Source organism: Ailuropoda melanoleuca, chromosome 8, assembly GCF_002007445.2.
Source record: "Ailuropoda melanoleuca isolate Jingjing chromosome 8, ASM200744v2, whole genome shotgun sequence".
In the NCBI taxonomy this organism is placed as follows: Eukaryota; Metazoa; Chordata; class Mammalia; order Carnivora; family Ursidae; genus Ailuropoda; species Ailuropoda melanoleuca.
Window position 1 is genome coordinate 100985500 of NC_048225.1, and position 70004 is coordinate 101055503.

At 52.2% G+C, this 70004-nt stretch overlaps 1 protein-coding gene across 2 annotated transcripts; it reads left to right on the top strand.

The window, feature by feature from the left end:
• Window positions 1–4148: 4148 nt before the first annotated feature.
• IGFN1 (immunoglobulin like and fibronectin type III domain containing 1) lies at window positions 4149–41309 on the top strand. Of its 2 annotated transcripts, XM_034667014.1 has the most exons (25): window positions 4149–4229; window positions 6491–6539; window positions 7052–7174; window positions 8302–8441; window positions 9359–9458; window positions 10898–10942; window positions 11222–11267; window positions 11815–11986; window positions 12986–13099; window positions 14216–14384; window positions 15548–15820; window positions 16561–16599; window positions 28017–28166; window positions 28669–28793; window positions 29743–29884; window positions 30245–30544; window positions 31084–31383; window positions 31888–32061; window positions 33075–33203; window positions 35018–35320; window positions 36306–36394; window positions 37629–37824; window positions 38539–38838; window positions 39588–39914; window positions 40796–41309. In XM_034667014.1, the coding sequence occupies exons 2-25, from the start codon at window positions 6533–6535 to the stop codon at window positions 40807–40809; spliced, it is 3777 nt and encodes a 1258-aa protein (XP_034522905.1). In that variant the 5' UTR covers window positions 4149–4229; window positions 6491–6532; the 3' UTR covers window positions 40810–41309. The 2 variants fall into 2 exon arrangements, with proteins under 2 accessions (XP_034522905.1, XP_034522904.1); XM_034667013.1 differs by lacking the exons at window positions 4149–4229; window positions 6491–6539; window positions 7052–7174; ... (8 more) ...; window positions 16561–16599; window positions 40796–41309 and adding an exon at window positions 40066–40085 and having other exon boundaries at window positions 26600–28166.
• Window positions 41310–70004: the final 28695 nt, after the last annotated feature.

Below are 70004 nucleotides of genomic sequence, written 5' to 3' on the forward strand. Positions count from 1 at the left end.
AATAAGGGTCTGCTTCATAGCGCTGTTACGTGGCTAAACAAAACGACCCGTGCAAGGACGTCACACAGTATTTCGGGACGAAGTCAGTTTGTGCTGTAATTTGCTGTGATTCGATGAGAACAGGCGGGCACCTCCATAAGACAGGCAGCTATGCGAAAATGCGGCCTTGGGAAGCAGAGCGGGTCACCTCCTGGAGCAGGACTTGTTTATTTACTTCTTCACCGTCTGACGGACACCTCAAGGGAGCAGCTTTCTGGAATGACTTAGTGATTGGGGCTTCTCCCCAGTTCACCGCCTTTTGGCAGGTTACGTTCCTCTCCATTAACCACTAGCAGTCTGTGGCTCCACTCTGCCTCCCTCCTTTGCAGAGACAGACCCTGAGGCCGGGGGAGGAGCCCATCTCTGGGACGGAGGGAGGCGGAGTAGATCCCCAGCTCACTAGTCATTAAGAGGGCAGATACAAGAGTTAAGGTGTTATACGCAACTAATGAAGCATCAAACTTTACATCGGAATCTGGGGATGTACTGTATGGTGATTAACATAATATAATAAAATTAAAAAAAAAAGAGTTAAGGTGTCTAAAGACCTAGGGGAACATCTGACACGTAGCAAGAGCTCTGTAAGTGTCAAGTACTGTTGTTGTCATTGCGTTGTTGGTGTTAAATGCGCTCAAAGGTTTNTAAGGTGTCTAAAGACCTAGGGGAACATCTGACACATAGCAAGAGCTCTGTAAGTGTCAAGTACTGTTGTTGTCATTGCGTTGTTGGTGTTAAATGCGCTCAAAGGTTCTGGCCAGCTCTCACCTTCTGGGAGGTTCCACACTGCCCCAGTAGACTGATGCTCATCATGGCCTAACCCCTCCTGGAAACAGGAGCAGGGACTCCTCCTGCCCTCTGCTCCCTGCAGGTCCAGAGGACCCCCTTCTGTGACGCTCTGGTCAGCCGGGTCTCCCGGTCGACCCTTGCAAATGAGAGGCTTAGCTCCTGACACTCATTTCTCTGATGATGAAAGCTGGCTTTGCAAGCATGAAATTGCCCTTGGGGGTCTCTAGTTTCTTCAGTTCTGCAGGCCACATTCCCTCCCTGCAGGTGGGTGAGAAAGACAGGAACTAAGGCCAACCGACCATGGGCTGGGCTGGAGACGGGGAGGCATACCGGCCAGGCAGGCAGCTGGGCAGGGGGGTGTAGGTGGTTTGAGAGTGGCCAATGAAAGGGCAGCCCTGACGGTGTCCCAGGGAGGCTGGTGGGAAGCACAGGGAAGGAGACTGTCTGCCCCCACCCCACTCTCTCAGTTCCATCTTCCTGGGTAAGGACTGGTGGGAACGGAGTCCTGGGCCCTAACCCTAAGCTCAGAAAGGGGTCTAAATCCTTGAAGCCATCCCCACAGGGCAGCAGGTGGCCTTCTACCTTTCTGGAAAATCCAGCTCTATTGGTGACATTGTGTGTGTGTGTCTGTGTCTGTGTGTCTGTGTGTCTTTGAGTAGAACCATGCCCTCCCAGCCCATCTACCTGGACATCAGCGGGAACAAGAGAGGACATGGTGAGTGTCTTCAGGGACTTGCCCAGCTGGAGCAGAGCCATTCTTCACACCAAGACATAGAGACAGTAGCAGCCTACGAATGAAGTCAAATTCTCTCCTGAGTCACATGAAATTACCCTGCTTTCCAAGTCCACAAGGCCTTGCCCATGGAACCCACTCAGCAAGTCAGAGAACTCCAGAAAATTCAAGTTGGCCAGGAGCTCAGAGATCATCCCACCTGACCCACGCCATGGGAAGTAAGAGGGCACCCAGAGGGAGGCCTGTATGGGGCCTGAGCCTCTTGGCCTCTGCCACATAATAATGCATTTCCCTCTTGTGGGGACGAGGGGGCAATAATAAATTTTTATCATTTCATTACCTGAAGTCACTGAGCCTTTCCCATAAGACACTGTGAAAGAATGAATATGCATAAATCCTGCCCAGAGCTCTTCCAATATGGATAGTCCCTTAATAATGAAGGCCAAAACTTGTTCCTTTATCTCCCAAAGAAAAAGTCTATCAGGAGGTGTAATAAGGTTACGTTATAGAGAGAGGTGGTGTGAAAATTTTAACCACTGGATAAAATGGGCACTGGGAAAGATCACTGGGGAATAGTCAGAACACTCTTATCATTGGCTTGAATAGTAGGTAGCCAGAAAATTCCTTAAAGGGGCTGGGCTGTGGGCTGGGCACCCCCGTGTCACCCCCTTTGTTACCTACTGCCAATTCCAAGGAGCAATACCAGTGTCTGGCCCAGGATCTTTCATACCATTGAGGATTCTCACCTTCAGGCAGATGGCTGAACATGCCAGGCATAGCTAAATATTACTGGGCATTCCATCTGATAAAGGATAAAGGATAAAAAACAGAGGACAGAGGTTGGGTGAAAACCATTTGACCCATTTTAGTTGCTTGGAGTCCTGAAATTTCCATCTTACTACAATGAGAGGGATTCAAGTATGGGACAGTGCAGAGCAAAGAGGCAGGCCTACTGTGGTCTTCTGGCCATCCCCAGGCCTCAGGAAAGAACCTACCAGCTACTTGGGGGCCAACGGAGGCTTGTAAAATGCTGAAGGGCTCTGTATTGGGCCATGTTCCCAGCCTCCCTCTTCCCCTCCTGGGACAATGGAGCATTGTGGCTCAGAGGGTCTCCTGCAGCCTAGGGCCCCACTATGAGAGAGAACACCTTGCATTTATCGGACCAGCCTCCTGGGAGCTGGACTCCTGCCTCTCACTTCCACCCTCCTTCGTTCCTTTTCTGCCCTGCACCAGAATAAGTTTCTAAAAACACAAACTGGATCCCATCACTCTTCCAGATTAAATAAACCTCAATAGCCCTTAAGACAGAGATCAAAACTCTTCAATGGCTTCTCAGGCCTACCTGTCCAAGCTCAGCTCATGTCACTCTTGCCCTTGGTCTCCGAGCTCCAGCTCTACCAGCCCCCTGGAGGCTCTAGTTCTTCGGAGCACATGCTGCAGTTTATAACTGGCTTTTTACCGTGCATCTGACCCATGAGACTGTAAGCTCCAGGAGGGGAAGGCCCTGTCATCTGCTTACCTTTGTATTCCCAGTGCCTAACACAGTGCCAGACCCAGGACCTGACACAGGGTAGGTGTTCCACACATATTTATTGACCCAGTGTCAGACCCAGCCTCTGACACCTAGAGTTAGAATACATAGGGGGGACACACAAATATATGTGCATGCGTGCACGTGCACACGCACACACTGGAGTGGAAGAGGTCAAACCTGTCCCTTCTCAGGGCACACGCAGAGGTAGCTTCTATAGAACTGGCAATTTGCTAATGAGTACGTGTCAACATCCAGTGGCCTCCCTTTGAAGGTGGCTCTTTCAAAGCAGACCAGGTGGCCTTCTCGTCTCGTCTCCTGGGCCTTGCTTCCCCTCCACACGCCTTAAGAAAATCTGTTAGCTGCAGCCATCCTACCCCGAATTCCCATCTCCCATCCACACATCCTCAAAGACCCAGCCATTTGCCTGCCACTTTCAGCCCCCAGCCCAACTAGCCAGACCCCCCACCCCACCTTCTATCCCAAGAAAGCTCACCTTCTCCCAGAAGGCCTCCTGGCTGCATGACCCCCAGGTCTCCCCGTGCTCCCCCTGCTCCTCTCAGGGGAGTGCACCCCCACAGCAGAGCCTTTGGGATCACGCCCTTCTGTCTAGTTCCCAAAGTTTGTTGCCTGTTTGGTGCCACTTTGGGTTGTGATTCCCAAGAGGTCAGGGGCTTTATGTATTTGTGTGACTTACGGTGTCAAGGGTCTCAAGGGTTCAGCTTAGCTGCAAAATTAGGGCTTTGGATGATGTACCCCACCCCTGCTAAAAGAGGTTATCTACATGAGGCAACATGGAACAAACCTAACCCAGCCGACTTAGCCAAGAGCTTACAGCTTTGCAAACTGAGGAGCTGGATCGGCTAATGTCACAGGACCCTTGCGTCTCTGAGCTCCTCAGAGGCTAGGGCATTAACCCTGGGGCAGGGGCCCTGCCCTGCCAAGCCTGGGCTAGAGCAGGAGGAGGGAGGCGGGGTGAGTGGGAGGGGCAGAGGGAGCCTGGGGAGTCCGCAGTGACCTACATCTGCTCCCAGCACTGCCTGTCCACCAGCAGTCCATTCAGAGTCTCTGGCAGTACGCAGCAGCTGGAAGCAGGGAGGAGGGAGCAGACAGGAGGCTGGAGGTCAGCAGTGTACCCAGGTAAGTAGGCGCTGCGCACCTGGCTGCCCACCCAGGGCAGAGCAGGGCAGAAATGGAGATGCTGGAATGCTCTCTAACTTTTCTACTCAGGAAGGGGCAACAGTAGGCATGAGATCAGCCTGGGGAACATTTAGCTGTAAACAGCTGATTACACGATGGGGCGAAAGTACAGTCCCCTCTAAATGACCCCAGGATATTTGGAAGAGAGAATTTCAGTGAGTCCTGTCCGGGTGGTTCTGTCCTGGCTGATCTTCCAGGCACTGTTTGGCTTAGAGTATGAAATGATGACCAGGTTACAAATCTGACTAGCTGTCTAGAATGAGGACCTCAGGTCTAGGACTTTACATCTTGATTAATAACATGGTCAAAGCAATCGAGACAAACCCCATTTGGCTTTTCCTGCTTCAACCCTACCAGTTTGGAAGGTGGGGGCAGCAGTTACGCAGAGGCGCAAGATGACGGCAGGTGGGGGCAGGGGGTGGGGGGCCGTGGGTCCTGGGACCAGAAGACACTGCCCCGGGGGGCCAGGGCGGAGGGTCATGGTGGGGTAGACTGAACTGAGGACACAGCTGTTGTTTGGTGCTGAGAAAAATTAGGATTTCTTCTCAAAATAGGGAATGAACCATGGGAAGAGAATTCATTTCCTTCCCCATCCCCTCTGATTGAGACCATATCCCTCTAGTCTCCAACCAAGCAGACCTCTTGCCTGTTTGTCACTAACCTTGTCCCAAATCTGACTTCCTGGAGAGAATGGAGGTCTAGAGGGCAAGATGGCTTGATATCAGACCCTAAGTTCCCGGAGGGGTCTGCTTCTCTCTCCCTTCTCAGCTGGGACCTGTAGGCAGGAGGCTGGAGGGAGAGCAGCCATGTTAGCATTCCACTTCATGTGTGGCAAACGGCAGAGCAAGTGACTGAGAGCTGGTGGTGAGGCTGATGGGGGTGATGAGGAAGAGGAAGAGGACGACTAAGGTGTCCGTGTTAAATTCAAATTACTCCGGGCAGGTGCCAGATGATGTACTGGGGAATGGGTGGGACGCAGACCCCTGCAGCTCCCGCCACCCGCAGTCAGCTGCGATCTCCTCCACGGGCGGCCGCTCTCCATCCTCGCCCTCCCTCCTGACTCCCTGCTGCACAGCGGCTGTGGCCCTGTGACCGCTCCAGAACGCAGTTGGCGCGCCATGGCATTCCTGCGCACTGGGGGGCAGCCGCTGGGCTGTAGATGGGACACCTTGAGGCCAGAAGTGCCAGTGGGTGGGCAGTTGTGAAATGCAAGTGTCAGTTGGAGGGAGGAATTTGCTCTGTCATGTGTGATTCTATCCTGAACACAAGGCTTTTTGAGCAGGGAACGGCATCTTCAAAATGGAACCCGTTGGCCATGGGCCAACCGCACAGGAGGTGGGACTGTTGGAGAACTCTTTCAAGACATCCCCCCTATCCCCCTCCAATTCATGGCTCTCATCAAGGCTCTCATCTCAGCCCAGAGCCAAGTCCCCTCTCTCCCCGCTGTGGCACTCCCCAGCAGCCATGATGGAAGGATACAACTGTGAGAAAATCAGGGGGAGACAGTGGTGATGATGGTTAGGAGAAGCTGAAGGGCATTTTTGTTCACCTGACGCTATAACTCACTGGCTTCAGAAGGGAGTTGATGGATTTATGAGGATCCTGTCAGCCTGGGTCAAGAAGAACTAAAGAACAGCCAACTCAGGGATTCTCCCCCACAGACCCAGTGATCAGAAGGATTCCAGATTGGTTGAGGGTGGGAAATAGAAGACTGCCGGGCCCTGCTAGAAAATCTCAGAGTTGGGGTTGGAGCCAAGAGTCCCGGAGAATATCCCTGGAAAACTGATATTCCACAGTCAAGAGGGGGTAAGCTGCAAAACCGCTAAAGAAATCCTAGATGCCAGGAGTTGGATTTCCTGAGGTTCGGGGAGGCTGTGTCTCACCCTCAGGCCTGGGGACCCACCCGAAGGCCAGGCCACTAGCCTAGGCTGCAGGTTCAGCCCCGTGGGCTCTGTTACCTGGGAAAGGTAAAACCAAGCAGCAACCTACCCTCTCTCCTCGTCTCAGGGAAATCAGTTTTGCTGGGGCAGCGACTGGCAGGACACCAATCAGTACCACTAGGTGGGGTTAGACAAGCTCTCAGGGGGCAGCAACTCTACCCAGCTGCCATGCCAGAGACCAGTCAATGCACGGATGGCGTGGGGGAGGTGGGGTGAGACGAGCCTGCGCCTCTCGTAAGCAGTTCTGTCTTCTGTTCTCAGGAGATCAGTTGCACCCGCAGTAACCAAAGAGGCACCCAAACTATGGCAGGTGAGAAAAGAGCTGACCTGACCTCCCCTCCCCTCCCTTGTCCTAGTCCTTCATTGGTGCTCCTCATGGGGTGGGGATGAGGGAAGGATAGGGCTCAGAGATCTTTGCAAACTCACCTGTCTCTTTGTTTTTTCCAGTCTTGGCTTTTAACTTGTTTTCCTGAATAAAGGATGCACAGCCCCCACCCCATCCCGCCCCCCCCAACGGAGCCCCTTCCCATTCTCCCTTCTCTGGCTTTACCCCAGTGATGCTCCCGGGGTCTTCCCTGGGTGCCCCCTGCCCACTTCCCAGGGGCTCCATTCACACTGCTGGAGGACCACTGCCCAATTCCACTAGAAAATTAAAAAGCCCTGCTCACAGGCAGGAGCTCAGAGAGACAATCTCACCCAATGGTGGGAAAGTAAGGAGGGGCTCGTGTTCCTTGGGTGCATGCGTCAGAGCGCCGTTGTGTTAAAGGGCCACCCATGAGGAAGAGTAGGGAGGGTTCATCTCCGTTTCTCCCACCTTCTCAGAGAAGCCCCTCAAGAAGTCCGCCCTTCATGGGGTGAAAATCCTGCAGCTGGTGGAGGAGATCCCCGAAGGCTGCAGCACACCGGACTTCCAGCAGAAGCCCGTCGCCTTGGCTTTGCAGGAAGGTGAGACCCGGGAGGGGAGCTGCTGAGAGTCTGCACAGTGGAGGGGGCTTGGCCCCATCCTTCCCAGCCTGCCTCCCAGCCCCCACGTCCAACACCAGGCTACACCATGTCTCCCTCTCTTTGTGGGGTGCCTGCCTGCCCGGGTCCGCAGAAGGGCCAGGGACCTGAGGGGCAGAATGAGCAAAGGAAGTGAAGACATATTATGGTATGCTGAAACAAGAAGTATTTGGGAACAAGGGTGGGGGATGCTTACCGGGGAGAGGGAGAGGAGGTGGTGTTTCCTAGCTCCCCTCCCCTCTCCTGCCTCTGAGCAGCCAATGTAGACACTGTTAAAATGAGGTTAATTTGGGCCACATGATAAAAGTGACCAGGAAAGCGATGGGAGCAAAGACTTTTGGGGGAAGGGGTGAGAACTGGTGCTCTTTTCCCAGCGCAAGTTCCTATGATACCTTGCAATTTATATCATTTTGGTATAAGAAAAAGAATGGCACTTTAATTTTCTAAATCTGACTCTAAGTTCTCACTCAAAATACAAAGGTCATGAGCACTTGTCTTTCATCACTGGGGAGGGCCCTTGGGTCTTCACTCTGCACTGCTCTCTCTGGAGATGTTCCTGTCAGGAGCCCAAGGAATTTCTTGAGGGTAGGCAGCTCCCAGCCTTCCATGCCAAACATGGAGCTTGGGCTCTTTCTGAGGCTGGAACCCTGTGTCTCGGGATCATTCGCCTTAAAAGTGGGCATGGAACCCCCAAAAGACTCGTCCCCTTCCCAGTCTTGGGAGAGTCCTTCAGACTCCTCCCTCACCTACTTGCAAAGAAACGCACCCTTCCACCCCAAGCCCCGCTTGCCTCCCCTTCCACCATGGACGGTCCAGCCGCATGTTTTCCTCAAGGAGCCCACACTCTGTGGTACAGAAGTCAGGTGGGGATCTATCTTCTGGATGCCTGGAAACTGCTGCTCTCTGCCTGGCATCATAAGAGTCCTTGAGTCAGGGCACCAAGGCCTGACGCCCTTCCTGGAATGGGCAGTTGAAATACCTAGAGCAGTGAAAATAACAAAGTCTCAATAAAGTATACTCTTAGCCCTCCCCCAGGCTGCCAATCTTTTGACTGTCCTTTCCTGCCACAGGGAAAAATGCCATCTTTCGGGCCCTGGTGTGTGGGGAGCCCAAACCCAAGGTGCATTGGCAGAGCACCAAAGGTAACCTCAGTAACTCCAGCAAGTACCAGATCTCCTCCTTCCCAGGCAGCAAGGAGCATGTGCTACAGGTAAGGTCTGCAGCTCGCCCCCGACCCAGGTCTACGCATCTCTCCCTGGCCCCTTGAAGGTCTCCTTGGCAGCCTCCAAGCCCCAGAGCAGCAGGAGATGTTCCCAGTTGGAGGTGAGCCCACTCGGCTCCATCCTGTGGCTCCAGGTGGCCTGAGCCAGGTGTGTACCTGCCAGGCTCGCAGGCACCTCTGCTGATAACCTGGCAGGTGGCAGAGGCTGGAGCTTAAGAACTCTAGCTCTGGAGGCCAACGGCCCGGGTTCCAATCCCAGGCCCACCACCTTGGCCTTGGGAAAGTTCCTTACTTCTCTGTACTTCTGTTTCCTCGTCTGTGACATGGGGGTAGTAACAGTACTTACTTTACGGTGTTGTCATGAATATGAAAAGTTTATGTAAAGTATTTCGCCGGCGGCTGTCCTCTAGTGAGCATTCTATCCCCACCGGCCAATATTAGTAATAATCAGAGCTACCAGTCACAGAACACCTACTATGTGTGTGCTGGGCCTCGGGCTAAACATTTGACACAGATGACACTTTTGGAGGCATTATTATCCTCACCTTATACGAAACTAAGGTTCAGAGACGTTAGGTAATTTACCCAAGGTCCCATAGCCCCTAATACATGACAGAGACGATCCGCAGTCCCGGGTCCATCTGACCCAAAAAAGCCAGCTCTTTCTGCAGCACCACATTGGCTCTGCTGGCAAAGAGGCCCTCCCCGCTCCTGCCCATGGTATATGTGCTCTCCGTCATGACCCCGCTTTTTGTTTTGGGGTCCAACTTCCTTGATGAAGACTGTGAGCTCTCTGAGGAAAGGGCTGTGTCTTATTTATCTTGATACACCTCTAGCCATGTCTAGTAAGTGGAGGAAGGGGGGTGGGTGCTAGCCCTGTCCCCCTGGCCTGGGCTTCTCTGCAGATCAACAAGCTGACCGGTGAGGACTCGGATCTATACCGCTGCACGGCGGTGAATGTCTACGGCGAGGCCACCTGCTCCACGAGGCTCCTGGTCATTGAAGGTGGGCTTGTCCCCCTCCCCTCATCCTGTCTCATCAGTGCTTGGGGTGCTGGCCCTGGCTTTCTCCTCAGAGAGCCCTCAGAGGCCTCAGAGGCTGGGCAGCTGGTAGGGCGAAAGGAGAGAGGGACAGCAAGGCTGCTGTCACATCTGTGCCAGGGCTCTTGGCTTCACCCACTTACACGCCAATGCCGCATGTGGCCTAAAAGGTGCACACTCAGCAGATGTCCCGCTGCAGACGCCCTGAATGATATTCTCTCAACCCTGTGGCATGAGGGCAGGACCACGAGGTTGGTTTCCGGTCCTGAACGCTCTGCTCACTCCTTCCATGGGCTTCGTTTTCTTCTCCGGGCCCCAGTTTCTCCACTGTACAAAGGATACTTTGTACAGGCCTATGTCAGAGATGGCAAGCCAGTAATATGAAAGCTAAATCCTGTCTCAGATGTGTGTGTGGGTTGGGGGGGGTTGTTTATTTTGACTTGCACAGTGTTTCCAAATTTTAAATTAACCGTTGACATAAAATAACGGGAAGGGACATCTCTCTTGAGAAAGCAGATCTAGTCTTTCAATTGGTTATGCTTTTGCCTATGAGTAACAGAAAACCTTACTACGAATAGCCCAAGAAATAAAGACACTTGATTATGTCACATGATAACAAGTCCTGAGGTTGGAGTCCAAGGCTCAAACCACAACTCAGTGCTGTCACGGGACAGCCAGACACTTCCTGTCTTCCTGAGCTGCCACCCAAAGATGTTGGCATATAGCCTGACGGTCGTAAGACGGCTGCTGCCGATCCAAACTGAATCCACGTTCAAGGTGGGAGGAAGGGGAAAGAGGCGGCCCCAGGTACAGCTGGCCCTTTAATCAAGAAAGCAAAAGCTTTCTCAGAAACTCCTTGGAGACTTCTGTTTACAACTTATTGACCAGAACCGTGTCACACAACACTCCTGGTGGCAAGGGAAGCTGGGAAGGCAAGGATTTAGCTTTTCCAGCCTCCTTCTTCCTAGTGGGAGTAGGTGATGAGGACGAGGACGGGGAATGGCTGCAGGATCAGCCAAACAGCAGGGTCAGCCTTCCTGGGCAACACTCAGCCCGTACCCTGAAATGGTAGCTCCCAGGGGGCATGGGAGAGCCGCTCCCCCTGCAGCCAGCCACAGTCGCTGCACGCATTTGTGCCACCCCCCACCCCTGCAGATGCATCGGCGGGCCTCCCCTGCATGTGATGATAATCAGGTCAGCTCCACCTCAGTCACGCTAAGGCTCTGGGCATCAAAGCTTGTGATGGACAGACCCTCCGCCCTGTTCATTCCTCTTGCCGAGCTTTGTGGCCAGTGGGGAGGACAGGGCTGCGGCACTCAGTTCGTTTCCAGATGACCATCAATGCATCTTGCTTCTCTCCCTATCTGTCTACATTAATTTCCTCCTCTCCTCCTGATGGTCCAGTCGGCTTTCGGAAGAATCGGAAGAGGCACAAGGAACCCCAGGAGGGTAGGTGGAAGGGTTGCCAGAAATCTTGGGTTTTGGGGAATGGACTACTCCTTGCCTGGTGCTTCCAACTTGGCCAAGCCCCTACCAACACCTTATGGATCATCGCCAGTCCACAGGACAGCACCTTTCAAAAGCTCATTGTCAGCCATGGACCACAGGTCCTCAGATTACCCCCCTTCCCCCACACCGCCCCCAACTCCCACTGCCACAGAAAAGCCCTGCATTAGCCCCTTGGAATCCCACCCTGGGCTTGGGGCTTCATTCCTGCTCCTTTTCCAGATCTCAGGAAGGAGCTGAAGGACTACCGATATCTTCTGAAAAAGAGGTGGGTCTGGGCCTGTCTGGGCAGGGTTGAAGTCTCCCCAGCTACCTCCATGAGCAAGTGGGGCTCAGTTCTCCTTTGCACTGGCTAGGAAGCTACACTGCAGGTAGCCAATGGGAGGAGGGAAGAGAGTTCGGCTGCCTTTAAGCTCTATGTACTTGAACAAATCATCTCTCCTCTCTGGGTCCTGACTCACTTGGTGAAATGGGGTGCTCCACCAGAACAAGGATTTTTTTTTTAAAAAAAGTGTTACAGTAACAGAATAATCTGCACCCCCCCCCATCCTTCTCAGCAATCCACAACACAAGGTGTTAGGAGCAGAGCTTCTCCCCTGAAAGTTTGCACTTTGGGGGGAAGGCCGCCCCTGCCCATGTCTGGGTCCATCGTGTCCCGACAGTGCTCAGTCCCAGAGCCCAGCCTCCCTGTCCCTTTCTTCTAGTGCAGAGAGAGCAGCTCCCCACAGCCTCTCAGGGTGCCAGGCCCAGGGGACCAGCTCCTGGGGCTCCGGCGGGGCTCCCCTGGCCTCTGACCTGCCCGCCCTGCTCCCCAGGGCCCCGCCTCCCAAGAAAAAGGTGGACATGGAGCAGGTGTGGCAGCTGCTGATGACTGCCGACCGCAAGGACTACGAGCGGATCTGCCTGAAGTACGGCATCGTGGACTACCGGGGCATGCTGCGCAAGCTGAAGGAGATGCAAAAGGAGCGCGAGGACAAGATGGCACAGGTACCCTCGCGGGCCGCGGCCCGGTGCCTCGCGGGCGCCCCCACCTGGAGTTGGGCCTAGCTAGCGTGGGGCGGCGGCCCGGTGCCTCACGGGCGCCCCCACCTGGAGCTGGGCCTAGCTAGCGCGGGGCCGCAGCCAGGTGTCTCGCGGGCGCCCCCACCTGGAGCTGGGCCTAGCTAGCGCGGGGCAGCCTGCATCCAGCTCCCGGGGCCGTATGTGGCCAAGGACCCAGGCCTCCCGGCAATGTTTTGGCTTTAAAATCTGGCTCAAATACTAAAATCTGGAGCATTGGGAAAGTTAGGGCCTCCATGTCTTGGGTTCCTTATGTGTAAAATGTGTGTTATAGTTGTATGTGCCCCTTAGGATCAGGAAGAGGATGAACTAGCAAAGGTACTTAAAGCACTTAGCCTAGTTCCTGACGCCTGGCAAGGGCTTCCTGTCCGCTGTCATCCTCCTCAGACCTTGGATACCTGTCTTATTTTTAAAGGCTTCCAGTGGAGGGCATTCCACCATTGCCTGCTTATCTCAGTGTCTTATAAACTGTATAGGAAGTTCTTTCCTGGTTCTAACCTAACTATAGCATTAGTCTAGTTTGTCTTCTGGAAATGCAGAACAACTAGCTTTCACCATCCTGAAAATAGTATTTTATCATCTTGACAGTGGTTCATCAAACATCCCGGGACTCAGTTTTCTGTCCTCCAAACTTTCTCATTGACCTTAACACAGGGCTTTGCCCACAGTAGGTGCTCAACTAATTTTTACTGGCTGGAATAGCAGATGAACCGAAATGCCCTACCATGTTCTCAGAGCACCTGACACCCGGGGTCCCTTCTCACTTTGCTGCCTGACCTGATGTCTCATGTTGGAAAATTTCTTCCCACCTGTAAAATGGGAAAATGCATGCTCGAGTGGGACATGGTGGGGGGCTGGGGTCCAAGGGTTTGGAGTGCTCCAAAGAGAGAGATCAGAGAGATCCCCTGGTGCATTTGTCTTCCCTAGTACCTCAACGCCGTCTCCAACTTGAGACACATCAGGGTCAGCAAGGAGGGGGTCGCAACATTTGATCTGGAGCTGGATCTCAAGTATGCCGGGAGCAAGATTTACCTGTATAAGGTGAGGCTGGAGGAGTCATTGAGGAGGGAGGGATCTGGCAGGGATGCTGCTAGTCCTGGGGGGTGGAACTATGGGTCCCACGGATTCCCCTCTGGGAGCAACTCAAGTATGCAGATGGTGAGTCCTGCATGCCCTGGAACTCCTGATTGGAGGAAGGTCAAACTTTGGTGTAGACATTTCACAGACTCCTCTTACCTCTCGCTGAGCAACCAGGTTCTCTAGCCAGGGCACCAGGGGTAAAAAGAGGATTCTGAGAAAGGGCCCCCTACCCCCCTGCATCCATTTCTTTGCTCTAGCCGGTCCTGCTGCCTGTCACGGTCTTCCCTCGGGATCCACACGGCTATTTCCGTCCCTCGCAGCCGGACGTCCCCTGACCACCCTGTGTGACACTGCTGTGTCCCCCTAGCCGTGTCCCACATCCCTGAATCCGTATCCTCCTCTCTTCTTTTTTCCCTTAGTCTATCTTTTTCTAATGTACATTATATTATCTTATGATATGTGTTATTTGTCTGTGTCCTTCCTGGAATTTGAGCTCCGGGGTGGGGGTGGGGGGCAGAAATCTTTGTTTTATTCACCGATAGGCCCCAAGTACCTAAGCCAGTGCCTGGCACACAGTGGGCAACTGAAGGCGAGCTGTTGTTAATACCTGCAAGGGGCAAATCTATCTAGGCTTTAGCTAAAGGGGGCGTGTGCATGGATTACTGGGTGTTGTAGAGCCCTGAAGATACCCGATAGTACTCTCTCGTTCCCCTCTGAGAATGACTGTGCTGGGGCCCCTAGGGCCCTCAGTGTTGCCTCCCTGCCCCCTGGCAACTCCGTGGGGCTGCTTGGATAGTTGCTCTACTCAGTCTGAGTTGAGGTCTCCCACTCTCAGGTGTCTCTTGTGTGGCCAGAGTCAGGGACCCTCCTAGAGCGGCACTCCTTCACCTCACGCTCCCTGTTCTCCAGGCCTCCGAGCCCTGCTCTCCACCCCCTCCCCGGCCCCCCTCCTCATCCCCTCAGTGGTTCCTGGAATGTTGTCTGGGCCAGTGGGAGAAAACTGCCAGAGTGGGGTTGCGGCGGAGGTGCTGGGGACCCACTGAGGCCCTGAGCCTCCCTCTTCCTTCTCGGCCTCAGGATGGTGAGATGGTCCCCTACGGCTTTGACAACCAGACCAAACACTGTCTGCGGCGGCTGGGGAAGCGCTACCAATTTCAGATCCGGGACCTGCAGCCCGAGGACGCCGGCATTTACCAGGTCAAGGTCGAGGATGCGGAGATCTTCTCCACGGAACTGGATGCTAGTGGTGGGTGCTCTTCCCCTGTGGAAGTTGGAGTGGAGGAGATCTGTTGGGGGTGGGATAAATGTGATATGCGCCCCCCCCCCCGCCGGCCTTGCAAAGACTGTGAGGGAAAGGAATGCACACCCAGGTGGTTAAACTGAAATGATCTCTGCTTTCCAAAAGTCTTGGTCCAAGCTCTGTGTTCTCTTGATGCTGAGCTGGGCTGTCCTGAGTTCCAGCCGCAGACATGCCATGTCCACGCCATGCCCCTGCTCATAGACATTCTGCAGTAGAGGGTCTGTCTCCCGATTAGAGCCAGGCTAATTTCACAGGCTCTCGCCACAGCCTCGCTGCCTTCTGCTGCAGCTCTCACCCCCCACACTCGCCGGCAAGAAGCCCCACCCAGGTCAGGAGCCCTCGTGCCCCGTACAGACCTCTTCTTCCCTGCCTCCGTGCCCCTCCCCACCTGGGAACTGCCCCTTCCTCTCTCATCAAACTCTGTCCCATCCCCTCAAGTAACTGTGTATGCATCACCACCACCACCACCCCACCCCTGGTGGAGCAGATCCGGAGGCCTCCTGGGAGGAGGAGAGGCCTGGAGAAGAAAGTTTTGGGCAGATAAAACATCTAGAACATGGTTCTAAACCAAGGTTGAGGAAGAAAGAGGGCATGCGAGCTCCAGAAGGCCTGGTATGCCTAGACAGGGCTTTGAAAAGCTGAGAAATGGCGTGGCATGGGGGGAAGGAGCAGGGGCTCTGGCGTCAGCCAGACCTGGGTGTGAATTCTGCCCGGGCTGCCTCTTAGTTGGGTAAGCCTGGGTTTCCCTACTTGTGAAAAGGAAATAAGAATACCTATCTGGGCGGTGGTCCTAGGATTTATAAGAGAACATGGCGGTCAGCATATCGGTTTTCTTCACATACCCATCTTACCCCCAGGCATAATCTCTGGATTTAGGATTACAGAATTCCAGAGCTGCAAACAGTCCTACTGTTCTTTACCTCATTATAACCCCTCGTTTTATGTTGGCAACTGTCACCTGGGGTAAGGAGGGGACCTGTCCCAGGTGACACAGGGGGTCTGTGGCTGAGCTGGTCTGAACCTGGGTTTCCGAGCTCCTGGCCCAGCTGCGTCAGGTCACGCTGTGTCCTGCTGCCACGCTGACGCCCCCACTCCTGCTTCCCCGACAGCCATCCCCGCCCGAGTGCTGGTCCCGCTGGCTGAGGTGCACTGTGAAGAGCAGAGTGATGCTATCTTCGAGTGTGTTCTCTCCAACCCCTGCCCCAACGCCACCTGGAATTTCCGGCACCGGCCACTCCAGCCCAGCAACAAATATGAGGTGTTTGTGTCCCCTGATGGGCTGACCCACCGGCTGGTGGTAAGGGGGATCCGTTTCTCAGACATGGGCCCCTACTCACTGGGCACTGGGTTCCATGGCTCTACTGCCTGGCTGGTGGTTGAAGGTGAGTGGCTCATACCTCTATCTTTCCCTGCCTCTACCCAGGCAAGACGGGGGGCTGAGAAGGGCACAAGAAAGGCCAGGACCGGGGGCTTCCCTTGGTCAGCCATTTGCTCTTGAGTATTCCTTCATTCTCCAAGAATGAGGAAGGCCCCTGAGATCTATTCCTGACCCACTGCAATGCTGGGCCTGTCCAGCCAGCCCGGTCCTCCTCAGCTGTGTGTGTTCCATGGGCCTCTGGAAGTATCTCTGGGGGCACAGATTCAAGATGGCCTGAGGGTCCTGGCCAGGGCTTGGCTCAGATTCAGTATGGATGAGAACCTGGGTCAGGCCAGAGAATACCCTTAAATTCCCCTATGGATTTGGGTTCAAGGTGATCTCAGGACACTGTCAAGTGGGCATTTGTAGGGCAGATGGTGAGCAAATAGATCTTTTAAAAATCATGCAACTGTTCATGGCAGTTTGATAAGCAGGGGAGTTTTGGGTTGTGTATTTTCTCCGAAACTCCTCATGAACCACATAGCAGGGCAGGGTGGGCTGTGGGTACAGGGCTGGGGGAGGTGGTGATAGGATTCATCTATCCGTGAGCTGGCACACCCTGGCTTCCTTCTGAGATGGTCAACTTTTTCTCTACTGGGGAAACTGAGGGTCAGGCAAAGAAATTGGGGCCCGACAGGTGCCTTGGCCTGACTTAACAGGTCTTTTCTTTTGTCTCTCAATGGGGGCATTGACCTCTCACCGAAGCAGGAAAGGATAAAAGCGTTCTGACCACAAGTGCTGACCGTCAGCTGCAAGCCCAAGGAGCCCAGACCTCAAAAGCAGAAGATTCCAGGAGCATCACCGGCAAGGGAGGGGAACCCAGAGAGCAGGGCCCCCTGGAGGTCTCCCTCAATGGGGCCAGGCCTGCTTCAGGGCTACAGCTCATAGCTGGTCTAGAGACAGGTGGCCTTGGTGGTCATGGCTACTCCCTGATAGGGAGTGATGGGGCAGCTGGCTCAGCCTGGGGCCCTGGGCAGGCAGGAAAGGGCTTTCTGGAAGCAGAGGGAGGCATGGTTATTCCCCTTGGGGAAAATCAGCTCCACAGAGAGGGAGGCTGGGTCAGAAGCCTTCCAGGGAGCCCCTATGTACAGGGAGAGGGCCTAGAATCAGGTTTGGGTCTCATGGAAGGTCAACAGCAAGATCATGGCAGAGACAGTGATGCAGACAGATGCGGTAGGATAGCAGGAGGCTGGGAGGCTGAGTCCAGGTACCCTCAGGTGGGAGGACTGGGGAGCAGTGGGGAAGGAAAGGAGTACAGAGAGGACCGTGGGAGTCCCCTGGACAGGGATAGCCAAGGAGAACACTTCAGTGCTCATTTAGGACCTGGGAGAGGGAAGACAGCCCTGAAGGGATCCGAGTCTGGTCCTGTGGGCTCTTGGTCAGAAGAGGGAGTGATGGAGACGATTTTGCAGGGGGAAAGCCTGGCTGAGATGGAGGGAGAGGGTGATCTGAGCAGGGAAAGACAGAGAGGAGCCACAAGGGCAGTGTGGGGCAAGGGGACTGGCCTGGGGGAAGCTGGAGACAGCAGTGGGGCAGGTGGTCCTGGGGCCCAGGAGTATCCTGGAGAAAGAGGCTCCAAGACAGGCATAGGCCCTGAGTCCTGGGGCTTTCAGGGAGGCAGAGATGCTGAAGATGGGGAAGCAGGGGGCTACTGGGGGTCAGAGACGTCTCGAGGGCAGATATCTATAGGAGAGAACTCCCAGGAACCATCAATACCTGGTAGCAGAAAGTTCCTCCTGGGACGAGGGGGGCCTGAGGCCGAAGCTGAGGGGTCACTACAGACAGCTGATCAAGGCCCAGGGAAGTCTGTGGGTGGGAGAAAGGGCTACAAAACCAGCCCTGCAGGCCCAGGAGTTCCCAGGGGCTGGGAGAGGGGCCTACAGGGGCCCAGGAGAAGGGAGGGCCAGGAGATAGCTGGAGACTTGGGAGAGGCAGGGGATGGCTCTGGAAGCTTCCAGTATTCCCAAGGCTGGCCAGAAGGTCAGTGGGGAGCAGAGGGTGCTGGCAGAGTAGAGTCTGAGAGCACAGGTCCTTGGGATGACACAGGGTCCAGCCTCAGCCAAACCAGGACCCACCATAGACCTGGAATGTTGGGGTCTGGTGAAGGGGAAGGTGGTGTGGGTGGTACCCAGGGTGCTAGACTGATGGGGTTTGGTCAGGGGGTGGATACCAGAAGCCACAGGCTAACTGGTTCTCCAAGCCTGGGTGCTCAGGAGTCTGGAGGGACACTAGGAGACACTGATGGATTAAGAGGTCCAGGGGCAACAGGTTCTGAACCAGATTTCTGGAGTGGGTCATGGAACTCCAGAGGAAAAGGACCCAGAGGTGAGACAGGCTACCAGGATGGCTTAGGAGGTCCAGGGAGAATGGCGTCTAGGTATAGTGATGGCGTAGGCTACGCGAGAAGACTAGGTCCTGAGAATGGGGCTGGCTATGGTGACGGCTCAGCAGTGTCAGGAGAAATGGGATCTGGTTACGGCACTGGTGGCAAAGTTGCCTCTGGGGCACCTGGGGGAACAGAGTCTGAGGAAGGGGGTGGTTATAGGCATGGCTCAGGGGTGCCTGGGGGAATGTGGTCTGAAAACAAAGATAGTTATGGTCCTGCAATAAGGGGCTCTGGGAAACTTGCTAATCTCGAGAGTGGCTCAGGTAGCCCTGACAGAGGACCCATGGATGCAGCCAGGGTGCCTCCAGGGGCCAAGGATGCATCCAAAGCCTGGGGGGATACTGGCCCTGGGGGATGGCATCATTCCAGCGGTGGCCTAGGGCATCCTGGGACAGTGGGGTCTGTGGGTAGAGGGGGCCTTGGGGCCTCTGCAACCATGGCGGCCGTTGGGGAGGGACATGTAGAAGCAGAACCAGGGGTCTCTGGAAGAATAAGGCCTTGGGATCAGACTGGAGACTATGGGGACTTCAGAGCCTCAGGGGCTCCGGGGGCCTTTGGAGAAGGAGGCCATGAAGGTGGTTCAGGGGAAGCAGGAGCCATGGAGCTGAAGGCAGGAGACAAAGTGAATGATGGGGTTGGCACCAGGGACCTTGGTGTTAGGGCCTCCGGAGCTGGGGCCAGTTCTGAGAGCCAAGGGGCTTATGGGTCTGGTGGCATGCCTGGTCATGGGGGAGGATCAGGAATTCGAGGGTCTCAGCAAATTGGAAGCAGAACAGCTTATAGAGGAAGATCAAAGGGTCTCGGGTCTGGGGGGATGGGGCCAGGGGATGAGGCAGGTTATAAGGATGGTATCAGGGTTTCTGGGGGAATGGGGTCTGTAGATGAGGCAGACTATAGGAAAGGTTTGGGGACTCCTGAGGGAATGGGTTCATTGGGTGAGGCAGATCATAGGGATGATTTAGGGGGTTCTGGGAGAACCAGGTCAGGGGGTGAGGCAGGTTATAAGGATGACTTGGGGGGTTTTGGGAGAATGGGGATGGGGGTTAAGAGAGGTTATGGGGATGGCTTGGGAGAATCTGGGAGAATTTGGTCGAGGGGTGAGATAGGTTATGGGGATGGTTTGGAGGGTTCTGGGAGAATGGAGATGGGGGGTGAGACAGGTTATGGGGATGGTTTGGGAGGTTCCAGGAAAATGGGGTCAGGGCATGGGGCAGGTTATAGGGATGGCTTAGGAGGTCCTGGAAGAATTGGGTCAGGGGGTGAAGCAGGTTATAAGGGTGGTTTGGGGGGTTCTGGGAGAATGAGGATTGGGGGTGAGGCAGGTTATGGGGATGGCTTGGGGGATTCTGGGAGTATTGGTACAGGGAGTGAAGCAAGTTATAAGGATGGACTGGGGGGTTCTGGGAAAATGGGGATGGGGGGTGAGACAGGTTATAGGAATAGCTTAGGAGGTTCTGGGAAAATGGAGTCAGGGGGTGGGACAGGTTATAGGGATGGCTTAGGAGGTCCTGGGAGAATTGGTTCAGGGGGTGAGGGAGGTTATGGGGATTGGCTTGGGGGGTTCTGGGAGAACTGGATTAAGGGGTGAGGTAGGTTATAAAGATGGCTTGGAGGGTTCTGGGAGAATGGGGATAGAGGGTGAGGCAGATTATGGGGATGGCTTAGGGGATTCTGGTAAAATGGGGTCAGGGGATGAGGCAGGTTATAGGGATGGATTAAGAGGCCCTGGGAGAATTGGGTCAGGGGGTGAGGCAGTTTATAAGGATGGTTTGGGGGGTCCTGGGAGAATGGGGATGGGGGGTGAGGCAGGTTATGGGGATGGCTTGGATTCTGGGAGTATTGGTGCAGGGAGTGAAGCAGGTTTTAAGGATGGACTGGGGGGTTCTGGGAAAATGGGGATGGGGGGTGAGACAGGTTATAGGAATGGCTTAGGAGTTTCTGGGAAAATGGAGTCAGGGGGTGGGACAGGTTATAGGGATGGCTTACGAGGTCCTGGGAGAATTGGGTCAGGGGGTGAGGCAGGTTATAAAGATGGCTTGGGGGGTTCTGGGAGAATGGGGATAGAGGGTGAGGCAGGTTATGGGGATGGCTTAGGGGATTCTGGGAAAATGGGGTCAGGGGGTGAGGCAGGTTATAGGGATGGCTTAGGAGGCCCTCGGAGAATTGGATCAGGGGGTGAGGCAGGTTATAAGGATGGTTTGGGGGGTTCTGGGAGAATGGGGATGGGAGGTGAGGCAGGTTATAAGGATGGCTTAGGGGATTCTGGGAAAATGGGGTCAGGGGGTAAGGTAGGTTATAAGGATGGCTTGGGGGTTTCTGGGGGAATAGGGATAGAGGGTGAGACAGGTTTTGGTGATGGCTTAGGGGATTCTGGGAAAATGGGGCCAGGGGGTGAGGGAGGTTATAGGGATGGCTTAGGTGGTCCTGGGAGAATTGGGTCAGGGTGTGAGGCAGGTTATAAGGATGCTTTGGGGGATTCTGGGAGAATGGGGATGGAGGGTGAAGCAGGTTATGGGGATGGCTTAGGAGGTTCTGGGAAATTACGGTCAGGGGGTGGGACAGGTTATAGGGATGGCTTAGGAGGTCCTAGGAGAATTGGCTTAGGGGGTGAAGAAGGTTATAAGGATGGACTAGGGGGTTCTGGAAGAATGGGGATGGGGGCTGAGGCAGGTTATGGGGATGGCTTAGGGGATTCTGGGAAAATGGGGTCAGGGGGTAAGGTAGGTTATAAGGATGGCTTGGGGGTTTCTGGGGGAATAGGGATAGAGGGTGAGACAGGTTTTGGTGATGGCTTAGGGGATTCTGGGAAAATGGGGCCAGGGGGTGAGGGAGGTTATAGGGATGGCTTAGGTGGTCCTGGAAGAATTGGGTCAGGGTGTGAGGCAGGTTATAAGGATGCTTTGGGGGATTCTGGGAGAATGGGGATGGAGGGTGAAGCAGGTTATGGGGATGGCTTAGGAGGTTCTGGGAAATTACGGTCAGGGGGTGGGACAGGTTATAGGGATGGCTTAGGAGGTCCTAGGAGAATTGGCTTAGGGGGTGAAGAAGGTTATAAGGATGGACTAGGGGGTTCTGGAAGAATGGGGATGGGGGCTGAGGCAGGTTATGGGGATGGCTTAGGGGATTCTGGGAAAATGGGGTCAGGGGGTAAGGTAGGTTATAAGGATGGCTTGGGGGTTTCTGGGAGAATGGGGATTGGGGGTGAGGCAAGTTATGGGGTTGGCTTAGGGGATTCTGGGAAAATGGGGTTAGGGAGTGGGGCAGATTATAGGGATGGCTTAGGAGGTCCTGGGAGAATTGGGTCAAGGGGTGAGGCAGGTTATAAGGATGGTTTGGTGGGTTCTGGGGGAATGGAGATTGGGGGTGAAGCAGGTGATGGGGATGGCTTAGGGGATTCTGGGAAAATGGGGTCAGGGGGTGGAGCCGGTTATAGGGGTGGCTTAGGAGGTACTTGGAGAATTGGGTCAAAGGGTGAGGTAGGTTATAAGGATGGTTTGGGGGGTTCTGGGAGAATGGCAATTGAGGGTGAGTCAGGTTATGGGGATGGCTTAAGGGATTCTGGAATAATGGGGCCAGGGGGTGGGGAAGGTTACAGGGATGGTTTAGGAGGTCCTAGGAGAATTAGCTCAGGGGGTGAAGCAGCTTATAAGGATGGCTTGGAGGATTCTGGGAGAATGGGGATGGGGGGTGAGGCAGGTTATGGGGATGGCTTAGGGGGTTCTGGGAAAATGGGGTCAGGGGGTGGGGAAGGTTATAGGGATGGCTTACGAGGTCCTGGGAGAATTGGGTCAGGGGGTGAAGCAGGTTATAAGGATGGTTTGGGGGGTTCTGGGAGAATGGGGATGGGGGGTGAGGCAGTTTATGGGGATGGCTTGGGGGGTTCTGGGAGAATGGGGATGGGGGGTGAGGCAGTTTATAAGGATGGTTTGGGGGGTTCTGGGAGAATGGGGATGGGGGGTGAGGCAGGTTATGGGGATGGCTTGGGGGGTTCTGGGAGAATGGGGATGGGGGGTGAGGCAGTTTATAAGGATGGTTTGGGGGGTTCTGGGAGAATGGGGATGGGGGGTGAGGCAGGTTATGGGGATGGCTTGGGGGGTTCTGGGAGAATGGGGATGGGGGGTGAGGCAGTTTATAAGGATGGTTTGGGGGGTTCTGGGAGAATGGGGATGGGGGGTGAGGCAGGTTATGGGGATGGCTTGGGGGGTTCTGGGAGAATGGGGATGGGGGGTGAGGCAGGTTATGGGGATGGCTTAGGGGATTCTGGGAAAATGGGGTCAGGGGGTAAGGTAGGTTATAAGGATGGCTTGGGGGTTTCTGGGAGAATGGGGATTGGGGGTGAGGCAAGTTATGGGGTTGGCTTAGGGGATTCTGGGAAAATGGGGTTAGGGAGTGGGGCAGATTATAGGGATGGCTTAGGAGGTCCTGGGAGAATTGGGTCAAGGGGTGAGGCAGGTTATAAGGATGGTTTGGTGGGTTCTGGGGGAATGGAGATTGGGGGTGAAGCAGGTGATGGGGATGGCTTAGGGGATTCTGGGAAAATGGGGTCAGGGGGTGAAGCCGGTTATAGGGGTGGCTTAGGAGGTACTTGGAGAATTGGGTCAAAGGGTGAGGTAGGTTATAAGGATGGTTTGGGGGGTTCTGGGAGAATGGCAATTGGGGGTGAGGCAGGTTATGGGGATGGCTTAGGGGATTCTGGGATAATGGGGCCAGGGGGTGGGGAAGGTTACGGCGATGGTTTAGGAGGTCCTGGGAGAATTAGCTCAGGAGGTGAAGCAACTTATAAGGATGGCTTGGAGGGTTCTGGGAGAATGGGGATGGGGGGTGAGGCAGGTTATGGGGGTGGCTCAGGGGATTCTGGGAAAATGGGGTCACGGGGTGGAGCCGTTTATAGGGGTGGCTTAGGAGGTACTGGGAGAATTGGGTCAAAGGTTGAGGTAGGTTATAAGGATGGTTTGGGGGGTTCTGGGAGAATGGCAATTGAGGGTGAGTCAGGTTATGGGGATGGCTTAAGGGATTCTGGAATAATGGGGCCAGGGGGTGGGGAAGGTTACAGGGATGGTTTAGGAGGTCCTAGGAGAATTAGCTCAGGGGGTGAAGCAGCTTATAAGGATGGCTTGGAGGATTCTGGGAGAATGGGGATGGGGGGTGAGGCAGGTTATGGGGATGGCTTAGGAGTTTCTGGGAAAATGGGGTCAGGGGGTGGGGAAGGTTATAGGGATGGCTTACNGGTTTGGGAGGTTCCAGGAAAATGGGGTCAGGGCATGGGGCAGGTTATAGGGATGGCTTAGGAGGTCCTGGAAGAATTGGGTCAGGGGGTGAAGCAGGTTATAAGGGTGGTTTGGGGGGTTCTGGGAGAATGAGGATTGGGGGTGAGGCAGGTTATGGGGATGGCTTGGGGGATTCTGGGAGTATTGGTACAGGGAGTGAAGCAAGTTATAAGGATGGACTGGGGGGTTCTGGGAAAATGGGGATGGGGGGTGAGACAGGTTATAGGAATAGCTTAGGAGGTTCTGGGAAAATGGAGTCAGGGGGTGGGACAGGTTATAGGGATGGCTTAGGAGGTCCTGGGAGAATTGGGTCAGGGGGTGAGGCAGTTTATAAGGATGGTATGGGGGGTTCTGGGAGAATGGTGATGGGGGGTGAGGCAGGTTATGGGGATGGCTCAGGGGATTCTGGGAAAATGGGGTCAGGGGGTGGGGAAGGTTATAGGGATGGCTTAANGATGGCTTGGGGGATTCTGGGAGTATTGGTACAGGGAGTGAAGCAAGTTATAAGGATGGACTGGGGGGTTCTGGGAAAATGGGGATGGGGGGTGAGACAGGTTATAGGAATAGCTTAGGAGGTTCTGGGAAAATGGAGTCAGGGGGTGGGACAGGTTATAGGGATGGCTTAGGAGGTCCTGGGAGAATTGGGTCAGGGGGTGAGGCAGTTTATAAGGATGGTATGGGGGGTTCTGGGAGAATGGGGTTGGAGGGTGAGGCAGGTTATGGGGTTAGCCCAGGGGATTCCTGGAAAATGGGGTCAGGGTGTGGGGAAGGTTATAGGGATGGCTTACGAGGTCCTGGGAGAATTGGGTCAGGGGGTGAGGCAGGTTATAAGGATGGCTTGGAGGGTTCTGGGAGAATGGGGATGGGGGGTGAGGCAGGTTATGGGGATGGCTTAGGAGTTTCTGGGAAAATGGGGTCAGGGGGTGGGGAAGGTTATAGGGATGGCTTACGAGGTCCTGGGAGAATTGGGTCAGGGGGTGAAGCAGGTTATAAGGATGGTTTGGGGGGTTCTGGGAGAATGGGGATGGGGGGTGAGGCAGGTTATGGGGATGGCTTAGGAGTTTCTGGGAAAATGGGGTCAGGGGGTGGGGAAGGTTATAGGGATGGCTTACGAGGTCCTGGGAGAATTGGGTCAGGGGGTGAGGCAGGTTATAAGGATGGTTTGGGGGGTTCTGGGAGAATGGGGATGGGGGGTGAGGCAGGTTATGGGGATGGCTTAGGAGTTTCTGGGAAAATGGGGTCAGGGGGTGGGGAAGGTTATAGGGATGGCTTACGAGGTCCTGGGAGAATTGGGTCAGGGGGTGAGGCAGGTTATAAGGATGGTTTGGGGGGTTCTGGGAGAATGGGGATGGGGGGTGAGGCAGGTTATGGGGATGGCTTAGGAGTTTCTGGGAAAATGGGGTCAGGGGGTGGGGAAGGTTATAGGGATGGCTTACGAGGTCCTGGGAGAATTGGGTCAGGGGGTGAGGCAGGTTATAAGGATGGTTTGGGGGGTTCTGGGAGAATGGGGATGGGGGGTGAGGCAGGTTATGGGGATGGCTTAGGAGTTTCTGGGAAAATGGGGTCAGGGGGTGGGGAAGGTTATAGGGATGGCTTACGAGGTCCTGGGAGAATTGGGTCAGGGGGTGAGGCAGGTTATAAGGATGGTTTGGGGGGTTCTGGGAGAATGGGGATGGGGGGTGAGGCAGGTTATGGGGATGGCTTAGGAGTTTCTGGGAAAATGGGGTCAGGGGGTGGGGAAGGTTATAGGGATGGCTTACGAGGTCCTGGGAGAATTGGGTCAGGGGGTGAGGCAGGTTATAAGGATGGTTTGGGGGGTTCTGGGAGAATGGGGATGGGGGGTGAGGCAGGTTATGGGGATGGCTTAGGAGTTTCTGGGAAAATGGGGTCAGGGGGTGGGGAAGGTTATAGGGATGGCTTACGAGGTCCTGGGAGAATTGGGTCAGGGGGTGAGGCAGGTTATAAGGATGGTTTGGGGGGTTCTGGGAGAATGGGGATGGGGGGTGAGGCAGGTTATGGGGATGGCTTAGGAGATTCTGGGAAAATGGGGTCAGGGTGTGGGGAAGGTTATAGGGATGGCTTACGAGGTCCTGGGAGAATTGGGTCAGGGAGTGAGGCAGGTTATAAGGATGGTTTGGGGGGTTCTGGGAGAATTGGGTCATGGAGTGAGGCAGGTTATAAGGATGGTTTGGGGGGTTCTGGGAGAGTGGGGATTGGGGGTGAAGCAGGTTATGGGGATGGCTTAGGGGATTCTGAGAAAATGGGTTCAGGGGGTGGGACAGGTTATAGGGATGGCTTAGGAGGTCCTGGGAGAATTGGGTCAGGGGGTGAGGCAGGTTATAAGGATGGTTTGGGGGGTTCTGGGAGAGTGGGGATTGGGGGTGAAGCAGGTTATGGGGATGGCTTAGGGGATTCTGAGAAATTGGGGTCCGGGGGTGGGATAGGTTATAGGGATGGCTTAGGAGGTCCTGGGAGAATTGGGTCAGGGGGTGAAGCAGGTTATAAGGATAGCTTGGAGGGTTCTGGAAGAATGGGGATGGGGAGTGAGGCAGGTTATGGGGATGGCTTGGGGGGTTCTGGGAGATTGGTGGCAGGGGGTGAGGGAGGTTATAAGGATGGTATGGGAGGTTCTGGGAGAATTGGATCAGAAGGTGAGGCCGTTAATGGGGATGGCTTGGGGGATTCTGAGAGAATTCAGTTAGGGGGTGAAGCAGGTTTTAAGGATGGTTTGGGGGGTTCTGGGAGAATGGGGATGGGGGGTGAGGCAGGTTATGGGGATGGCTTGGGGGGTTCTGGGAGAATGGGGATGGGGGGTGAGGCAGTTTATAAGGATGGTTTGGGGGGTTCTGGGAGAATCGGGTTAGGCGGTGAAGCGGGCTATAGGGATGGTTTGGGGGCTGCTAGGGAACTGGGGTTCGGAAGTGAGGCAAATTATAGGGGAGGCTCCCGAGGATCGGGAGAAATAGGGTCAGAAGGTGAAGTGGGCTACAGAGATGGTTCAGGGACTTTCAGAGGATCAGGCACTCAGGCTGGAGCGGGTTTTGGAGGTGGACCCCACCGCCAGGAAGCCACCGAGCATGGGTCACAATATTGGACGGCATCAGAGGGGTCTGATGGTGGCACAAGCTCCAAGGATGGTTCAGAGAGGGGTAGAGGAAAGGGGTCTGTGAAGGGGGCAGGTCCTGGAATGGGCTCTAGGACAGCTAGAATGCCGGGCACTGCAGATGGCATCGCGTGCGGGCATGGCCCCTGGGACCCAGAGATGCAGGGGATTCAAGGAGGGCCACAGATTCTTTCAGACAGGCAGGGTTCCAAGAATGGTCTCGGGGCCTCTGGAACCTCAGGGGTTCCTGAGGCACTGGGAGCTGTTGGCTCTATGGGAAAATCAGGTGTCAGAGAGTGGCAAGATGCTGCTGGGATCCCAGGATCTTCTGGGGACAGAGAGGCTCCCAGTAGGGAGGGCAGGTCTGTAGGCCAAGCAGGGGGTATGAAGGCTTCTGGGTTTCTTGATGGTCTAGGGGCAGTGGAGGGTGAGACCAGAGCAGGGGCAGCTGCTCAGGAGCCTGGACATGAACAGGACTTCTGGAAAGCAGGGCCTGGGACAGCAGACAGGAGTAGAGCAACTGGCCTGGGGGGACTGGCACCTCAGGCAGGTGGGGACTCACCGCTCGGAAGCAGAAGGGTGGGAGTAACATGCGGGAGCTCGGTGGGCACAGGCCAGGTTCTGGACAGCAGCAGGATGCCTGGGGAAAGGGGTAAATTAATGTCAGGTTCTGCGGATGGAGGAGGGGTAAGCCACACTGGGGTCCCAGGCAGGGAAGACCAGGGGTTTGGCCAAGGCAGCATAGGTATTGAGAATCAGTCCCCAGGCTCCAGAACTTCTAGATCTCTGCAAGAGAAAGATGCCACTTTCAGGGGGATCCATGAAGGGCCAGAGGGCTTCAGGGGCAGGAAGGGTGCTCCAGGCCAAGAAGGGGCTGGTGGGTGTCAAGACCCATGGTTCCTGGAAAAGAAAGGCTCAGGTCCTGGATGGGGAAGGTCTACTGGCTCGGGAGACTCAGGCATCCTGGATAAGGGGAATTTCACTGATGGGGAGAACGGCCTTACCCCAAAACCTGGGGATTTAGGGCCTCAGGGAGCCTGGAATCGTCTAGATGACACCTTGGGCAGAAAAGACTCTATGGAGAGATCAGGGGGCATCCAGGAACTGGGCTTTCAGCTAGACAAAGGACAAAGAGGAGAAAGAGGGTCCCTGGGCTATCAGGGGTCCCTGGGGGCTGAGAATGACAAAGCCCAATGTCCAGGGGCCCTAAAGGAGTATGAGGGATGGGGAGCAGAAGAGTCTGGAGGGTCAGAGAGAAGGCCTGGCCAGCTCAGGAGCAGGTCTCAAAGACAGGCAGGGGTGGAGGCTGGAACAGCAAAGAGAAGGGGAGCAGATGAGGCCAGAGGTTCTGGGCAGCCACTGGGAGGAGAGGACAGAGAGAGCCGAGGGGTGACTCTGCACGAAGACCAGAGCTGGGAGCCCCTGAGTCATCTTGGCAGCAGGAGAGGTGGCCTGGAGGGCAGATCAGACATCTATGGCCAGGGGAGGGATGCCTCCCAGAGTCCCAGATCCAAATACAAGCCTGGCACTGGCGGTTTCCCCAGGGAGACCCAAGGTAGGTGTTTCTCAGGGGATGGCTCCAGTGGGGTAGTGCCTAGGGGGACAGGGATGACTGCATTGGTCTCAATTCTGCCTGCAGCTCCAGGAGTTTGCCCCTGCCAGTTCCCCCCATTTTCAGGGATCTCTTCCCACCCAGAAACCAACCTCTTCCTCCTCGTGCAGGTGGGCTCCAAGCCCTGTGGGGCTCAGAGGTCTCCGGGTCTCTGTCTTAATACCCTATGTCCAGAAAACTAGAGGTGTTGAAATATTCTCTGTGGGTTACTCAGACTTCCCGTCTGTGTCACTCAAGGGGGGCCCTTCAACCACCTTGCACCTCAGGTCCCCTATACTAGCCTAGACCCTGCTGAGAAAATTGGAAAGTTTGGTTTTGCTGGCATGGGCTCAGCCCAGTTGGCAGGACGTGGTGCCCTCCCAGAGCTTAGGCCATGGTCTGGGAGGCTGCACCTTGGGGGAAATCCTTGGGTGACCAGCCCCAGACTCCTTCTGTGTCTCTCCAGGCCCCAGGGGCCACTTCTCCCAGGGCCTGGCTGACATGGAAGTGCAGCAGGGAGAGGCTGCTGTGTTCTCCTGTACCCTCACCCGCGACCTGGGCCCCGTTGCCTGGTTTAAAGATGGAGTCAAGGTACTGCCCCCCGTGCTTTACCAACCAGTTTATGGGTGGAGGGGGGGAGGGGTGTGGAGGGGGGGTGGTGAAGCAAGAAGGAGCAGAGGGTAAGGGCTTTGCAAGAAAGATTTTTCATTCTTTTTTTTAAGATTTTACTTATGAGATAGAGAGAGAGAGAGAGAGAGTGCGCGAGCGCACACGCACAAGCCGGGGGGAGGGGTAGAGGGAGAAACAGACTCCCCTGCTGAGCAGGGAGCCCGATGTGGGGCTCGATCTCAGGACCCTGGGATCATGACCTGAGCCGAAGGCAGACACCTAACAGGCTGAGCCACCCAGGCGCCCCAATACTTTTTATTCTTCATTTCACTAGAGCACCTACCCTGGGAGAAGCCTAAAGCCAGCACATTGGTGTTTTTAAAATAAAACTGGGTTTTTAGGTAGATGTGTACTCTCTTCGCTCCCCCCTGGACACACGCCTTCCTCTCCCAAATGCCTCTTCCTCATCCAAAATGCCAGTCCTGTCCCAGCGCCTGTTGAATTCTACCGTCCTTCAAGGCATGGTACAGACGCCACCTCGGCCCAACCAGATGGGCCCTCTCCTCCTCTGCACAGCCCTTCTGTCCTCCGCCACGCCTGTCCTCTTAGGAGGAAGGACATCTCAGTGGTTCAGAGCATGGGCCTTGGCATCAGCTAGACCCGGGCTTCAGATCCCAGCGCTGCCACCTACCTCTGGTTTCACACATAAAATGGGCCAATAATAGTACTGACTCCATGAGGTCGTTGCAACATTAAATGAGGTACTAAGTATGGAGAGTACTAACACACGCCTGGTGCATCACAAGCGTTCCATCGACATTGCTGTGATTACAGTTCCTACCTTGCATTCGTAGGGGGCCCTGCTTCCCCCTGCCTGGAGGAGCTGGGCAGGGGTGGTGATAACGGGCTCCTCCACGGCCCTTGTTTGCAGCTCAGCGCCCGGGATGGAGTTGTCTTTGAGGAAGATGGCCTCGTGCACAGGCTTCTCTTTGACCATGTGCGGGGGACCCAGGCTGGGAGGTACACCTGCGTAGCCGGCAACCAGCGGAGCGAGGCCACACTGAGCGTCCACGGTGAGGCTCAGCCCCGCCCTTCCCTGCTCAGCAGTCTCTCTGCGCCAGGTGGTACGTGCCACCTCCAAACACCTGTGTGTGTGGCTAGTCTGCAGCCAGTGCCTAATCTCATCTGCAGTCCGAGAAGGTGATTTTAAAAAGCCAACTCTATCCTCCCTATTCTTTGTCAGGAAGTCCTTGAGGAGGTCTAGCCCTGCTCTCTCCTGCTGCAGATGAAGCCCCTCCATCCCCTCGGTTGTCCTCAAGGGGAGTGGTCTTTACTCTCAGCCTACACTTCCTTCTCCAGGTCCTTCTTTCCCCACTCCCCCGGTGCACAATGCCCTGGCTGCCTTGGACTCTCTGGCCCTGTTATATTTCTAGATCGCCCTGTCATCGCTCCTGATGTTGCAGAGAAACTGAGAAAGCCACTGGTGGTCAAGGCTGGGAAGCCGGTGACAGTGAAAATCCCTTTCAAGAGCCACCTCCCAGTCCAGGCTGTCTGGAGAAAGGATGGGGTCGAAGTGGGCAGCAGCAGCCGCCACGGGGCCCAGGTGGCCCTGGGGGACGACTTCACTCGGTTGTGCCTCCCTAGCACTGGCAGGAAGGACGGTGGCCGGTACAGCGTGACACTGAAGAGCGAGGGAGGCTCTGTGCAGGCTGAGCTCACCCTGCAAGTTACAGGTGCCAGCCCCAGCCTTCCCCCCAGCCAAGGCCTAAGGGTCCCGGGGTTCTGGGTCCTCCCTGCTGGCAGGAGCAGGCCCAGATTGTGCCCTCCTGCTCCAATCCTCATTTGCATGCTGTTTAAGATCCACGCCTGCTCCACTGTGTCCTCTCTCCCCTCCTCAGACTGGTTAGGAAGACAGGGCTGGGCTCCCGCTGGTTGGGCTTCTCTGGGAGCTAAGGCACTGGGCCCGGGGGGATCACTAGGGTGGGGGGGTGGCCCCCAGCCTTGAGCAATGCCAGCAAGTTAGGACTGCCTGTGGCCAGAGGGCTGAGCATGTGCCTCTACCGGCCACAGTGGTGCCTTACGGGTCACCTCTGTGGGTGTATGTGTGAGTTGGGGGTGGAGACCAGGGACACTTCCAGGTAATGCCCAAGGCTCTCTGGGTACCCTACCCCACGGCAGGCTTGTCCGCTGATGAGGGGGGAGGTCTAGCACCGCTCCCCTCCAGCTCCTTTGACCCCCCCTTCTCTTCCTGCTCCTCTCCCTGGGACCGCAGACAAGCCCCAGGCCCCACAAGGTCCCCTGGAGGTACAGAATCGCCAGGGGGCTGGGGTCTGCCTCCGCTGGCGGCCCCCAAAGGACGATGGGGGCCAGGCCGTGGAGCATTACGTGGTGGAGAGGCAGCAAGCTGGCCGGAGCGCGTGGCTGAGGGCGGGCCAGGCCCCTGCGGACAGCACCACCTTCACCGACGCTGACGTGGAGCAGGGCAAGAAATACACGTTCCGAGTGCGGGCCGTGACCTCTGAGGGGGCCGGGGAGGCCTTGGAGTCCACGGAGGTGCTGGTGGCTCCCGAGGGTAAGAGGATGGACAGGGCTCCAGTGTTCCCCGGCTCTCCACCATGCCCAGAGGGTGGGTGGGACTGCCCCAGACTCTGAGAGACTCGGCGGGGGTTGGGGGGGGGGTCTTGGGGCCCTTGCAGAGCACTGTGAAGACTCCTTACCAAATCTTCATTTGGGATTTGGTAGGCAATCAGGAAACGAGGTTTATGGGGTCTTCTCCCAGCCGTGGCTCTCTGGGAGTAGGGGTGGACAAGCAGAGCCCACTTTGTCAGGAACCTGGTGGGGGGGCAAGCACCATCATCCATCACATGCCCTCCCTCCGGGGACTTGAGGCTGAGGGGCCTCAGGGCTGTGTCTAGGCTCCTAGGCCACAGCCAGAGCTCAGCCCCCTTGACACTCCCTAGGAAAGAACAGAATGTGGCCCACTCCCAGATGCCCCACTCCCTGTCCCCTAGGACCTTGCTGTGAGCTGGCACCTTTCCTCAGCCTCTGACTGATCTGCCCCTTCTTGCCCCTCCAGCTCTCCCCGGGCCCCCTTCAAGCCCAACCATCCAGTCGGCCTCCAGCCAGGGCATCACACTGACGTGGACAGCGCCCCGGGGCCCTGGCAGTGCCCACATCCTGGGCTACCTGATCGAGAAGCGCAAGAAGGGAAGCAACACCTGGACGGCAGTGAATGTCCAGCCCGTGCCTGGTGAGTGGGCCTGAGTGGACGATTCACATCACCCTGGCCCCCAAAGCGTCCCTAGATGACCTCTTGGCTCCAGGGTGCAGCGGCACCTTCTTGCTAGATCCCCTCCTACAGTGCGTCTCACTTGGGGTGGTTTCACGCCCGGGGGACAGTTGACAGTTGTCTGGCCATTTTGGGTTGTCATAACTGAAGTGCGGGAAGGTGGGGGTAGCAATCTAGTGTGAAGAGGCCAGAGACGCTGCTAAACAGCTGCAGTTCACAAGGCCGTGCCCCCGGCCCGTCCCCATGTCCCCCACAAATGCCAACAGTGCCAAGGTTAGGAAACCCTGGTTTAACAGAAGTCTCGGGATGGAAGCCAGAGATGGAGCTGTTAGCCCTGGCCCCTCTCCTTCTGGCCTTGACCTCAGGCAATGCACTCTTTTCTCTGGATCTTACCCTTCTCATCCATTAGATGAGGAGACGTGTCCCCTGTCCTACTACCTTCCCTACAGTTTCCAGGAAACTGCTTTCGGAGATCAGAAAGAACTCAGAAACGTCCAAGCCAACATTTGCAGGAGAAAGAACAGGTTCCAAGCCCTCAGCAGGTTGTCAGGAGACCAGGTTTCTAGCCAGGGCTGTGCCACTCAGGACCTCAGGATCCTCATCTCTGGAAAGAGGGTAATGAACTAAGGGCATTCTCCCAACTTCACTATCTAGTCATTCTGTCAGATCTATAAATGTATATAGATTTATAACAACATTTAGAAGTCCATAAGGCAGAGAGAACCAGAGATGAAGGCACTTGTGCAAAACCGCCCAGCAAGTTAGTGGCAGAACCAGACAGGGATTGGGGCCTCTCACACCCTGGGCAGTGCTCTTTGGAGACAGCCGAGTCACCCCTAGCTGACTGGCTGGAGAGGAGGAATGTTTTGGGGCACTAGGCTTGGTCTTTTCCAGAGCTTGGAGGCACCAGGCCATCGTGTGCCCATCGCCTGGTCCTGTCCCGGGGGAATGAACATGGGGTGGGCTTTTCACAGAGAGGAGGTGGACCGTGGTGGACGTGCGGCAGGGCTGTCAGTATGAGTTTCGGGTCACCGCTGTGTCTCCCTCTGGCCCCGGAGAGCCTGGGCCCCCATCGGATGCCGTCTTTGCTCGGGACCCCATGAGTAAGTAGAGCACCAACCCAGGCTGGGGGTGGCGGTGGTGATGAGCAGGGGATAGTTCTAAGCCCATGGGACAGGACAGGGGCTGTAGGAAGGTCAGAGCCTGTCCTGAAGGACATTGTCAGGAAGGCTGGAAGACAGGGGTCGAAAGGCCGCTGGGGAAAGGCATATTTTAGGGACCTTGGGGGATTGAGATCAAACAGGCCCAGAGGCCAGGCCGTAGGGATCAGAAGAACCCCTTCCTGGGAACACTTTCCTCACTCCTCAGCCTTTGGGCAGGTCAGTCCTCGAGCTGGCCCACCTGCTCCTATCCTATAACCATCCACCCACCCCAGTGAGGGCTTGTCATCGCCTTGGGGCAGGTGGGAGGTCGCTGTGGAAGCTCACCATTGACTACCCAGCAGATCTTTGCTCACCACCTCCGTCGCAATGGCTAACATTGTGCCAGGAACTAGGGAAATAAAGAAGAAGCCTCCATTTCTGGCCTAGAACAGCATTTCCTTATCTGGGATTTCAGACATCAAGCCACAGAGAGATGTCAATAGACATGTTGACAACAACACAAACAGCCAAAAAGTTCTGTGATCAAAGATGTTTCTAACACCTAGCCTATGATATTTCCAGGCCCTACAGGGAAGGGACCTGTCCTACTTCGAGCCAAATCTCCCAAATTGGAGTAGAGAATACCTTTTCCACAAAACACCCATCAAAAATCTCATTCCAAGCACACGGCTTGGAAAAGGCTCTGTATGTCTCTGAGGGGCCTCTTATCTCGTGAGCGCTGTGAGCCTGCTAATGACAGGCCACAGGGCAGCAGCACGTTTCTGGCACTTGCTGGATTGGCCACATGGTCACCTTGAGAGCACCTTTGTATCCCTACAGGGCCTGGCACACTGTAGGTGTCCAGGCTGTTGGAACGAATCCAGCAAAAATAGAATATTGTACAAGTTTAATGGCCCGAGTGGCATCTAAGTTTTTGTCCTAGAAAGGGCAGAATGTGGGATGGGGACGGGAAAGCAGACACATGCATTTTTTTCCTTGCAAGTGGACCAACCCCATCCTAGTTTAGCAATCTCTCTCTCTCTCATCACTGACAGGGAGTGGAGACCACAACTAGCATAAGCAGTGTCCTTCCTACAGTAGCCGTCCCAGTCACGACCGTTCCGAGGCCCTTGCTCCCGAGCATGAGCCTTGGACCGGCAGCGTTACGGGGGCTTGTTAGGAATGCAGAATCTCAGGCCTCACCCAGGCCTTCTAGATTAGGATCTGTAGTCTTAACCAAATCCCCTGGTGGTTTATAAACAAATTAAAGTTTGAGAAACACCATCCTCGCCCAGATTTAGAAACACCTGGGCAGCTCTTGAAACTCCTACTGCCCGGGCTGTACCCCAGACCAATGAAATCCACGTCTCTGGGGATGGGATCTAGAAACCAGCGTCTTTAAGGCTCCCCCCCTTCACACACATCACACCTTTGTTCCAAAGCCCCTGTGGGTAGGTAGGGCCTGTGTTATTCTCCTTCCACTTAACAGGAGAAGAATAAGTATGGACTGAGTGCCCAAAGGGCAGTCTCGACTAATTTAGAGCTCAGAATCAAAAGATAGAGAATTCTAGTCTTCTGGGATCTTGGAGCCCAGGAAGCCATCAGCTGAGATACCAGATTTCAGGAATTACAGAAGGGGAGTTAGGGGACGTGGGTGAACAGGTGGGTGAAGAGATTCCCAGCCTCCCACGGGAAAACTAATGAATATCCCCACTGAGTGGCCTCCCTCCAGAGAGGGTGATGCCATTCCTGACCTTCCCACGGTGCCTGGCCAGGACCCCCTGGGCCCGTGCGGGACCTCCAAGTCATAGACACATCGCACACCAGCATCACCTTGAGCTGGGCCCGGCCGGACGTGCAGGATGGGGATACAGCCCAGGGATACGTGGTGGAGCTGCGGGCCTCAGACAGTCTGCAGTGGAGCCCCTGCCACGAGGGCACCGTGCCAGTCACCACCTTCACAGCCAAAGGGCTTCGGCCCCAAGAGAGCTACTTCGTGAGAGTGACAGCAGTTAACGACGGGGGCCGCGGCCAGCCCACCGCCCTGGACACGTTAGTGCAAGTCATGCCCGTTGCCGGTGAGTGCCATCGCCTTCCCCTTCCTGCGGGCCCTTCCCGAGAGGGACCTCCGAGCAGCAGCCATGCACTTGCTGAGCCAGGATCCCCTTCTCCGGTGTAATGACGTGTCCTTTATCAAGCACCTGTTAGAAGCCAGGCACAGGACTAGGCAGGCCCATTCAGAATTGTTTTCTCATGACAACTCATAAAAATCCTACAGGGTTAATGTTTTTACCCCCAATTTACAGATAAGGAAAAACTGAGGTCAAAGGTGCTTTGCCCCGGGTCACGCCACTGGTATGTGGCAGAGCCGGGATTTAAACCAGGTGACTCTGACTCCAGAGTCCAGGCCCTCCCCAGGATTCTTTGCTGCTTCCGGAGCGTGACCTAAGAAGGTGTAAGTGCTGCTCAGCACCTGCGGTTCATGTGCAGAGTAGGAGACCCCAGCTCCCTGTTATCCAAGGGTGGATTGTCTTTCCCTTGGATTTAATCGTTGGGAGCAGCGGCCCTGGGCCAATCCAACAGGCCCTAGTTGACACAGTAACAGTTAGGGAGACGAGTACAATGAACGGCACACTGCACCTGGAGTCCAGAATCCTGGAATCTTGTCCTGGCTCTGCCCCCAGCTGGATGTGGGCTCAAAACTGTCATTCCCTGCCTCCCATCAGTGTTTATTTCATCTGCAAAACAAGAGTTAGATGACTTTTTCACTGTCTCTGTTCTCCTACCATAACCCTCTCCCTGATGGCTTTCCTTTCTCAGCTCCCATTCCTTCCTGGCTAGCATCTCCCCACCAGCTCCTGCAGCTCCCCCCTGCCCCGCACCCCCCAGGATTCTCCTCCCAGCTCCCTCTACATTTCCTTCAGAGCCTCTCTCCCACCCCCTGAATGGATCTCTGCATCCGTTAGTCTGGCCCAGACATCCCCCTCCAGCTCTGCCTTGTTGGAGACCTGGGGCTGGGACCCAAGTGTGGAGGGAGGTGACGAGCCATCTCGTGTGTTCCAGTCCGTCCCAAGTTCCTCATGGACTCCAGCACAAGGGACTCGCTGATGGTCAGAGTTGGGGACACCATTCGTGTGCCTGTCTACTTTGAAGTGAGTATATCTCATGGGGAGTGGGGAGGGGAGCCAGACTCAGCCCTGTGGTCCTCTTTCACCCTGCTCCTTTTTGGTCCCCAGCCAGTGGCCCAGGCCTGTGCTGGAAATCAGGCCAGAAGTGAGGAAGGGAGAGGGTCCTCCTTGAAGGCAGGGTCCCCACCTGGCCACTGGGTGGCCATTCAGCGCTTGTCTACAAGGCCCTCTTGTGGTAGCTTCTGTTAGTGCACCCCTAAACTGTGAAGCCCACTGTTATCTGCCTCTCTCCTCCCTTGGTCTGGGAATTCAGTGCGGCTGCAGCATGGATAGTCCCTTTTGACTTTAGAAAGACCTGAGTATTGAGTATGAGTATTGCACAAGCACGTGACATCCTGCGTTTGCCTCAGGATGATCCCCCCACCAACACCACCTGTCCTGTAGGATAGCTGCCAAGCAGTGTGGGGGCTGGAAGCTCAGATTGCCTGGGGTCAGATTCTAGCATCATTACTCACTAGCTGTTTGACTTCCGATAAATATCTTAACTTCTCTGTGTTCCAACTTCCTCATCTGTCAAATGGGGATAATAGTAACTTATCTCCAAGGATTTTTCTGAGGATTCAAGGAATTAAAACATTGGAAGCACATAAGTAGTGCCTGGCATAGGCAAGCACCCAGTTTGTGTTATCTATTACTAATTGTTGTTGTTGTTGTTGTTGTTGTTGTTGTTGTTAAAATCATCATCATCATCTGTGTGGGAAGTCACAGGTGGCAGAGCCTGATTCAAACCCACGTATAACTCTGAAGTACACGTTCTTAACTATTAGACCATAATAAGGACAATGATGGTGACAAAAATATTTAACACGCACTGAGTGTTCCTCGGCCCTGTACTCCATGCTTTCCATGTATTATTAACTCCTTCAGTCCTCTGAACGATCCTGTGAGGTAAGTTACTGTCTGCGTCCCCATTGGCCTCTGATGCCCAGGGTGACCAGTGCCAGAGGATCTCACGGGGAGTTGGGAGTTTGCCTTACTCCCCCTTTCCTGCTTCCTCCCTATCCCACAGCCTCCCCCACACCTCCCTGGATCACCCCCTCTCAGCCTCTCCCCGAGTAGGCACGTCCCCCCTCTGCTTTTGCGCCAACATTTCTCCTCCGGGAAGGCTCTTCGCCCCACTTAGATCTTAGGCCCAGCTTCAATGCCATCACCCCCACAAAACATCCCCTCCTTACCTTTCTTTCCTCTTGTTTCCCAGGCTGTCCCCATGCCTGAGGTGACCTGGCTGAAGGACGGCTTGCCCTTGCTGAGAAGCAATGTGACCTCCACCAAGGATGGCCTCACCCAGCTTCTGATTCCTGTGGCCAGCCTCTCTGACAGCGGCCTCTACACCGTCGTGCTGAGGAGTCTGCAGGGTGGGGAGGTTGCCTACCGCTTCTCCCTCAGGGTGGCAGGTGAGGCCGGCCCGGGCAGGGGCTCCTGGCACCGGCTCACCACTCACCAGGCATGGAGCTCTCCATCTGGCCTGGTCACAGGTCTCAGCTGCTGTCCCAAGCCTGGGTATACGGAGTGACCACACCACCAGCCCTTCCTAAGAGCTGGAAGAAAGGAAGGAGGAAAGACAGAGGGAGAGTCTGGGGTAGGGCGGGATATGGGGGTCCATTGTTCTGCCTCAGGAACTCAGGGACAGTTAAGTCAGAGCCCTTCCCCGGTCTGTGACTGTCAGTGAGCAAAGACAGACACCGCCATTACCTCACTTGAAAGAGACTTGGAAGCATTGTCTGTGGTCCTCATACGAGATAAACGTTGCCCTCCCCCACTGGGACTCCCACACAGACCCTGCCCACCCTGGAGGAGCTTCTAGAATACAGAAACGACCAACAGCTAACAATGGGGGCTCTGCAACTTAGTCTTGTGAAAGCCCCTCCACTGTCCATGTCCTGTGTCATTTTACTTATAAGCCAGTGTGGATTCAAATGATTCTTGTTGGAGAGGCTTTCCACCCTCTAGAGATAACCGTAGACAGCTCCAGCTGCCTGCACGGCCAGACTGCATTCCCCAGGACCCCCGAAGACTTGGGGACCTGGAAGAGGGCCATACAGAAGTCCATTCTGGGGTGCCCTACTGGGTCCACCCCCCAACTCGGCTGCCTTTGCTCTCTCACGCAGCATGCCCGAAGTCACCCGGGCCCATCCGCCTGCAGGAGAACGTGCCCGGGACGGTGACGGCTGAGTGGGAGCCTTCTCCGGACGAGGCCGGGGACATCCCCCTGTACTACGAGGTGCTGACGCGCTCCTCGGCGCACGGGCCCTGGCGCCAGGCGGCCGACCGCGTGCACACCAACCACTTCACTCTCCTGGGCGTGCTCCCCGGCCACGAGTACCACTTCCGGGTGGTGGCCAAGAACGAGCTGGGGGCCAGCCTGCCCTCCGACACCAGCCAGCCCTGGTGCATCTCCCGGCAGCGAGGTGAGCTCTCGGGGATGCGGTCTGCATCAGTGGCAGCCCTGGCAGAGGGGGCCGAGAGCGGCTCAATGTGTCGCTGGCCCCACCACCAGCAGGAGGCCAGGAGCTGTTGCCCTGCCCACCTCCCCAGCTCCCCAGCTGGCTCAGCCCACCTGCACTGCTGTCCTGGTCCCTGACTCAGGGAGGATCCAGAGAGAGCAGAGGGCTGTTGGTGTCTGCGTGTCCAGGATGCCTTTGGGTGGCCTCTCAAATCAGCTGCAGGCCATAGGGCAAAGAGAGGTTAATGTTTCTCTGAAAACCAAGCGTATTTTACAGTCAAACAGATGTGGGCCTTCAAAGTAGTCACTAGAAAAAGCAGATTATAAAATCAAATGCGTGATTCCATATTTCTGAAACACGAAAATGTCTGGAAGGTTCCACACCAAATTGCTAGCTCTGGTCATCGACGGGTAGTGAGGTTATGCTTGGTTTTTATCCCTTTTCCTTTTGACTTTCTCACACATTCCAGTTTGTCCACAGGGAATGGGCGTTAGCTTATAGTAAAAAATAAAAAATAAAATCCAAAATGCATTTTAAGAAAAGGATAAAAAAAAATGAGTCAAGCCATGGGGGCCAAATTGACAGGTAAGATGTGGCAGAAGGACCCAGAAAGTGCATACCTTCCACAGGAAACTTGCTACCCCGACTCACGCCTCGGCCATCCCTTCCTCGCTTACTGACCCTTCTCTCTCTTGCCCTGGTTTTTGTCACAGACAAGTTCACGGTGAAGGCTCCAAGCTACCGGGAGCCGAACCTGAGCCAGAAGCCCCGGTTCCTGGTGGGTCTGCGGCCCCACCTGTTGCCGCAGGGCTGCGAGTGCTGCATGAGCTGCGCGGTGCAGGGCTGGCCGCGGCCACATGTCACCTGGTTCAAGGACGAGCAGAGCCTGGCGGGAAACCCTGCAGTATACAGCACCGACCTGCTGGGCGTGTGCTCACTCATCATCCCCAGCGTCTCCCCCAAGGACAGCGGCCTGTACAAGGCAGTGGCCGAGAACGCGCTGGGCCAGGCTGTCAGCATGGCCAGCCTCATCGTCACAGGTAAACGTGCCGCCCTGGCAGAGGGGGGAAGGGAAGGAGAGTCAGAGGCGCAGCCACCCGCCTGCCTTCGGGGAGCCCTCCCTGTCCCCTCAGAGAGAGTGGCTGGGCTGGGGGTCAGGGTACCAGGGTCCTCTAACCGCTGTGTCCACAGGAACTCCGTGACTTCAGCTGGCCATCACTCGCCCTCCTGGGGCCGTGATTTGCCCGTCTGCACAACGCAGTAATGAACTAGATCATTGAGGACTAGCCCTTGGCTTAAGGGACCATGAACCCCTGACCTAAGTTTCCCTGTATGGCCTGCGACACGTTTCAAGACAAGCGATAAAGGGCTCCTTCTGCCTTCTGTGTTACACTTTCGTAAACATGCCCAGACACAGCCATTTAGTGCCCAAAAAGCCTTCCTGATTGCCTTACTGGAAGTCTCCTTTTCAGTAAGGAAAATAACCTATGTTAATAAGAAAACGTTTTTCCTTCGTAGCACTTAAAACATCTTCTATTTTGAATAGAAAACAAAGTAACCCCCAAACATTTTAAATTATTCAGAATTGACCTTTGTGCAAAAGTGGCCCTTCCGGCACTGAACCAGAGCACCTTTTCTCCCTGCGGCGTCTGTGCCAAGGCCCTTGGGAAGCCACTCGCAAAGTGCCCCAGGGTGTGCACACGCCTCGTCCTGAAAGGGTGTTTTCAAAAAAGTGTCTGGGGGTGGTTGCTAGGGGAGGAATTTGCCCAAGCTCAGCGAGCACACGGTGTCTCTGGATTTGATCCCATGGCCCCTGATGGCAGAGTCCCCGGGCCTGACCGTGTCGCAGTGTGACCTTCCCCACGGAGCAGGGGAAGGAGCGGCAGGTGCCCCCTCGGGACCGGTGCTCTGTGTCTTGCAGAATCTAGCTCCTAGCTCCGCCTCACCCTGGGATGGCCCTGCCTGGCCCCACAGCCATGGGATGATGACAGATCCCCGAAACTTCGCTCTTGACATCCACACTGGCCCAGAGAGCTGACCCTAAAGGATGGAGGACACCGGTCGTGCCCATAGCCCGAGGGACTGGAGTGAGGAGCAGGAGAGCATGGAGTCCTTGGGGGAAGAGAAAGAAGAAGAGGGGTGACATTCAGCCTCTCCACCCCAAGCCAAGTCCCTGAACGTGACCGTGAACCCCCTCCACTCTCTCCATGGGGCTTCTTTCTTCACTTCTTCCAGGAGATCTGGAGAGAACCCATCTGCAAGAGGGAGGCCAAGTCCTTGTTTTCCGGAAGCGGGTTCCTGGAGGGAGAGCAGGAAGAGTGGGGCCTGCTGTGAGCACAGGCGGGAGGAGTGGGGGTCAGAGGACAGGAGTGAGGGCCAGGGCATCCAGGGCATGTGCAGAGCTGGTGCTTTCTGTACCTTTCATCATTAAAACATTAGGCTAAAACAAGCTTATCATTTGCAAGGTAACTTGGCGTTGGCGTGTTGGAAGAATTCATAGCAGGCTGCCGCAGGAAGGATGGGTGGGTTCTGCGCCGCGGCGTCCGAGAGGGGTTGGAGGGTCTGCAGGGTGGAGAGACTTCCCTCACTCCTCTCCCATGTGTCCCGCACACCTCTGGCAAAAATCCCGTGAGCAACAGAACGAGAGGCTTTCCTGGGTGTTAGAGTGTGGGGGACACAGAGCCAGGGCTGCCTCGGACTGCTCTGCCTAGGATCACTCCCTCCCCGAGGCCAGAAAGAGTCTGGGCTGGGGAAAACCCTACTCAGGATGTGATCCAGGGGCCCTGTCGGAAGGCGCTGAGAAAGACCATCAAGTGCATGGGGGTTTGCTCTCATCCAGGGTTCTGTGGGCCCCTCTCACCTCCTCCACAGCCCCTCCTGCCCCGTGTCACACACAGGATGGGATGCCTCCCTTTCCAGAGAAGGACCTCTACGTGACCTCCCACAGAAGCTCTTGTCCTCCTCCATCCTCAAGGCCCCTGAACCTCCCAGGCTCCCCAGAGTTCCTGGGGGTGGGAAGGAAGGAGGGAGCCCCAGGAAGGCTGAGCCCCACTCTATCCCAGTGTCGGCTCCAAGGCCTAGCAGGTGGACTGACCCCGGGTGCTCTTCACTCCCTCCCCTGGGATGCAGACTTCTGCCTTCCCCTGTCTCCTCTCATGCCGGACTGCAGGTCAGACGCGGGAAGGGGGAGCACAAGCCACCAGGAGGGACGGAGGGTGGATGTCAAAAACACCTTTCTGAGCCATGGAAACATGTAACCCAGGGAAAGTTTTCTGGATGCCAGAGATAACTGTCCACCTAAAAAAGACCAAGAGTGCCCCCAGAGGCAGGGGGATGGACTAGATGACTTTGTACAGGCCACCGTTCACTCCTGCCCCCACCAGGGAAACCTGCAAGAGCTATTTTCTTTGGGTTTTCTCTTGCCATCTCTGCCTTGCTACCGCAACAGGCCAAACTGGGGCCAGGAGCAAAGAAAGAAGTTCTTAGAAACTGTGAGGCAGTAGCTGAACACCTTGGCCTGTATGAACTGTTCTCCTAAGTACTTTTCTTGCTGCAGGGTCCTGCAGGGGGTGGGGAGGGCAAGGCTTTGGCTCAGACTGCAGTGCAATCGGGAGAAGTGTGGCTTTGTACAGAGGGGATGACCCAGTGCCTGTGGCCTGCCTGGCCCTGATCAGGGACTCACAGAGCAAGGATGAGCGAAGAGTCCTTCCTACATTTCTAGAGGTGGAGTGGGGGCCTGACCTTCCGAGGAGATCCAAGGACAAAAGACCCTCACTCGTGATGGCTTCTCAAGATCCATTCATTCATTTGATGGGCCCTGAGCAGGCGCCGTGCAGGGAGATACAAAGACAACTCAGACATGGGATCTGCCCTCAAGGTGCCCACCTTCTGGAAGGGAGATAAGACTAACAAAAGATCCAAGAAAGTCCTGAGGACCTCAGAGGAGGGGAGACCTGCAAGCTGAGAGCATCGAGGAGGGCTTCCTAAAGGAGGCAGGAGCGTCCTTGAGGGATAAGCAGGAAGGGGGCCTGAAGAGAAGAGGAGAACATTATGAGCACAGGCCAGGTGCAGGGGCTGCAGAAGGTTTAGTTTGAACAACTCGGCCCAGGACAGTGGAAAGCCGTGGTCTATTTGGTGGCAGACAGCAGTGTTCACATCCGGGGCAGGTGAAGCCATCTGTCCCTGGGGGGCGGGGCCTTCATACTTGTATGACCAGAGCAGAATGTGAAGGAGGAGGGAGCAGTCATGGGCATTTTCATTCATTTCCACACAGAGCCCAAAACCCTTGCCAGTCAAGTACATCAAATCTGAGTAAGAATTTAAGGGTTTGAAGACTAGTTCCACTGCCTAACTAGTTATGAGTCCTCAGCAAGTTCCTTATCCTATTCTATGACTGAGTCCTCATTTGTAAATTAAGAAAACGAGCTCCTAACCCAGGGTCCCAAGGGTTTTTCTCCTGTTTTCTTCTTGAAGTATTATGGTTTGAATTCTTTAAGATCTAGCCCTTTTGAGTGAAGTTTTGCATGTGGCGTGAGGTAAGAGTCGAGGCTTTCTTTTCTTCTTTCTTGATTATCCACTTGGCCCAGCACCATTTTCACAAAGAGAATTTCCTTTCCCCACTGAATTACCTTGGAGCCTTCACTGAAAATCAATCGACCATATATGTGTGGGTCTATTTTTGGATTCTGTCTTGCCTACTTCTTTTCTGCTTCCTGGAAAAGTTTGTATAGGATTGCCATAGTATCTTCTTCAAATGTTTGGCAGAATTTACCAATAAAGCCGCTGGGCCTGGAGTTTTCTATGGGAAGGATGTAACCACAAATTTAATTCTTTAACAAGCATATAGGGCTATTCAGGCTATCAATTTCTTCTTGAATGAGCTTTGGTAATTTATGACTTTCAAAGAATTTATTCATTTCATCCAGGTTGTTTAATTTGTCAGCATAAAGTTGTTTATAATATTCCTTTATTATCTTTTTACTATCTGTAGGATCTCTAGTGATATCTTCTCTATCATTCTTAACATTGGTGAATTGTGCATTCTCTCTTTTGTTCTCAATTAGTTTGGCTACAGGTTCATCCATTTTATTGAGCTTTACAAAGAACCAGCTTTTGGTTTCATTGATTTTCTCTGTGAGTTTTCTGTTTTCAATTTCATTGATTTCTGCTCTTTTCTTTGCTATTTCCTTTCTTCAGCTTACTTTGGGTTTAACTTGCTCTTTTTTTCCTCCCTGTTAAGGTCAAATCTTAGATCACAGATTTTAGACCTTTGTTCATTTATAACACAAGCATTTAATACTGTGAATTTTCCTTTAAACGCTGTTTTACCTATAACCACGTTTCGATACATGTATTCATTTTCATTCCATTCAAGTTATTTTCTAATTTACTTTATGACTTCTTCATTTAGCCATGGATTATGTAGAAGTGTGTTTTTTAATTTTGAAATAGGTGAGATTTTCCAGCTATCCCTTTTTGACTTCTGCTTTAATTCTACTTCAGTTAGATAACACACTCCTATTATTTTACCTTTTTAAAATCTAATGCAACTTGTTTCATGGCCCCAAATATGGTCTGTCTTGTTAAGTTTTCTCTGTGCATTTGAAAGGATGTGCATTCTGCTTTCGTTGCGGGGAGCGTCACGCAAATGTCAATTAAGTGAAGTTGGTTGATGGTGTTGTTGGAATCTTCTATATCTTTACTGATTTTCTTTCCATTTGTTCTCTCAGTTACTGAGAAGGGAATGTTGACAGAGCCAACAGCACTGTGGATTTATCCAGGGTATATAACATATATCTTTAATGTATCACAGTTTACATTCAAATAATACACCTCTTCCTGTACAGAGTGAGAACCTCATCAGGGTGCTTGCGTTTCCTCCTCCCGTCCTCTGTGCTATTTTATCATGCTTTTTACTTCTGCATAAGTTATAAACCCCAAATACATGATCATTTCTGCTTTAAAAAACTCAACTGTCTTTTAAAGATATTTTTAATGAGGGGAAAAAAGTGTATATTTACCATTTGCCGTGTTCTTCATTCTTTTGTGTAGATCCAGGTTTCCATTTGGTATCATTTTGTTTCTGCTTAAAGAACTTCTTGGAACATTTCTTGTACTGCAGGGCTCTTGACAATGTATTTTCTCAGCTACCATTCATCTGAAGAAGTCTTTATTTCCCCTTCATTTTTTCCAGAGCCTACCAGAGAGATAGTTATTCAATGTTTTATTATATAAAGGTTCACAGAAAAGCTGAAAGAATTATACAGTGACCTATATGCCTATCACCTGGATTCTACAGTTAGCATTGTTTTATCTGCTTCGTCAAGTATCTAACCACCTACGCAACTCTCCATTCATCCATGAATCCATCCTATTGTCTTTTATACATTTCAAAGTAAGTTACAAACAAGAGTACACTTCACACCTGAACACCTCATCATAGCAAGACTTTCGTCAGGTAAAGGATTTGGCCACTAGGGGGCTGCCAAGTGCCGTCAAAAGCATTGGAAGGTCCTTGAGTCTAAAGTCTAAAAGTGTCATGTGCTGGGGAAGGTCTAAGGAAAAAGTTTCCTGAACTATAAGGGCATCATTTAGAAGGAGAGACTCCATCTGAAATCCAGCAAGAAGAATGGAACACCTTTCATCTCCACCCTCAGAACTCCTCTCCTCATTTTGCAGTTATTTTCATTATAAAAGAGAAAATACATCATTGACCACTCTTTCCTTCTTTTCCTTCTTTGTGCTATTAAAGACAGAAATTCTTTAGCTCAGAACCTCAGAAAACTTGAAGTCAGGGTGTTATATGTGGGGAAATGAGCTGATAAAATGAATTAAATGTTTAAAAAATGAATTAAATGTCAACTTGTTGATTATTACTCTCCATGAGGGCAGGGACTTAGTTCATTAATTATCCCCAACATGGAGATAGAACTCAGACACATCCTAGCACTCAGTAAACACTTACAGAAGTAATGAGTGAATTCAAGTGCTTAATTCCAAATACAATATTCATACGTGTAATGTTGTTACTAATAAAAATTAAAACAACAGGTCTACTTTTGAAGGTAATAAAAGCTGTGTAATATAACAACTACTATCACATTGCAAAAAGGAAAACAATCCTAAAATGTAACTCTTCCACTTCAGAGATCTTGAGGATTCCACTGAGAAGTTTTCCGGGGGAGTTTTGGGGATACATGTGTCCGTGTCCGTGTGTGTGTCTGTGTTACAAAAATAAGCCTTAATAAAAAAAAAAATAAGAGTATAGATTTTACCCTGGAGATGGGGTGCTACAGAAATGATCCTGTTTTCCACATGTGTCCCAGGAGATTCAGCTTAAGGCAACGTTGCATTATCCCAGTCCTTAACTTTTGAAAAAAAAAATTGGGAGTGGTATAGAATCCTAGGTTGACAGTTCTTTGTTTTCATTCCGATTCTCCAAAGATGTCACTCCGTTATGTTTTGACTTGCAGCTTTGTTGAGAAGCCTGCTATCATTCTTATCTGTCTTCCTGCACACATGTGAGTCTGTTTCCTCTCCAAATAGACTATCGATTCTGTGGAAGTAGGGACTGGCCCTTATTCATTCTTGGATCCTCCTCTTCTCACTTAGTCCCTGGCATAGAGTGAACGCAAATATTTATTGATTATTCCTCGAGATGGCAATACCTCTTCCAATTTCTCAAAAGGCCCACATACAGGGATTCAACCACACACATATCTTTTCCTCTCTTGACTCAATGAATAAAAGTGAAAGAAGGGGGACTGTTAGGCAAATGTATAGAAATGGACGCAAATGCTTGATTTAAATGCAACCTCCTGTTGTACTGGACTGAGGCCATTTACCTAATTCTATGGCGATGGGGAGAAAGACTTTATCTGAACAAATTAAAAAATGAAATATTTACTGTTATTTACAACAGATAATGGCTTTTTATTTTTTTTTAAAGATTTTATTTATTTATTCGACAGAGATAGAGACAGCCAGCGAGAGAGGGAACACAAGCAGGGGAGTGGGAGAGGAAGAAGCAGGCTCATAGCGTAGGAGCCTGATGTGGGGCTCGATCCCACAACGCTGGGATCACGCCCTGAGCCGAAGGCAGACGCTTAACCGCTGTGCCACCCAGGCGCCCCAGATAATGGCTTTTTAAAAGATCTTATTTATTTGAGAGAAAGAAAAAGAGACAGCACAGAGGGAGAGTGAGAGGGAGAAGCAGACGCCCTGCTAAATGGAGGACACCCCCCAATGCAGGGCTCCATCCCAGGATCCCCGGGATCAAGACCTAGACCGAAGGCAGATGCTTAACAGACTGAGCCACCCAGGCGCCCCAGCCTTTTTCAATAAGTAGGGAAATGGGGCTTGGATAATTAATAAACTCTTCGGGAAAAAGTAAGTCAAGGATTACTTCATACCATACACCAAAATACGTTTTAGATGAACTAAAGGACAGTAATAGAGTGAGTATGCATGTAAAAATAATAGGAAAAATAATGAGTTGTTATTCGTTTCATCTTGGTGCTGGAAAAAAAGACTTGCTAAACCTTTTACATCAAAGATAAAAACTTCTTGTAGAGTTGATTATATAACGAGATAACTTTTGAATTTTAAAAAGACCATGGGGCGCCTGGGTGGCACAGCGGTTAAGCGTCTGCCTTCAGCTCAGGGCGTGATCCCGGCGTTATGGGATCGAGCCGATCGAGCCCCACATCAGGCTCCTCCGCTATGAGCCTTCTTCTTCCTCTCCTGCTTGTGTTCCCTCTCTCGCTGGCTGTCTCTATCTCTGTCAAATAAATAAATAAAATCTTTAAAAAATAAATAAAAAGACCATAAACAAAGTTAAAAGGCAAATGGCAAATTAGTTTTAAAATTTTACAGCACCAAGGCACCTGGATGGTACAGTTGGTTAAGTGTCTGACTCTTGGTTTCGGCTTAAGTCATGATCACAGGGCTGTGAGGTCAAGCCCCGCTTCAGGATCCCTGCTCAGCATGAGGTCTGCTTGAGACTTTTTTCTCCCTCTCCTTCTGCCCCTCCCTCTCATGCTTTCTCTCTCTCTCAAATAAATAAATAAATAAATCTTTTTTTAAAAGAAAAAAAATTACAAATACAATATTCATACATGTAATGTTGTTACACGTATGTATAACACGTATATACACGTATGTATATGCTCAATATACAGCATATATGACAGTCAAAAATTTAACAATAAATAGCGTTATCAGTCAATAAGAAAAAGACACTGTAATTTGCAATTGCACAAAAAGGAAACATGTAGTTTATCAAAAAAAGTATGGGTAGCTCAGTCGGTTAAGCATCTGCCTTCAGCTCAGGTCATGATCCCAGGGACCTGGGATCGAGCCCCACATCAGGCTCCCAGCTCAGCGGGGAGTCTGCTTCTCCCTCTCCTTCTGCCCCTTCTCCCGCTCATGCTCTCTCTCTCGTGTTCATTCTCTCTCAAATAAATACATAAAATCTTCAAAAAAATAGGAAGCAAATTTTACAGTTACGTGCCCCTTATTACCACTCAATTTAACAAACATTAAAAAGAATCACCTAGGGGTGTCTGGGTGGCTCAGTCAGTTGAGCTTCCAACACTTGGTTTCAGCTTAGGGCGTGATGGCAGAGTCCTGAGATCAAACTCTGCAACAGGTTGCATGCTCAGTGGGGAGTCTGCTTGAGATTCTCTCTTCCTCTCCTTCTGCCCCTCACCCTGTTCGCATGTGCTGTCTCTCTCTCACATGCTCTCTTTCTCAAATAAATTAATAAATCTTAAAAAAAATAAAAAGAATTACCCAGTGTGTCAAATAATATAAATTTTCATACACTGAGGGTCTATAAGTTGATATAATATCTCTCCAGAAAAATAAATTAACATGTATCAAAAGCCTTAACATGTATAAATCTCTCAGTGATACAGTAATTTTACTTTTCTATATTTATTATTATGAGGTCAAAAGAGACTTTTTCAGAAAAACAGAGAATTTACTACCAACAAACTCAGAATAATTTCCATTCTACCCTTCAGATAGAAGAAAAATGATTCTAGAAATAAGTTCTGAGATGTAAGAAAGAATGATCAGCAAAGATATTTTTAAATATTTGGGTAAATAAAAAGCACTGGCTGCAAGTAATAATAATCATAATATTTAATAAGAGACTACAATCCTGGAAAAAATTAGATGTAATTTGGAAAAGGAGTGATCAGAGATAAAATATAAAAAGATATCTATTATCTTTAAACTTTAAGTGTGCCTACTGGGGATAACTAGAGTAATGCCTAAAATAATAGGCCCAGAATATATAACTTTCAAACAAAATACAGAAAGAGTAACATAACTTCAATCAATCCAAAAGGGGACAAGTAAGAGAGAAGGAGGAGGAGTGACAGAAGGTGGGGAGAGGTGGAGGAAGACAGAGTAGAAACAGAAATACTGGGATAAATATGAATAAATAATCAGTAATCACAAATAGTTTAAGTCAAATTCTCCAGTTAAAAGACAAAGATCATCAGACTGGATTTTTAAAAACCAGTTATGTCCTCTTTACTAAAGACACACTTAAACACAGGACTCCAAAAGGTGGAAAGTTGAAAAACAGAAAAAAGATATTCCCAAGTAAATACTAGTCAAAACCAAAAACTAAAACTAACAAGTAAAAATAACCCTTGATAAAACTTTGTTGGTAATGGATAAAATCTTTAAGAACAACACCATTACTAGAGTTAAGTGGAGTGATCACAAAAGGGTAAAATGCTTATGCTCACTAGGAAAATATAACAATTCTGAGCTGGTATGCACCTCAACACAGAGCTCCCAAATATCTTTTAAATATAGCTGCAACATTGTCCACAATAGCTAAATGTGGAAGGAGCCGAGGTGCCCTTCAACAGATGACTGGATTAAGAAGATGTGGTCCATATATACAATGGAATATTACTCAGCTATCAGAAGGAACGAATTCTCAACATTTGCTGCAACATGGACGGCACTGGAGGAGATAATGCTAAGTGAAATAAGTCAAGCAGAGAAAGACAATTATCATATGATTTCTCTCATCTATGGAACATAAGAACTAGGATGATCGGTAGGGGAAGAAAGGGATAAAGAAAAGGGGGGTAATCAGAAGGGGGAATGAAGCATGAGAGACTATGGACTCTGAGAAACAAACTGAGGGCTTCAGAGGGGAGGGGGGTGGGGGAATGGGATAGACCGGTGATGGGTAGTAAGGAGGTCACGTATTGCATGGTGCACTGGGTGTTATACGCAACTAATGAATCATCGAACTTTACATCAAAAACCAGGGATGTACTGTATGGTGACTAACATAATATAATAAAAAATATTATTATAATAAAAATAAATAAATATAGCTGCAAAACATCAAAAGCAAGAATTGATAGAATTACAAGAAAAAATAATCGTTGTGATAGTGTACCACTCTTCTTTCAGCAGTTAATATATCAAACAGGCAAACAAGTAACAAGGATATAGAAGATGTGAACAGAACTATTCACGAGCTTCATATACAGATACACATAGACCATTGTGACCCACAAATAGGGAATAGCATTCTTTTAAAGCACGCATGGAACACTTATGAAAGTTGCTATGTACTAGGCCATGAAGCTAGCCTGAACAAACTTTAAATGACTGACATCATGTAGACCACACTGACCACAATCCAGTTAAGTAGGAACTCAATAATAAAAGATACATAGAAAAAAATCTCATACAATTGGGAATTTAAAAATACTTTTATAAATAATTGATGATTCAAACAACAACCACAAAAAGCATAGTGGAAAAGAGAAATATATTTAGAATTAATGATAATAAATAATATTAAAACTATGTATGAAAACTTGTAGATGTCAGTGAAAATCAAAGGTAGAAGGAAATTTTTTACTTATGTGCTTATTCTGAGAGAGAAAAAAAGGCTCAAAGTCAAAGAAAGGAGGATTGGTGTCAGAGACAATTTATCTACTCTCCCGCGGTTGATATGATCCTGACACTGAGTTCTGGCCAGTGGCATGTGGGCAGATGTAATGTGAATAGCTTCTGGATCTAACACTTAAAACTTCCTTTGCAAGCATCCACTTTCTAGATGCAAGGAACCCTTTGTAGGACTCCCTGGCTCTAGAGCATGGTGGAGTCAAATGATGAAAGTTGCTCAAGCTCCTGAATGACTTTAGGTAGAGCAAGGTTATGCCTGCCAGTCCACCGAACTGTACCATATTAGGCTACTGAGGTTTGGAGGTTGTGATGGCAGTTAGCCCATCCTAATACAGCAAATAACCTTTAAAAAACAAAAAACCCAACAACAACAACAACAACAACAAAACCCAACAACGTTTAAAAACTTAGAAGAAAACAACAAAGGATAAAAATTAATGAAATAAAACACATCATAGAGAGGATAATCATATTCAAAGATTATCTCTTTGCAATGGTTAATCATATTAACAAACCTTTGTCATGATTAATCACAGGGAGAAAGAAATGACAAAAATAAACACTAAGAATGAAAAAGGATGCCTAACAGACTGAACAGAAACAAAGGATACTGTTTAAAACTACATGTTAATACATTTGAAAATTGTACTGGAATGTGTGAATTCATAGAAAAAGATCATTTACCAAAACAGACTCAAGAAGAGATGGAAAGCCTGAATAGTCCTATATCATTGAAGAAATTCAGTTGGTAGCTAAGCATTTTCCCCACAGAGAAAACATAGCCCAGCAGTCTGATAGGTGAGAAGTTCTTCCAAATGTTTGAGGAACATTTACAATCTTTAAAAACTTCTCCAGAAAGTAGAAAAAGGAGTCCTCTCCAACTTGGTAAGTGAGATTAGCCTAACCCTGAGGCCAGAACCAAAAGGACAGCACAAAGGAGGAAAACCGTAGGCCAATCTAACTCATTAGCATTGATGCAAAATCCCTAACAAATTGTTACCAAACTGAGTCCAGTACATGACCAAGATAGGTTTCTATCAGACTTGCAGTACTAGATTCATATTAAAAAATGATTCATGTAATTTGCCACACGGATAAAATAAAAGAGAAGTCATACAATCCTTTCAACAGATGTACAAGAAGGCTTCAATGCAATTCAACATGTAATGACGGGTAGTAGAGAGTGTTACAAACACGGACTCTGGAACCAGGCTGCCTGACTTTGAATGCTGACTGTACCATTAGGAGCTTTGTAACCTTCAGCAAGGAATTTCATCTCTCCAAGCTTCCATTTCCTTCTTATCTGTAAAGAAGAAGATAATAATAGTACTTTCCTCATAGGTTTGTTGTGAGGATTAAAATAATTTATAAATGTAAAGCATTTAGAACAATCCTTGCATGTGGTAATACATATTACCTCTTATAATATTAGCGATTTTAAAAAACTCTTAGCACACTAGGAAAAGAAGTAAACATCCATACTGCCCATAAAGGGCACTGACAAAAAACCTGCAGCAAGCATCATAATTACTGTTGAATTTTTTTTTAAGATTTTATTTATTTATTCGACAGAGATAGAGACAGCCAGAGAGAGAGGGAATGCAAGCAGGGGGAGTGGGAGAGGAAGAAGCAGGCTCATAGCTGAAGAGCCTGATGTGGCTCGATCCCATAATGCCGGGATCACGCCCTGAGCTGAAGGCAGACGCTTAACCGCTGTGCCACCCAGGCGCCCCTACTGTTGAAATTTTGAAAGCGTTCTCTTTAAAATCTGAAGAAAGACATTGTGCCTACTGTCATCATTTATGGTTAACATAATGCCCCTAGCCAGTGCAAGAAAAACAAATAAATCAGAAGTGGAAAGAAAGAAACAAAGCTAGCATTACTTATGGACACTAGGATTGCCTATATGCCACATGCAAAATAATCTACAAATTATACAAATCAAGAAGAGAATTTAACAAAAGTTATGGATAAAATAAATAATATACAAAAATAATTTGTATTTTCATAAACAGCTATACACAATTAGAAAATGTAACTTAAAAAATATCATTTAGAATAGCAGTAGATCATTTAGATCTATTCCTACGTATTTTTATGAAAATTGAAAATTTTTAAAAGGCATAGGTAGATGGACATACTATGTTCCTGGGTAGGAAGACAATATTACCAAAACATCAGTTCTCCCCAGAGTTATCTTTAGATTCAATGCATTTTCAATTAAAAAAATCCCAAAAAGGTTTTTATTACAAATTAATAAAGCAATTCTAAAATTTCTGTGGATGATGGGATGCCCGGGTGGCTCAGCCGTTAAGCATCTGCCTTCGGCTCAGGGCGTGATCCCGGCGCTCTGGGATCGAGCCCCGCATCAGGCTCCTCCGCTGGGAGCCTGCTTCTTCCTCTCCCACTCCCCCTGCTTGTGTTCCCTCTCTTGCTGGCTGTCTCTCTCTCTCTCTCTGTCAAATAAATAAATAAAATCTTTTAAAAAAATAAAATAAATTTTATGTGGATGGAGTCTAAAAAAAAAAAAAAAGAAAAAAGAAAAAAAGTCAAAACATTCCTGAAAAAGAATAAAAAAGAAATAAGGAGTCTTGCCCTATCAGTTATCAAGATTTATTCTCTCTACAGATATTAAAACAGTGTGATTTGGGTATATCAACAGACGTATAGAAACAGCAGAACAAGTAGACACATGTCTATTTGGAAACTTGATTTATGGCACAGTGGGCATCGTAAATCAACAGCAAAGAGTCAACGCTTTACTCTGTTCTTCTAGGACAATTGGTCATCCAAGTGAAGCCAAATCTCTACCTTCTACTACACATAAAAATGAATTCCAGGTAAATTAAAAACTTATATGTAAGTGGTGAAACTCTAAATCTTAGAAGAGACTGTAGGAAAATGTCTATTTCACTTTGAGGTCAGGAAGGATTTCTTCAACAAAATGCCGAAGGCAAAGCCATAAAGGAAAAGAGTATAAATTCGACTATATTAAAATGAGGCCTGTGTTTTCATCCAAAGACAACAAAGTGTACGAAAGAATAAGCCAGACAGTGGGCGAAAGATTTGCACATACATGTGTCAAAGAGTTATTGTTCATAATTAGTGTCTATGAAGACCCCTTGAAATCGATGTGAAAAAGATAAACATTTCAAGAGAAAAATGAGCAAAGGACAACCAGCCTTTCATACAAGAGGTGGTATGAATGCGGGTTCATGAATACATGGGGAAGCCTTCTACTTCCTGCCCTAAACTCTAAGCCCTAACTTGTAACACTGAAACACACAATCAACGTTAAGCACACAGTTGTGTAACACTTGACCTCTGTCAGCCTGGCGAACATCAGCTCTCCGTTCAAGCGCGGGTAAGACCGTGAAGCATGGGAACTCTCACCCGCAGCTGGTAGGGGTATGAATTCGAGAAGTTCCACCATTCCCTCATCAAGGTGACCATGACGATCATATTGGCGAGGGCTCTCCAGAGAAACAGAACTAATGGGATATATAGAGGTATGTAGAGATTTATCATGAGGGATCCTGGAGGCTGATACATCCCACGGTCTGCTGTCTGCAAGCCGGAGGCCCGGGAAAGCCACTACCGTAGGTCTAGTCCAAACCTGAGCGCCCAGCAACCGACAACTGGGGGAGTCAATGCTGTCAGCCCCGGCCTGAGTCTCAAGAATGTTGGCTGATGGATGCCAAGTTTTAAGCAGAGCGCAAATTTGCCCTTCCTCTGCCTTTCTGTCTTTATTCAGGCCCTCAACGGGTTAGGTGGTGCCCACCTGCACTGGGGAGGGGCGCCCTCTTTCCTCAGCCGACAGAGTCAAATGCTCATCTCTTCTGGAAGCACTCTCACGGACACACCCAGAAACCGTGTTTTGCCAGCTATCTGGGCATCCCTTATCCCAGCCAAGCGGACACATAAAATTCACCATTATAGGAATTCCACCTTTTGAGGCAGCAACCCCGCTCCCGGGCATATAGTCTAGATGAGAAACTTTTGTGTATGTGCCCCATGGAAAAGAACATTCATTGCTGCATCGTGGCTCCTACCATAGCCACGGACTGGAAACAACCCAATACTCAACAGTAGGATAGATGGAAAAAGAAAATGCAATGTAGTAAAGCTTAGAAAAGGAATGAAGACGCGCTATGCTGGGTTCTAGAGCCACGGCCTGAGGCTTCTGGAGCGAAGAGCTTACCGAGCTTCAGATGGCCCCAGTCAAGCTGCCGCTGAAGGTCCCAGAAGCCACAGCGGTGGCTGAGCAGGTACGGGCCAGTCCCTCCACAGAGACTGGCCCAGGCGCTCTGCACCGGGGAGAAGTGGCAGGTCAGCTGGTGAGGCTGCAGGAGAGGCTGTCCCACTTGCGCCGAGGCTGCTCCACCCAGGGCTGGGCTGGGTCCAGGAATCAGGCTCCTGCCTGGAGTGCCTTGTCCAGCCCCCGGCCACCAGCCTCTGGAAGACCACGCCGATACCCCAGTCTCTGCGGAAAGGAGTGTGGGAGGCCCAAGAGGCTGCCTGGAAGCCAGAGCAGAGGCTGGGGTGGGACCCAGGGAACCTCAGAGGCAGAGGGGGCTGTGGGTGGGGGTGGGGGGCTGGCTTTCTCAGGCTCTGCAGCCGCAGCTGGACAGGAACCGGGGCGGGGGGGGGGACTGGGGAAGGTGAAGGACAGAGTGATAGAGCCGAGGGGTGGCCCCAGGGTGCACCAGCTGGTGGGAGCTGGGTGGGTCAGACAAACTGCACTGAACATCTCAAGGCTACCACTGCCTCCTGGGAACCTGGGGCGCCTCCCTTAACCACCCTGGGTCTTGGGTTTTCCCCCAGTAGACTGATACTGCAGTCCTGCCTGCCTCACAAGGCCACGAGGCAGTACGAGCACCCAGTGGTGTCATAACCGGCTCCCCGGTGCGTGGCCTTCATCGTCCTGCCGATGGCAGCTGATGGCAGCAGGCCCCTTGGTGGCAGTACCTATCGGGGCAGAGAAGACTTCATGGGCTGGCTCACCCCTTCCCCTGCGGATTCTTTCCTAGCTCCGAAGCCTCAGGGTTCCCCTCGCCTGGTTGTTACTGAGTGCTTATGACGTGCCAGACCCCAGCTGGGAGCTAAGAGAACAAAACATGGTCTGTTCTCTACGGTAGAGCCCCTGGTCTAGGAGCGCACTGGCCAGTGACCGGGCAGGTGCACTCCCGCTGAGTCAGTGCGAGCTTACAGGGAAGCACGGGGGCCACGGGAAGGCACCTAACCCAGCTGAGGGGAATCAAGGCAGGCTTCCTGGAGACAGTGGCACCTGAACAGAATCCCAAAACCATATTAGCAATTTGAGTCCTAAGGAGGAGTTTCCGGAGAGAGGTGCCAGCAAACAGTGGGTGCATGTGGGAGAAAAAGAAGTAAAGTTTGGGGTTCACAATTGAATCTTCAGGATGGGGCCTCACTGTCAGCTGAGAGGGGCAGCGGGGCGGGGAGGCCACACATGAGTGTCTGGTACATCCAGGTGGTGAGGCCGGCCGGGAGTCGGGTAGGGGATCGGGATTGGAGATGTCTCTTTGGTTAGGAGAATGTGGGAGGGGGTGTGGTCACTCTGGGGTAGGATGTCAGAATGGGCCCCAAGGGGGACCGAGGGCCCAGAAGTAGCCAAGGGGGTAGGAAGGAAACCAGTAGAGTGTTAAGGAGGAAAGGATCTGGGACACTGGAGGCTCTGGAAGGTCACGGAAGGTCAAGACTGGAAAGGCTCTGTTCAGTGTGGCTGGAGTGGAGAGAACTGTCCCTTCCAGAGCAGGCATCTGTATGGGGCCTGGGGGGCAGGAGGCACAAAGAGGCCCAGTGGTGGAGGGGCTGGGGGTGAGGGGGTTCTGGCCTTTCCTCGTGGAGCCCCTGTGGGTGAGGGGCCCAGCAGGCACTGTCTGGGGCGGACTGGAGAGGGAACAGGCCTGGGACCCCAGGTGAGCCCAGCTTCCTATGCTGCCAGCCCCACAGGAGGTGAGCACGAAGGCATGAGGACAGCAGCCCCACACCCACCATGGGGTTTGGCTAAGAGGCTGTGAAGAGCTTGGGGGTCACAGCGTTAAGGATGTTGGCAAGAATGGGCCACCATAGCAGGGGCATGGCCAGGAGAGCAACTTGTGCTGGGGGGCTTCATGGAGGAGGTGACATTTCACCTGAAGCTTGGTGGATAGGAGGTCAGCGAGGAAGAACATGGACCAAGGCACGGAAGAGGATGACTCAGCATCCTTGGGTCCCTGGGATGAATCTGGGGTGGCGGCAGGAGGGGAGGCCTTGAGCACACCCTAAGGGATCGGGCATTCATCCTTTGGTCCATTTGTCTTTGGGTAGCCAGCTAAATGTTTTCACCAGGAAGTGACCTGGTTCCTGGTCCAGCTTGGCCACTTGCTCTATGTCCAAATGGGTAAAGCAAGCGCAGCCTGCCCCTCCTGCTGGACCCTTGCGAGGACTGAATGGGATCATATAAGCAAGAAGGCCAGGAGCTCCACACCAGGACCCGATGGCCATGGGAGATCAGCACTGCCCAGAGGGGGGTCCTCCCCACAGCATTCTCCTCAAGCCCCCCCACCTCAAGGGTCAATGTGGGCCTCCTACAAGAGATACCTGGAGAGGGAGCAGAGAGAAGTCCTGAGAGCTGCCCAGAAGCCTACGGCAACAGCCCGTGCCTGCCTTCCCTCTGCCACTTCCTGCCTGCAAACCTCCCTTTCCCCACCTGTCAGAGGGCGGTAACAGGGCTGTGTTTGGGGGTCATGAGAATGAAGTGAGGAAATGTGTGCAGAGTGCTTAGCAGGCAGCAGGTGCCCACGATGTGAGAATACATGGTCATGAATATTCATAAGGGCAATCGTAAGAGGCTTCATTGCCAGGTTGCTCGGGATCTCACTGGCCCAGGGAAGAGGGGTTGGCCTGGGAGAATGGAAAGCTGGGGAGGGGGCTCTGCTCCTGTCTCCTCCTCCAAGAGCCCTCCCCACCCCAACCATGCTGGGTAGCGGGTCAGGGTCTCTCTCATTGCCCTGGAGAGCCCTTTCGCAGCACCTGAGACCACAGCCAGTGGAGAGCCCTGGGCCAGGACACCTGGCCTCTGACTGAGCTCTGAGAGACTTTGGGCAAGTCCCCTCCCCTATCTGTGCCCCCAAGGTTCCTTCCTGTTCGGTCCGTGTGTCTGATACTCTCTGGCCATGGTGGGGCAGTGCCTCCGTCCCTCCCACACTCCTGAGTACATCTCCCCAGGAGTGTGCACTCCTGTCCAGGGGAGGAGAACATGACTTATATGGCAATGGTGTGACAGTGTTACCGGCACCTTCCCCAGGGTAATTGTGACGTGGAGTCCTGGGAGCCAGCAGGTCAGGCTGCAGTTGGGATTTGAGGAGACCCCACGGCAGCCTCTCCTCAAGCCCTCTGTGAGGCGGGGAGGCAGAGCTGCTGTCTGGAGATGGATTGGGGGGGGGCTCAGGACAGGGAAATGGGTGGAAGCAAATAGGCAGCCAGGTGCTGTTACTGAGTAAACATGAGTAGGTGGCAATAGTCATGTCAGGCCATGCACGGACGTTCTTAAGGTTTTTAAGTCTGCCGCGGGCCTGAGAATACAGTTACAATCAGGCTCCCGCTCCGTGAGGCTTGCTAGAAAGCCTACAGTCAGAGAGTTCCATATTCCATGTGAGGCACTGGCCGTGTGGGGCCATATGGCCCAGGGACCTTTGCTGGTCTGGGTGAGGACTGGAGGGCGGCATGTTCCAGGGAACGAGGTGAGGGAGGGAATTCTGGGGGGGGGAGAAGAGCCTGTGTATTCTCAGAGGCCAGGAGAAGTGCCTTCCAGTCACCAGGGAAACGCCCACGGTGGCTGGACACCATGTTCTGTGGGGGTGAGAGAGGGGCTCTGAGGGGCACATGATGAGGGGAAGAGACGTGCCAGGGTGCTTCCCAGAAGGGGGAGAGCGGGGGCAAGGAAGAAGGTATCACTGAACACTGACCCTATGGCCTTTGAGGCCCGTTTCAAACACCACGTCAGAACCCCAGGACCTCATGCGATGACATTTTGGGTACTCAGTGACCTGGGAGAGCCAGGGTGTGCTGCAGCTGTCCTGGCCCAGCCCTGGGTGAGCAGCCTGGACCCCCAGGCCATGGAGGATGGTCTGATCTGACTCCCTCGGGGGATGCATAAGGCCCAGAGAAGGAAAGTGCCTTGCCAGAGTACCACGGCAAGTTAGTGGCAGAGCTGGGAGTAAAATCAAACTCCCGGTTTAGTGTTCTTTCCACTCTCCGCTCCAGGGCTTGAGCTTGTCCTGGGGATGAGGCTGCAGATCCCGAAGGCTCTCTGCACCGAGGGGGAGCTCTGGCTGAGCCGGAAGTGGGCTTCAATCCCAATGCCATCACTTACTAGTTGTTTCATATTTCAGATCCCTGAGCCCAGTTCCTCATATGTACCGTGGAGATCATCCTAGAACCTCCCGCAGTGAGCTGTTGTGAGGATCCAACATTACTCCATACCCCGGTGCTGGTATTTCTTAATTTCCTCTCACACCCCAGCTTGAGGTCCAGGAGGCCCAGCTCTCCAATACCACTGAGTGGCTGGAGCGGGCGGAAGGCAGTCAGGGCAGTGGGGTCCACCAGTGGAAGGGCCTGGAGCTCCAGGAGAGCACAGGTCGTGGGGAGGGGACAACAGAGACCTCTCAGCTCTTCCTCTGAGTCCTGGGTATCACATGTCCTGCCATCCCAGACTTGACCACCAAGTGGCACCACAGGCCTTGCAGAAGCAGGGCTGGAGAAGGAAGCTGCTGGGACAAGGAGAAGGCCCTTTGAGAAATCTGGTAAGGGGGGGCGCGAGGGGGACAGGGAGGAGGCTGGAGCCCAGAGGAGGTGGTGGGCACCAACAGGTTCCCCCCCTACCCCAGGTCTCTCTTGGAGAACTTCATGCTGGACCCCAGGTCTCTCTTGGAGAACTTCATGCTGGACCCCCCCTACCCCAGGTCTCTCTTGGAGAACTTCATGCTGGAGGTGAGGGATGTCTCCTTCCCCAGCCCACTCCCCTCATCACCCTCGATGGCCTCAGCTTGGCCAGACCCTTAGCTTGAGCAGACCCTCAGCCTGAGATCTTCTGGGGATCAGGCCTAGGGCCCTGGATGGCACTGAGAAGAGCTTCTGAGTGGAGGTCAGGAGGCAGGAACCTTGGAGGTCTGGGTGTCCTGCATGGCCTGTGGGTGAGGACAGTAGGCAGGACAAGTAGGACCCAGCCGGACACCACCCTCCCTCTCCTGCTGCTACATGGACCTGTTTGGCCTTCTCACCTCTCCTCAGGTGTACTTCTCTTTAACACCTTCCCTCCAGGATCCTGGGCAGGATTCCAGACTGTGTCCCCCTCTCCCCCTGCTGGACCCTGGAGAGGACAGGGTTAGAACAAAGGCCAGGCCCACAGAGCGGACCCTCCTCTCTTCTTTCCGAGTCCAAAGCTGGGGGTCTCCTTGAGGGTCAAAGAGTGGTGCCAGGGGCAAGGCCAGAGTGGAGCTCCCTTGGGGCCAAGGCTCAGACGGCCTGGACAGGACTGTAGGATCTCCCGACAAAGACAGGGTATGGCGACCGCCAAGGAAGAGTAGATGGGGCTGATGGCAGAGAAAACTGACACCAGGCCTAGCCAGGGGCTCAGACCCAGAGCTGACACTTGGCTGCCTGGCAACATGTCCTCCCTGGACGATGAAGTGGGACCCTCTCCCTCCACCCTCGCCCACCTCAGTTGGGGAGCTGCGCACTGGCCTGGGAGGGAGGCACCCCCAGGGCTCAGCCTTCGCTGATGACAGCTCTCGCACTCCTAGGACACGGTGTCCTGGGTGAGGTGACTGGGATGTGGGGCAGGGACTGGGCACAGGTTCAGGGAGGGTGGGGTCCCCAGGAGGAGAGAGACAGGTGCTTCTCCTCAGCTCTTGGCTGCAGCTGATGCTGGTGGGGTGCTCCCCGCGCGGAGCTGTGGGGACGGGCTCCTCCCAGCACAGAGTGGGCTGCCCGTCGGCCTTGGGTGATGCTGCCAGCTCCGACCTCCCCTTGGAAGGCAGCCGATCCCTTCCCAGCAAAGCCCCAGACCCTACAACCAGTACAAAGCCCTTTCTGCCTGCACACCACCCCAGACTGTTCTCCCTGGAGCTCTCCTCTCTGTGTGGACCCCACCCCCAGGAAACCCAGCTCTGTCCCTCTGTCCCCCTCACCTCCTCTCCCCAACCCCATGAACAGTTCCCACCCCCGGGAGCCCATTCTGCAGGCTGGGGGTCTCATGGGCACACTCTGGGCTCCGGGCTGGACCACGGAGGAGATGCGTAAGTGCCTACTAAGGCAGGGGGCCACTCCCGCCTCCAGCTGTGTCCCTGCTCAGAGGGCTGTCTGGAGTCCTGGGAGCTGTTCTCACATCCACAGGACAGAGGGCTTGGCAAGCCTCCCGCTGGCCCTGCTTGCCCACCACTGCTCTGCTGTCCTATCCCATCTCCACTGGCAACATCCCCCAGGACAGCCCACTCCCGGGTCCAACAGCTGGAATCTGCGCGTACTTGACCTGGGAGCAGTGCACCCTGGGCAAAACAGGCCTTGGCAGGATTGGAGGAAGCCAGGGCTGCAGCAGGTGGGGCCGCGGGGGGCCACACGAACTTGGCCCCTGGAGGCTCTGGTGCGCCCCTCCCTCAGCCTCTTAGCTTGCTTAGAGGAGGAAAGGCCCCGGTTCTGCTGAGCTCACTGTTTTTGAACTCCTTCCTGAGAGGTGTTTTGTTTTTTAATGATTAGGGAGTTGGCCCACGTTGGCTCATCCTGGCAGCATCACAGGCGCTGGCAAGCTCCAGGGAGCTGGGGGCCGCCTGGGGCCGCTCTGTGCCTCTTCTGATGGGACACTGCTGGCCTCCCCCCCGCCTTGAGCTGGGGCAGCCAGGCTTGCTACGTTACCAGATGGCAGGGGCTGGTCAGGCTGAGCATGGCGGTCACAAGAAGTCAGGGGGGAGGGCAGGTGATGGGTCTGGCCGGCAAGTGAGGTGAGGGAATTCACACCTGTTTCAGGGGAGAGAATGTGGCTTTGTTGTTTCCTGGGCCTGCAGCTAGTAGACCCACCCCTCCCCGGAGGAGACCCGGCCTTGCCCAGGGAGCTGTCACCCAGGAGCCCGCCTACTCCCAGAGCCAGGAAAGACTGCCTCTGCCCCACTAGAGGCCGGGCCCAGGTGTAGGCTCTGGCCCCCCTGGTGAAGGGCACTGGGTGCATGGACCGCTCACTGGGGGACTTCCCCCACCCCCAGGTCTGGGGAGGCTGGCCAGGGTGGGGCTGGCCCACCAGCCCCAGTGAAAACCCGCTGTTCCCCTGGCAGCAGCACCTGCCTACCCCCCCCCATCCCCACCCGCCGCCTGCGTCAGGGGAGCTGTCCACGCTTGCACCCGGCTTCCCAAGCGATGAGACATGGCTCCCAGCCTGCCTCCCCAAGCCGCTGGCAGCTCACACCCTGACATCTGGGGAGCTGCAGATCCCGGGAGCGTTCCCAGAGCCCCTCTCCCTGGGCAGTAGACCTGGGACCCTGGCCCTCTGGAGGAGGGAGACCAGCCATGGACTGTAGGGAAATGAACCTGGATCCCCCTTTGAGAGCTCCAACCAATTCCCCCAACAGAGCCTCGAGGGTGCAGCCGAGGATCAGAAAGGAACCAAGGGTGAGTTCGTGTGGACTGGGCCCCCGAGCTGAGCAAGGCCCCAGGAGAGCAGATTCTGGGAAAAAAATGTGCACACAGAGATGGGTGTGTCTGGCCCTGCCTTCTGGACAGAGACTCACATGTCCTCCCTCCCAGGTTCCCCGCTGCCACAGGGAGCCACACCCATCGCCCCATGCGGGCCTGTCTCAGGCTACCTTTGTGAAGAGGGCATGTACCTCTCTGCTAGGCCCCCATTCATCATTTCCCTCCTTCTGAGTCTGTCTCTCTCAAATACTTCGTTTCCGCTATCGAGGGGTGTGTTATACACAGTCAAATGCACAGACCTCCAGGGTACATTTTGATGAGTTTTGGTAAATGTATACGAATCAAGCTATAGCACGTCCCCAGCCCCCCTGAGAGTTCCTCCCAGTGAAGACTCACCTGTGGGCAGGGCCTGTGTCACAATCATCTTTGTGTCTCTCCTGCACCTGGCACCAGGTACTGGTTTGTACGTGGAAAGGTTTTCCCACATTGGCTTATCTTCCCTGCACAAAGGGACACTTCACACCTTCTCCCTAGTAAAGGGTGTCTCTGGGTACCCTGGTTGTGTCCAGAGACTTCTGTGGGCTTGGGAGAGCCCCGCTGAGCTCATAGGGTCCAGGCTAAATCCACTCACCATGGTCTCTTTGCTCCCTATCTCTGAACTCTGTTTGCGGCTCAAGGGTCCCCTCACTCCCTGTGTGGTGCTACTTGGGCCCACAGGATCCGGGAGGGTGGGGAGCTGGGGAGCTGAATGCCCTGCCTATTCTGGGGGAACTGACAGCTGAGACTTGAGTTTGAGCAGTGCCCGGGGAGGCCAGCCCGCTCTGACCTTGGGAGGCAGTGGGGCTCCAGGATTGGCCGCCACCTGCCCCAGAGCTGGAGTTAGCCCCCTCGTAGCCACAGAAGCTTTGACTTCGGTGCTAGACCTTGTACCTTGTTCTTGCTATGACTGGGGCAAGGCCTAATTCCCTAATCTATAAAATGAGGAGGTTATAAAGAAGGGACCTCAACCTTTTGTGGCACCAAAAATATCTTTTCAAATAATGATATTTGAAATCCTAATACATTAAGCAGATAAAAGTGGAGCCACTCAGACTCGGGCATGAGGGGTTCAGAACCCCAGCCACCAAGAAATGCCCTCTCCCCTTCCCACAGAAGCTCCAGGTGGCCCCAGTGAGATCCTTGAGTTCCTTTCACACTTTGAAGTCCCTGGTGTTAGAGCCCACTCCAGACGTGGAGACACGTGGATGCCAGGTCATCCTGAGACACCCCCTTCCTGTGAAGGGGCAGGTGTGGCAGCCAGGTTCTCCCTTGCAGAGTGATCTACTGGCAGAAAAGAGGGAGAGGAAGTGACCAATTTTTGATTAAGCATTTACTGTGTGCTGTAAGTCTTTATATCCATGACCTCATTTATTTCGCATGACCATCCCACAAAGGGGTTGTTACTACCCCGTTTTACAGATGAGAAGTATGCTCAGAAAGTACAGAGGAATCCGCTTGGGATTACACAACTGGTTCCCTCCAGGAATGTCAGGTCATGATAAGGAGTCCAGCAGGGTGGAAGAATCCTGGTCCAGACGGTCATCTCTGTTGTGCTGGGAGATTTACATCACCCAACAGTCACTCAGCAAACATGCCAGGCATGAAGCAGAGACTCTGTGTCATGGCAGGAGTGGGGGAATTCTTTGCTCAGGGACTGTCGTCACCAGGAAGTTCGTTGTGTTTTCCCATGCTCAGGGCAGCAGAAGGTGGGAATGTAGCTTCTTTCAGGGCTTCTGTGACCAGGTAGACCAGATGCCCTAGGCTGGACTGCTCGTGGCCATGGAGGGGAGTGGGGCCTGGTGTCCTGGTGGACTGAGGACATCGAGAGTGGCAAGTAGGAAGCACAGGGCTAGATTCCTGAGCCCAGCTGCTCATTGGGCAAGACAAGCCAACAGGCAAGGGGCTCTTCAGGCCTCCCTGGAGGTCTGGGTTTCTAGCTCTTTCCAGGCAGGCATGAAGCCTCCTGAGCACCAAGCAAGTCTGCTCCTCTCTGAAGTGGAAGCTGCTTAGGGCAGAGGCTGCTCCGCCTACTTCCCACCCTGCCTGAGGCCCATCCCTGGGCTGCCCCTTGGAATGTGTTAAGTGAAGTTGTGGGGAGAAAATTTGGGGCTGGATCCTGTTGTTCCCAAATCCCCTCAGGGACAGAGATCCAGAGAGGCCTTTTCTTTGTCCCTTCCTCTCCCTTCCTTTCCCTTCCCCCAGGTAGGGGACCTGATCAGAGCCAAGCCGGCAGGAATGGGACCCACAGTTGGGCTGGATGCCTCACCATTTAGCCTAGAGCTGCTCCTGGGAATGTGGAAGATGGGGGGTGGGGAGGAATGTGATAGAATGGCTGATGGGCTCCGGGGCCAGGAGAGAATCACACCAGCCAGGGGCCTCCTGCACAGAACCTGGCAGAGGTCAGGAGGAGGAGCTCATGGTTGTTAAATGAACGAATGGATGAATAAATGCATATTTTATTATTTCCTTTGTCCAGACCAGTCTCTTGGCCTTAATACTCTTTGTGTCTCTAGCTGGAAAATCTGTGCTGTCCAATACCACACCAGGCCATAGAGTGTTGGTCTCAAACACTTCATATGAGAAAAAGAAGGCTAGAATATCTCAATCATTTTTTATATTGATCACATGTTGAAATAACATTTTGGATATATTGTGTCAAATAAAATATATTATTAAAATTAATTTCACCTGTCTCTTTTTACTTTTTTAAATGCAATCACTAGAAGAACTTAAATTACATACATGGTTCGCATTATATTTGTTGGACAGCCATGATCTCAATGTGTCTCTTGGTGGATCCCTGCCCTGTCTGGAACCCTAGGGCTTTGTGTGGCATATAGCCCTACTCTACCCTCCTGATTGGCCGACCTCCGGGCCTGTGAATGAGGTCCAATGGTCAGAGGCCTACTTGTTGTACTAGATAGCCTATCAGTGCTGGCAAAGAAAAAGCCCAGGGAGGCCACCTGATGATCCGAGGCCACAGCTGGAATGCAGATCTGAGTAGGGATTGGGAGTGGGAAGGAAATCAAGCACGACGTGGAGAAAAGGGGCCAGCAGAAAGACCATGCACCCAAGGTGCCTCGCCACCTTATTTGTGCCATTCCATTTAATCCTCATGACATTTTATGGGGTAGATAATACTATCTCTATTTTATGTCAGGAAACTGAGGCTCTGACAAGGTTGTTGAAGCCAGTCTAGGTCACATGCTTAGTATGTGGCCGAGCCATGATTCCAATAAAATTTATTGGACTTCAAAGCCTGGACTCTTAACCTCTAGCTTGTCCTCTGTGCTGGTTTCAGAGTCCTGGAGGCAGGAGTGGGGTTTGAGAATTCCATCCATGGGAGGGGAAGGGATGAGCTTCAATGGTCAAAGTGATGATGGGGGTAGGACGAATGTTCTCAGAGGACAAATCTGAGTCCCTCTATGAGTCTGAGCTTACTAACAGCCCCTGCCATATATGGGGAGAAGGCTGAACAGCTTCACCACAGTTGTCCAGCAGTGAGAAGTGGGGCTGGACCTAGAGGCCAAGATGCCTGGGCCATGACTGTTTCGTGATCCAGGCGATAACCAGTTTCCACTGGGCTGCTGAAGTCCGGATACGCAAGGGAGCTGGCTCAAAACAGAGCCCTTGGGTTTCGGATCCCAAGGCCCTGGGCTCTGGGGAAGATGAGGAAGCCCGAGACCATTTTATTGCCACTTGCTATGTAATTAATGACTTAATGACCTTTTGGGAGGCAAAGGAGCCATTTATGGCCTCTGAGAGCATGACCCCAGTTGAGAGCTGAGTCTCCATGCCCTGCAGGTTCAGCTGGGTGTAGTCACCACCATGACCTTTGCCTGCTTTGTAGCTTCAGTCTTCCTGGCCCCCTCCTCTCCTGGGCCTGGGGAATCTCCATAGAGGACCTCAGCCTAAACCAGACATGGCCCACTGCTACTGGAAGCCGGTCCCAGCGCTCAGGACCTTGTTTGTAGTGACACGGGATGGCACAGATCATTGTTCTCTTCCCTGTCCAGTCTCATCACCCTTATGCTTTGAGGGCACTTCCTGTTGTGTTCACACACACAGTCACAAGGTCCTTCCTCAGAGCCTTTGTGTGGGACCTTCCTCACTCTGCCCAGGACAGCTCTCCCTCAGAGTTCTGTTCTACCACTGAAGGCCAGGTCCGAGCATGGCCAGCTGGCTTCCTGGCTGCACTTGAGTCCCCAGTCTACCCTGTGCTTTGTGCCTCTGCTTTGTACTCTGCCTACCATGTTCTCCCCTTGTTTTCTCTGTCTGGTCTGTTTCCTCAACCAAAAAATTGGAGATGATACTACCTACCCCACAGATCCAGAAGGGTTAAGTGAGATAATCCATGATGTGTCTGGAAAAACAGATGCTCTCCAAAACAGCTTGTCCTGCAAGGTCCAGCTCAGAGCCGACCTCTTCTAAGAAAGCTTCTCCTGTCTCCTGCCCATCCTGTCATCAGAGTGGTAGACGGAGCTCATGAAAAGAGCCAGTGCATCTAACCCACGGCAGCCTGCAGGACCTACCCCTTCTGCTCTAGGACTGATTTTTTGGCTACAATCCCTTTCAGCTTTCCTTCAGTGTTCCTAAGTAATGCTTTTGATGATTTCTGCCAAAATGGCACATGCTTGTTATAAAAATTCAAGCAGCACAGACATCTGCATAGAAGAAAGTAATCACTCACCCCAGATCCTACTACCCAGAAATAACCAACATAAATATTTGCTGAACATCAGTCCCGACATATCTCTAAGCATCGATACAAATAAAATGGTAGGTAGATGATGGACAAACAGAAATAATTATCTAAGAATGGGATCATATATTACATGCTTTTAAAATATAGAAATGTTAAGTTTAGGTGTACTTACATATAACAGGAAATAAAATGAAAAATAAAACTGAAGGCATTATTGTATCTTGGATAAATGTTCCTTAACCCCAAGAGACATTTGTACCTAAAAACTGCCTCTATGTATAAGAAAATGAATTGTTTTTCAAAATCATTTTCAAAATCATAAAAAAGGTTTTAGTCATTGATTTTTTAAAATTATGCTTTCATTGGAGACAGTGTGGCTGATTCTGCTATGAAAGACGAGTGGTAAGCACCCTGCACTTCATCCCTCCACTTCTCCCACGCCCTGATTTTTGTTGCTTACACAACTTTCATTTTGTTGGGAGTTTTAAATGTTTATATTCCGCAACTTTATTTTTAACTGGATGTAATGCTCACCACCCGCCCTTTCTTTGGCTTCTTTACTTTTGAGTTCTTTAGCTTGAATCATTCATGGCTTTCTGCCTCTTATTGTCAGATCTTCAAGACAGGCTCTCACATCTGAAGCTACCTGTTGCCTTTAGACTTACTTGGTGTAGTGCCTGTGGGTCATGCATTCTGTGCCTCCGGATTTCGTGAACATTACTTCTGGTCTTCTGGCATTGACTATGGAGAAGTCTGAGGCTAACTTGGGTTTCTCCTCTTGTAATGACTTGTTTTTTTTTTTTTTTCTGCCTGAATGCCTGAACAATTCTTTAATGCTTTGAAAGTTCAGTAACATAAATAGGATGTGTCTCGGTATTGACCATTCTCCATCTATTTTTTTTCTGGAATGCCACGTGCCCTTTCTCTCGGTAAACTCAGTCCTTCCTTTATTTAAAGGAAAATTTTTCTGTACGATAGCCCTAAATAGGGTGGCTCAGTTGGTTAAGCATCTGCCTTTGGCTCAGGTCGTGATCCCAGGGTCCTGGGATCAAGTCCTGCATTGAGCTCCTTGCTCAGGGGAAAGCCAACTTCTCTCTCTCCCTCTGTCTCTCCCCTCTGCTCACTAGCTCTCTCTCTCTCTCCCTGACAAATAATAAATAAAATCTTTTTAAAAAATAGCCCTAAATATCTTTTCTATTTCTTTTGTGTAGTTCTCTACTTTAGGGATATTAATTATTCTTATATTAGCTGATCTTCATTTGTTTCTTTTTTGTCCTCCAAACCTGTTATCTTCTCTCTAATTGTTTTTATCTCTTTTTCTTTGTGTTGATTATGATGGGTTCGAGCCTTTCCTTAGTGCCATTCTATTTTTAGCCTTCTGTGTTGTTGTTTCTAAATCATTCATTAGATTAGTAATTGTATTTAGTTTTCACTTTGTTTTGCTAACCCTGCAACCTCTTTTCATCTCATTCAGTTTTATTATTATCTAGCCTTTGAATGTTGCATTAACATGCTCCCCAAACATGAAACACGAGTGAGAAATTTGTTTCTGTTTTTAGTTTAGATTTTCTTCCAGGAGGGATTTTTCACCTATCGTTTTCATGCTGCATTCCTTCCTTTCTGTCTCCCTGCCCCCATAGTAGATTTTCAGAGTTGCTGTGCTATTTCTTTTTCATATTGCTTATGCTAACATGAGCAGCTCTGTCCACACCCTCTATTAGCTTTGATATAAAACGGATGAATCACATTAGTTTTGTATGGTTCCCTCGATTGCCTCATGCATGTAAATCTTGCCCTCGTGCCTGCGGCATCCCAGAGACAAGAACCATGCTTCATTCTTCTCTGTTCCCTGCTATACTGCTGGACCCCGGCACACACAGCTGGATGTCTGAGCTCTGACTAGAATGATGAAGGGTTAGAGCTATATTAAGTTCTCAAGTCCTGAAAGAGTTTTTTATACTGACAGTATTCTCCATGGTAGTTCTGAAAGTTTACTGGGGACAAAACTAGAAAAAATGTGTTTAAATTATAGCAAGAGAAATTGAGATTACTCAGAGAACATAGCCTGCTAAGTTCCAAGAATTTTCCTGCTGCTAATTAATTTTATAGGGAGCAAAAATCTTTGGGTTATTTCAGTGTGGGGAGGGATTTGGCTCACCTCATCTTCTCTAGGCACAGAGTTTTCTTTGCAAAGTTCCTCCACCCAGATCCACCCTGTTGGGAAAGGCTTTCTTGAATAATTCCAACAAAAGCCACCACTTATTAAATACCTACTCCATGCCAGGCACTCTACACTTATCTTGACACTTAATCCTCTCAAAACTATACTGCAAGTGAGTTTTCATTAGTTTCCTTTTGTAGATGAGAAAACTAAAGTTCAGAGAAGTTAGGTAACTAGTCCAAGGATCCAACCTGCTGAACTTCTGAGACAGGAGCACAAAGCCACCCGGTCTAGCCTCAAAGTCTATGCCCTTCTCCTGTCTCCCAGATTGGCTTTCAACAAGTGTGAGTAGGTTTAGAAGAGGCAAGAGAAATATGATGGGACTTGGAAGACAGAAACCAAACAGGTGTTCTAGAAAATGGAAACTAAAGGGATGAAATGGCAGAGTAAGTGAAAGGTCTGGGTAGAGACCCAAAGGAATTGAAAGCAGGGATTCCAATGGGTATTTACACACCCATGCTCAAAGCGACATTATCCACAATCCACAATCCAAAAGGTGGAAGCAACCCACATGTCCATGCAGAGATG

Excerpts from the sequence above, each read along its gene's own strand:
- IGFN1 (XM_034667013.1), top strand. The coding sequence starts at position 26,696 with ATGGGCTCTAGGACAGCTAGAATGCCGGGCACTGCAGATGGCATCGCG. Across the intron at positions 31,384-31,887 it reads GGTGCTGGTGGCTCCCGAGG|CTCTCCCCGGGCCCCCTTCA; the intron begins GTAAGAGGATGG and ends TTGCCCCTCCAG. Across the intron at positions 33,204-35,017 it reads CTTTGCTCGGGACCCCATGA|GACCCCCTGGGCCCGTGCGG; the intron begins GTAAGTAGAGCA and ends GTGCCTGGCCAG.